This window comes from Sorghum bicolor, chromosome 1 (assembly GCF_000003195.3).
Source record: "Sorghum bicolor cultivar BTx623 chromosome 1, Sorghum_bicolor_NCBIv3, whole genome shotgun sequence".
In the NCBI taxonomy this organism is placed as follows: domain Eukaryota; kingdom Viridiplantae; phylum Streptophyta; class Magnoliopsida; order Poales; family Poaceae; genus Sorghum; species Sorghum bicolor.
Window position 1 is genome coordinate 24,663,940 of NC_012870.2, and position 69,374 is coordinate 24,733,313.

Here is a 69,374-nt window from a genome sequence, read left to right on the forward strand (position 1 = left end):
AGGGGGTATCGACTATGATGGGTCATAGTGGATACCCCCTTCTAACGTCGAGATTTGTGAGAAAGTAAATCGCTCGAGGGAAAGGCTTCATTTATTCATACATTCATTTACAAGGCCTTTGTACAGAATGTGTGTAGGAACATAAAGTTTTGAACTTCTAGGGGTAGAATCGACGTAGCTGTTCGATGTTCCATGCGTTGGTGAAGATCGCCCCCTTTTCGTCCGCAAGCTTGTATGTCCCTGGCTTCAAGACCTCGGCCACCATGTATGGGCCCTCCCAAGGTGGAGTTAGCTTGTGGCGTCCTTGATTGCTCTGCCGTCGTCATAGGACAAGGCCACCCACGTTTAAGTCCCTCTTGCGCACGTGTTTGTCATGGTAACGTCGAAGTTTCTGCTGATATCTGGCAGAGTTAAGGAGGGCCATGTCTCGAGCCTCCTCGAGTTGGTCGACCGCGTTTTCTTGAGTCTCCTTATTTGATTGTTTGTTGTACGCTTTAAGTCGAGGGGACCCATACTCGAGGTCTGTGGGGAGGACAGCCTCAGAGCCGTAGACCATGAAGAATGGGGTGTATTTTGTGGCCCTGCTTGGTGTTGTCCTTAGGCTCCATAGGACCAAGGAAAGCTCCTCGACCCACTTCTTGCCGAATTTCTTCAAGCGATTGTAGATCCTTGGCTTGAGTCCTTGCAAAATCATGTCGTTGGCATGCTCGACCTGGCCGTTAGTTCGAGGGTGGGCTACTGCAGACCAGTTCACACGGATGTGATGCTGATCGCAGAAGTCCAAGAACTTTTTGCCGGTGAACGGAATGCCGTTGTCGGTGATGATGACGTTGGGAATCCCAAACCGGTGGATGATGTCGGTGAAAAAAAGGACGGCCTGCTCGGAGCGGATGTTGGTGATGGGTCGAGCCTCGATCTATTTGGAGAATTTGTCGATGGCCACCAGCAAGTGGGTGTACCCTCCTTTCGCCTTTTGCAGGGGCCCTACTAAGTCGAGCCCCCACACTGCAAATGGTCACGTGATGGGGATCATCTGAAGAGCGTAAGCGGGCAGATGTGTCTGTTTGGCGTAGAACTGGCACCCATGACATGACCGTACGAGCTCGATGGCATCTGCTACGGCCGTTGGCCAGTAGAAGCCTTGTCGGAAGGCGTTCCCTACGAGAGTCCGTGGAGCAGCATGGTGGCCGCAAGCCCCCGAGTGTAGGTCCTCGAGGAGTTTTCGGCCTTCTTCCACGGTGATGCAATGCTGCAGGACTCCCGTCGGGCTTCGTCGATATAGCTCATTGCCCTCGCCATAGATCACATATGACTTGGCCCGTCGAGCGATACGGCGGGCCTCAGATCGATCTTCCGGCAGCTCGCAGCGATTAGGCAGTCGAGGAACGGTGTGCGCCAGTCGAACGGTCGACCGAGCCGCTGTTCTACCTCCATCACCTTAGCTGTCATCAACAGTGCGTCGACGGTGTCGGTTGGCTGGGCAGGAGCAGCGTCGACGCCAGCCCCCGAGCCCAGGTCGATGGATGGCTCGTGAAGATCTCTCGAGAACGCGTCAGGTGGTTTCATGCCTCGGGTCGACGCGATCTTGGCGAGTTCGTCGGCTGCCTCGTTGTAGCGTCGGGCGACATGGACGAGCTCGAGGCCATGGAATTTGTCCTCGAGTCGACGGACTTCTTTGCAGTATGCCTCCATTTTCGGGTCGTGGCAGCTTGAGGTTTTCATCACTTGGTCGATGACGAGTTGGGAGTCGCCTCGGACGTCAAGGCGTCGGACTCCTAGCTCGATGGCGATCTTGAGACCGTTGATGAGGGCCTCGTACTCTGCGACATTGTTGGACACGGCAAAGTGAATCCTGATGACGTACCTCATATGGACGCCCAAGGGTGAGATGAACAGCAGGCCGGCCCCGGCCCCCGTCTTCATGAGTGACCCGTTGAAATACATCGTCCACAGCTCCGACTGGACCTGAGTCGGGGGAAGCTGGGAGTCTGTCCATTCTGCGACAAAGTCCACCAGGGCTTGCGATTTGATGGCCTTGCGAGGCGCATAAGTGAGAGTCTCACTCATGAGCTCGGCCGACCATTTAGCTATTCTTCCCGTGGCCTCCTTACTCTGGATTATCTCGCCCAAGGGAAAAGACGAGACCACCGTGATAGGGTGGCCGAGGAAGTAGTGCTGCAGCTTGCGGCGGGCGAGGATTACGGCATAGATCAGCTTCTGAATTTGGGGGTAACGTGCCTTGGTCTCTGAGAGCACCTCGCTGACGAAATAGACCGGCCTCTGGACTGGCAACACATGCCCCTCCTCCTGCCTTTCGACCACCACCGCTGCACTGACAACCTGGGTCGTCGCGGCAACGTAAAGGAGCAGTTGTTCCGCAGATTGAGGTGGGACCAGGACTGGTGCTGAGATCAGTGTTTTCTTCAAACTTTCGAGGGCTTCCTCGGCCTCGGGGGTCCAAGAAAAACGCTCGACCTTCTTCAGAAGTCGATACAATGGTAACGCCTTTTCTCCTAATCTCGAGATGAAACGGCTCAGCGCCACTAGGCATCCTGTAACTCTCTACACACCCTTGATGTCTCGGATCGGCCCCATTCTTGTGATGGCCGAGACTTTCTCGGGGTTGGCCTCGATGCCGCGCTGGGAAACAATGTAACCCAAGAGCATGCCTCGAGGCACGCCGAAAACGCATTTCTCGGGATTGAGCTTGATCTCGTTGGCGCGTAAGCAGCTAAAAGTGATCTCGAGGTCCTGGATCAGGCCTCCTTGCCGCTTTGATTTTACGACTATGTCGTCAACATAGGCCTCGACCGTTGACCCTATGTGCTTGCCAAATACGTGGAGCATGCAGCGTTGGTACGTGGCTCCCACATTTCGAAGCCCAAACGGCATGGTTATATAGCAATACATCCCAAAAGGTGTGATGAAAGAGGTCGCGAGCTGGTCGGACTCTTTCATTTCTATTTGATGGTAACCAGAATATGCATCAAGAAAAGAAAGAGTTTCACATCCCGTGGTAGAATCAACAATTTGATCAATACGTGGTAATGGAAAGGGAACTTTTGGACATGCTTTATTTAAACTCGTATAATCGACACACATCCTCATTTTCCCATTCTTTTTCTTAACTAGTACCGGGTTTGCTAACCAGTCGGGATGGTGAACCTCCTTGATGAATCCGGCCGCCAAAAGCTTGTGGACCTCCTCGCCAATGATCTTGCGCTTTTCCTCGTCGAATCGGTGCAACCGTTGCTTCACTGGCTTGGAACCGGCTCGAATCTCCAAGAAGTGCTCGGCGACTTCCCTCGGTATGCCTGGCATGTCCGAGGTACTCCATGCAAACATGTCGGCGTTCGCACGGAGAAAGTCGACGAGCACAGCTTCCTATTTGGGGTCGAGGTCGGCGCTGATCGTCAGCACCTTGCCGTCGGAGTTGTTGGGGTCGAGCGGGATCTTCTTGGTTCCCTCTGCCGGCTCGAAGCTGCCCGCGTGGCGTTTGGGCTCTGGAGCCTCAGCGGCCAGGGCCTCGAGCTTCGCGACGAGCTCGGTGGAGTTCTCAACCACCTCCCCATACTCGACGCACTCGACGTCACACTCGTAAGCGTGCTCGAAGGAGGAGCTGACGGTGATGACGCCTTTGGGACCGGGCATCTTCAGCTTCAAGTAGGTATAGCTGGGTATAGCCATGAACTTGGCGTAGCCCGGGCGCCCGATGATGGCGTGGTACGTACCCCGGAACCCGACCACCTCAAAGGTGAGGGTCTCCTTCCTGAAGTTGGCCGCCGTGCCAAAGCAGACCGGTAAGTCGCTTCGACCCATTGGCAGCGCCTTTTTCCTTGGTACGACGCCATGGAAACCGCCGGCGCTTGGTTGGAGCTGTCCCCTATCGATGCCGAGGAGGTCGAGAGTCTCGAGGTAGATGATGTTGAGGCTGCTGCCACCATCCATCAGCACTTTGGAAAGTCGGGTGTTGACGATGATGGGGTCGACGACGAGCGGGTAGACGCCTGGGGCGACTACCTTGTCGGGGTGGTCCTCTCAATCGAAGGTGATGGGAGTGCTCGACCAGCTGAGGTACTGGGGTACCGCCATTCTTGCCGCAAAGACCTCACGGCGCTCCCTCTTGCGCTGCCTTGTGGTCAACTACGTCGAGGGCCCCCCATAGATCATGTAGCAGTCGTGGACGGCTGGGAAACCATCGTCGTCTTTGTTGTCCTCCTCGTTGTCGCCCTTCTCCTTCTTGGAGTCGTCACGCGCATCCTTTTTGAACCCCAGACCATCGAAATGCTTTTTCAGCATACGACAGTCCTTGAGCTTGTGGTTGGCGCCTCCTTTATGGTAAGGGCATGGCTCTTCGAGCATTTTGTCGAAAATGCCTCCATCTGGAGGGCCTCGAGGCTTCTTCCGCTCCATGGCGGCGACAAGGTCGTCGTCGAAGTTCTCCTGCTTGAACTGCCACACTTTTTGCTTCTTCTTGTTCTTCTTGAGCCCTCGACTGGGGGCCCCGTCTTCATCGGCAGGCTGCTTGCCTTTCCTTCCTTCACAACTGAAGAAGGCGCCGACTGCTTCCTCCCCTGCTGCGTAGTTTGCCACTACGTCCATCAGCTCATCGACGGTCTGAGGGCGATTCCGGCCCAATTCCCGTACCAGGTCTCGACTGGTGGTACCAGAGACAAAGGCCAAGATGACGTCGTGGTCTGGGATATGTGGCAGCTCGGTGTGCTGCTTCGAGAAGCGTCGAGCATACTCTCGGAGTGTTTCTCCTGACTTTTGTTTGCACTTGCTGAGGTCCCACGAGTTCCCGAGCCGTATGTAGGTCCCCTTGAAGTTGCCCTCGAAGACTCTAACCAAATCGACCCAGTCGTGGATCTGGTTTGCTGGAAGTTCCTCGAGCCACCGACGGGCGGTGTCAGAGAGGAAGAGCGGCAGCTGTCTGATGATGGCTCGATCATCTCCTCGAGCGCCTCCTAGCTGACAGGCCAGCCTAAAATCGGCCAGCCACAATTCAAGTTTGGTCTCACCATTGTATTTTGCGATGCTGGTCGGGGGTTGGAACGGACTGGGCAGGGGCGTGCTGCGGATTGCCCTGCTGAACACCCGTGGGCCCGGTGGCTCGGGGGCCATCCGATCCTCGTCGCTGTCGTACCTCCCGCCACGATGTGCGCTGTAACCGCGCTCTTCCGCGTCCCCATGCCAGCGGCGTCGATTCTCTTCGATGTCGTGCCGCGCGTCGTGTCGACGCTGATTGTCGACGGGGAGAACGAGCGTGGTCTTTTTTCCTCGAGGGGGTGTGGTGAGGTCGTTGTCCCGATCTTCACGACGTAGGATGGATAACTAGCTGAAGATCAGCCGATAACTTGCTGCAAGCAGCGAGGATAACTAGTGCAACCTGACGACACGCACAAGGAGCCAACCACCGTCTCTATACGGTAGCCTGAACCAAGGATTCGCCCAACCACACTCTCAAAGAACCAACCTACGCAACCTGAACTCGAGGATCAAGAGCACGGATTGGGTGCCGATGACGCGGCCGCTTCTGTAATCTCCGCGAAGGAAAACACAAGAGCAAAGGGGTAGAGATCTCTCTGTGAATTTGTTAGCACACAGCTGAACAAAGTGGTTTGTATTCTCAATATAATAAGTCTTGGATTACAATGAGTCTTAGGGGGTATTTATACTAGAAACAGCCCTGCTAGATAGGTATGAAAACGAAATAGAGTTTCTGAGGGAAGGCAATGTGAAAGGTCCCCTCGAAATGGATTCCCGAAGTGGCTTCGCGTGACTGTTGGCCTCCAGAGCAGTTTCCAATAAACTGACCATAACTTTTTATTGGGAAGTCCAAATGATGAACCGTTTCTTGGGTGTGAAACTAGACTCCAAGAGCTTTCCATCAATGTATTCCATGCACCACGAAATGTTGTATATTGGTACAGTTTCACTTGGCAAGTTGTACCAACATTCTGTCACGACAGACTGTTGACCTTCTGAGCAGTCTGTACTAATTCTGGTCTGCAGGCAATATAGAGTATCCAAACTGGTCCCCACTAGATTCATTGGAAAGTAGACTCATCAAGCTTTCCAACAAGTGCTCATGGACCTTCATAGCTTTTGTGAGTAAAAAGTTATGAAGATTTCTTTCACTGGTCCGTTTTTGACTTCTACTGGTCCGTTTTTGGCTTCTTCTGGAACTTGCACTGGTCCGTTCTTCAGGGTCCGATTTATCCTTCTCTTCCTCTATATACCTGAGTACAACCACGGTACAACACTTAGGTAGTATATAATTCTCATTAATATTAAAATGAATCTCACAAAGTAGCGCGTGGACCTCTTGTTGTAGCTTCTTTGCACGACTACGTGTAATCGGTCCATTGATGACATGGGCTGGTGTCGGCGTAGGTGAAACTTGAGTGGATGTAGCTTGACTTGGAGCTTGTGACATCTTGCTTGGTGACGTGGAATTAGAGGGAGCATGCTTGGTTGGGATGTCCTCATCATCCTCCCCCTCTTGAAAAGGAGTCGACCTCGACTCTGATTCTTCTAATCCGAAGAATGGTGTCAAGTCAGCAACATTGAAGGTTGTGCTAAAACCATAATCTTCAGGAAGCTCAATCTTGTAGGCATTATCATTGATCCTGGACAGCACTCTGAATGGACCATCTCCCCGTGGCATCAACTTGGATTTACGCTTCTCAAGAAAGCGGTCTTTGCGAAGATGTACCCACACTAAATCTCCGGGCTCAAATATCACCTTCTTGCGATGCTTGTTTGCCCAATCAGCATAGTACTTGGATCTTCTTTCGATTGCTTCTTTGGTCTTCTCATGAATCTTCTTGACATATGATGCACGCTTGGATGCTTCCATGTTAATCCTTTCCTGCAATGGTAGAGGCAACAAATCGATCGGAGCAAGGGGTTTGAATCCATACACAACTTCAAAAGGACACATATTAGTTGTAGAATGTACTGCCCTGTTGTAAGCGAATTCCACATGTGGCAAGCACTCTTCCCACTCCTTCAGGTTCTTCTTTATCAAGGCTCGTAGCAGCATAGAAAGTGTTCTATTTACAACTTCAGTTTGTCCATCCGTTTGAGGATGACAAGTGGTGGAAAACAGCAGCCTTGTTCCAAGCTTTGCCCATAATGTCTTCCAAAAGTAGCTCAAGAACTTGGTGTCACGGTCTGAAACAATTGTTTTGGGCACGCCGTGTAATCTTACAATATCCCTGAAAAATAGAGAGGCTACGTGGAAAGCATCATCGCTTTTATGACAAGGTATAAAATGTGCCATTTTAGAGAACCGATCAACAACAACAAAAATTGAATCCATCCCCCTCTTTGTCCTAGGTAAACCCAAAACAAAATCCATTCTAAACAGATCACAATTCCACTAACTTATTCTTGAAAAAAATAGAAATCTGAAAATAACATCTCAACCTCACTTCTGTATAATAGGGGCTTGATAGAAAGCAAAATTTATTTTTAGATCGTGAAAATAAATTAGAGCTATGCAACAGACAAATGAAATCTGAAAGCTCAAACAATTAACTAGGCTCTTTTGCCCTCTTCAATACAGACTAAAACTAATATGAATATTTCAACTACATATAAGACACTAAAAATGAAAAAGAAATTGTAGATCATCTAATGGAAAATAATTAGCCTAAACAAATAAAAATTGCAAAACAAACAAACAAAAACAGGTAGCATATGTTCAGATAACTGCAATTGAACTAAATCAAAGACATATCAATGAACTAACTCATACAATTTCAGACATCAGGTACCATTTCAAAAAAGGTAACAGAACACTAAACATCTGAACCACTAACATTACCACATTGCCTTTCTGAAAAAAGAAACATAAATAAACGTAAGACAGAGCTAAAAAACAATTATCATATACTCTGAAACACCAAACCAACCAAATAATCTGAAAATCCCCACACATGTAAGACACAAATAAAAGCATCAAATAATCAAAAACCCAAAACTCTAAACCCAATCCAATCACTAAACTCAATGCTAAAAAAACAAATCACCAGAAGATTCTCTAGTCTGCTACAATTCGAGCTAGACTATACACAGATCCACATATGCAAGCAAAGGGCTAAGCCATTCACAAATCTCAGCGTGCCAAACACAAAATCAAAAAGTAAAATGGGACAACAGCTAGCTATTCATTCATGCCGTCAGTCACATCCGAACCAACACGGCGCAAAAAAAAAACTGAACTAAATGAACTCACATCTATACAACAATCAACAGAAATTCACAAAAAAATAAATAAATAACAACAGATCTACTACATTTGAGAGAGAATATAAACAAACAACGAACGAAAATCAACACAGATCCAAAAAAATCCCCTGCTGAAAGTATTACGAAGCTAAGGAAAACTTACCTTGACAAGGAAGACAAGGAGATGCCAATGAACACGCCCAGAAACGCTAACCAACGACGGAAGACGCCGCCGCGAATACAAACAAACAAAATACCCTCCAATGAAGAGCAGCCGAGCGGGAAGTCGCCGACTAATCACCACGCGAGAGAGCGGCCAGTCTCCACAGCGAGAAGCGACGAGCCGCCGCCGCCGGACAGCGGCGAAACACCGCCGCCAGAAGAGGAGCGACGAGCGGCAACCCTGCGAGTCGCCTCAACTCCCCTCGACAAAAAGAAATGGGAAAAGGCAGAAAAGAATTAGAGTACTACACAACAATCGGGCGCGCGTCCCAAAAATCAAAACAGTGACCCCTGTGTAGTGGGACCCATATGACCGAGGAGGCACGTGCTGCTCCAGATCAGACGCACGAAACGAAACGCACAGAAGAAATCTATCGAACAGAAATCCGGTTAGTCACGTACAACAAAACAACCGGTCATGCTATAGCTTTTCTAAAACAATAAAGAGGCCTTGTTTAGTTCCCAAAAAATTTTGCAAAATTTTTCAGATTCTCTGTCATATCGAATCTTTAGACACATGCATAAAGTATTAAATATAGACAAAAATAAAAACTAATTACACAGTTTGGTCGAAATTGACGAGACGAATCTTTTGAGCCTAGTTAGTCCATGATTGGATAATATTTGTCAAATACAAACGAAAAAGCTACAATATCGATTTTGCAAAATATTTTGGAACTAAACAAGGCCAGAATCAATATTGTACATTTGCTGTGAGACTGCACCCAACATTATTGTTGATAGAAGATAGAACGGGCACTACTTTTTCTGGCATCACTCACACTGCAGTCCCAAACCCAATCAAGCACTACTATGACTTGGCATACATGAATAGTACTAGGCATCACTCACAATGTGGAAGGCCTTATCCAGACACTAGCTATGACGATCTCGTTCCAAAAAATAGGGATAGAATCGTTCTATCTTAACTCATCCCAAAAATCAACAAAAATCAAACACACATAAATCATTGTCTCATCATTTAATCAGCAGATCGATCCAAACCATACAGGGCTGTTTGGATTGTAGGATTTTTAGAGTTTTGGGGGGTGCCATTCCTAAGGAAAGAAAGGTATGTGGATGCGTTTGGAACAAGGGAAATTAGAAAGAAGATTTTAGTTTAGAGGAAAGGAAACGAGCTACGTGCTTTTCATTAGAAAAAAACATGCGGCCAGAACCAATGAAAATCACGCTGACTCTCATCACGGCTGCATGCGCTCTTCCTGCTCTGACTAGAGAGAGCTGAGAAAATAAAAACATCCAGGAGAGAGAGAGAATATATGTAGTTAATGAATACAGAGTACTGTCGCTAAAGTAAATGATCGATGTAGTTAATGAATTAAATAATAATTTTCCACACAATCTATGAGTCCTAAATAGTCACTTTAAGCTAGTCTTAATAGTGTTTCATCAAAGTTTTATAAACATAAAATATATTAATGTGATTGTAGTAATAAAGAGAGAAGTGATAAAAGTTTTACAGAAGTAGAGAAAGTTTTATGGGGATAAAATTCTTCTACATCATTTCTAAAATATGGATGTGTTGGAAATTGGGTCACTCAGTGGAGAGTTTCATTGCGTTGTTTCCAACACTGTCATGTCATGAAACACCACTCTCAATGGAGAGTTTTATTCCATAGCTTCATATGCATTTAATTCTAAGACTCATAGAGAGTTGATAATCGTGTCAAGAGAGTTTCATCTAGATGGAACTCATTTCTTCTCTTTTCTTAAATACACTGCCATGTCATCAACAGTGCCGGTCCTACAATTTTGAGGGCCCTCTGGCGAATACATTGCGACGACTCCTAAACTATAAAATTTTATAATAATATAAGTTAATTGTTTTAAAGGGAAAGCAAATCCAATCATATATAGACAAATTATTTTTTTTGTCTTTTTCATTTTCTTTTCACAGTCTCTCACAAATATTTCTTACGTATCATTCTAAAATTCTAACACCTGACCTAAATTACAAGAAAAATATAACTATATGAGTATAAAGTAGTAGACACAAATTGAACAAGAAAAAAACTAGTGCCTAGGCAATTAGAACATGAACAGAACTAAGATTCACAAAATCACAAAAAAGTAAAAGGGTAGAAGGAAATGACCAAAATCACATGTCGTAGTCCTCGTCGAGCCCACCAGCTGGTCGCCGCATCGTTTGGATTTTGAAAGGCTAGAACTCGGACGCAGAGCTTTTTGTATTATCCACTACAGCTCGTGATCGCGTGGTGAACTGGTGAATGTGTCGCTGATGCCGCTGCGTCTCTCCTCGCGGTCTCGTCGTGTCACCAAAAGTCTAGAAATTGTGACTCGTGAACGCTATGTGTGGCAACTCGTGTATGAGTATTGGTGACTTGACTCCTTTTGACTCATGATTTTTTTTGGTGATATGCCATTGCACTATATATATATATGCATGTACTAATAAACAAAAGCTATAGCTAAAGGATATGTTGTATTATATACTTAGGTTTGGCCCCCTATCCCGCGAGGGCCCTCGGCCGTCGCACCTCCTGCCCTCCCCCTAGGGCCGGCACTGGTCATCAAAAATATTATGTGACAACCTATTTAATGCAAATGAAACTTATATGAAACCCTGTTGAGGCTGGCCTTAGGCCCTGTTTAGTTCCCCACCTAAAAATTTTTCATCCATCAGATCAAATCTTTGGACACATGCATGGAACATTAAATGTAGATAAAAAAATAAACTAATTACACAATTTGGTTGAAAATCGCGAGACGAATCTTTTAAGCCTAGTTACTCTACGATTAGCCTTAAGTGCTACAGTACCCACATGTGCTAATGACAGATTAATTATGCTTAATAGATTTGTCTTGTAGTTTCCTGACGAGCTATGTAATTTGTTTTTCTATTAGTTTCTAAAAATTCCTCCCGACATCCTTGCGACACATCCGATGTGACACCCAAAAAATTTTCATCTCCAATCTAAACATGGCCTTACAATGCAACAATGGTTAGAACTATTTTATTATTTAGGACACGTGATGATTCAACCATATTCGTTTCAAAGAGCTCAAAGTATCATTTTTTTCACTTTTCACTCTACTCTATTCGGGATTTTTCTAATTCCTCCGTTTTTGCATTCCTTTTTCCAAACATGCTCTAAATTATTCATCCTATGGTGTTACTATGATTGCAACTAATTCATCATATGATTTTTTCCACACATTGTTACAGACATTGCTTAACTGCAATTTAGAATTTAGTCACGATTTTGTTCAATACATACAAAACCTTTTCTGTGTGCTTCTACGTTTTTCAAATTGGCAAAAACAACGGAGATAAAATCAAAGTAGGATAGTAACCCATCGCAGATTCGCAGTTGATGAAAAGATCTTCCGGTCACTTAATTTTAACACTGTAGTTGCGTTCCACGTTTGCATGAGCTTTCGCGGATTTAAACACCCAAAGCAATGTCCAGGCACACAAAAACTTCATGGCAGTTCAGCACGCAAAAAAAAAGGGGGAAAGAACTAGCGAAAGGGTAAACAGCCAAACGCCAAACGCGTTTTTTTTTTTTTTCTGGTTTTGTTTTCTCTCGCTCGCTGAATTCGCCAGCGGCGGCGGCCTCCTCTCGCATAAACCCTAAACCACTCCATTCCCCACTCATCTTGCCATGGAAGCAGACGAGGCCTCGCCGCCTCCCCCGCCGTGGGCGCAGAACAAGTCGGCCGCGGCCATCGAGGCCTCGTCGGGCCCGCTCGCCGCCGCGTCCTCCCGCCTCTCCGCCCGCTCCCGTGCGCTCCCCTCGTCCCGCGACTTCCACTTCTACAACAACTTCCCGGCCTTCAAATCCCCCGTCGGCGCCGCGGCCGCCAAGGCCGACGCCTCCCTCGGCGTGCTCGGCGCGGCCCCGCTTCTTCCGACGCGGCAGCAGCAGCTGTTCCCCGGGGGCGGCGACCTCGACGACGCGCACGACTGGCTCGTCGCCCTCAACGACGACCTGCTCGAGCGGTTCGGCGCCGCCACGGATGAGTTCAAGGCGCTCCGGGAGAAGGAGGAGGCCTCCGGGCGGAGGGCGGCGCCTGAGGCTGGGGACGGGTTCCAAATGGTGTGCGGGAAGAAGAAAAAGAAGGTGGGCGATGGGGATGAGGAACGCGTTGGAAGAGTTGAGGCATTTGGGGGTTCTGGCTCTGTGAAGATGGTAACCAAGGACAAGGCGGCCGCACCGGGGGTGAAGGCTAAGGTGCCCTTCCACATCCGCACCATCCCACGGCCGCAGGATGTGTACCGCATTGTGGTGGACAACTCCAGCAAGCCGTTCGAGCATGTCTTGCTTGAGCGCAGCGAGGATGGTACTCGTGTCATGCACCCATTGGTTAGTGTTTCACTGCACATTTTTTTTGTCAATCTCACATCAAAGCAATGCCACTTTCTTAATATGTGATTTTCACCCACCGAGTCACAGAAATAATACTTTGGCTTACTGTTTGTATCTTGTGTTTGGTATGACTAATTTAAAGACAGATTAAAGATGTAGAGAAGCACTTTTCTGCTTGGTAGCGTGTATGTACATAGGATCAATGGGTTTTACATGTGTCTGGTGATGGATCATGTGAAAATGCATATCATCCATATAGTTGAGAATCAATGCAACATTATCACGATTCGATTGTGCTTTGTTTGTATGGAAACACAATGGATTTCAAAATAGTGCATGTTTGGCGTGTGTGTATGTGTTTGGGGTTAGGGGGATCATTCAATTCATTCCTGATTGACTTGATAGGATGCAAAATCCATGCATGCAGTGGCATCACAATTTTAGCATCAGCATTAGAGAAGTATATGCTGTTGTCCATGTTCTGCATTTGTATATCAAATGTACAAACCAATTTATTTGCATGCATGTCCTGTATTTGCAGGAAAAACTCCCTGTTGAACAACAAATCAACAGAAATGTTCTTGATAGTGAGCCAGTAAAGCCACCTGCTTTAGTTGACACTCCTTTTACATTTGTTGAAGACCTGAAAACCTTGGAGGTGCTAGCCACAAAGCTGAAGGATGCAACTGAGTTTGCTGTAAGTGTGCTTCTTTCATGTTGATGCCTCAAATAGATCAGTGATTGTGAGAACTGCATGTAACACAGATAAATATATATATATAATAACTGTCATCATGCTTTGTGTCAAGTATCAACTGACATTAGGAATTTGTAGGTAGCATTGTGTGTCATCATACTTGTAAGTTCTGGCTGTTGAACATTAATTTCTGTACTGGTGCTATCATATGCATTGAGAATTTCTGTTTTGTAAGTGTACATTGAGAATTAAGGGTCAGTCTGCACTAACAACCTAATTTCGGCGGATGAATGCCAGTGCCGAAAGAAAAGGGCAGACCCAGTGCCGGAGGCTCCCACATGCACATAAATGTTAAGATGGGGCCACTAGTGCTAAAAGAGCTAACTTAGCCATGTTCAAGCATGATTAAGTATACAACTTAAAAAGAAATATGGAAATTTAGGGGGGGGGGGCATGGACCTTTTGGCCTCAATGAAGCTCCCCCAGTGACGAATGCCAACAGACCAGCAAAAGCTAGCTTAGAGTTTGACGGAAGGATTCAGAGGACTAGAACTTGCTCTTAGGGATGCAAAGCACACGGGGAGTTAACCAGTATCGGCCCCCTGATGAGGGTGATAACCTTACGTTCTAGGTGAGCTGGAGCCCTTTGCTACTCCACTGTTCAATGCTCCAATCCCTTACATGGGAGTGGAGGCGGCCTTTTATACCCTGAGATCACCCCCACACCAGCGTGGCTGCAACGCAGCGCTGCTCCTCACTGTCAGCCCAACTTCCCCCCACACCTCAGCATTGGCGCCAGGAAAAAGCGATGGGATGGTGCGCCGTCAGACCCAGAGCGTGCCCCTTGACGTGACTGAGGCGGCCAATGATGACGGCGTCTGCCCCCGCTCCATGTGTGCCTCAGCCTTTCCATCTCATTTAATGCGCACAGCCCTGGGCATGGGGGTGCAGTCAGGAGTAATGCCAAAATGGCCGAGCACCTTCCCAACACTCTGTGCAGGTGCGTCCCATCGCCGCCCAACAGCTGCTTGCTCGACTAGGCTCTGAACCTGCTTGGTCGGGACACAAGTGCCAAGCACACCAGCTTCCTGCAGGTGACCAGGCACTGAGGGCCTCGTCTGGTCTTCCTCTGTTTGACCACTACACTCCCGTAGTCTCGTTCATCGTCTGGGCCTTAGTGGGTCAGCCCCCAGTTAGGAGGCGGCCATCATGGCCCACCATGTGCCTGGCAGGATGCCCGATCCTGTGGGATTTCGCACACATCAATTGTTGGATGGATGCAACAGTGAGTTATGCATGGTGAATGTGTTCAATTGTCATCGTATCAGCCATCAAATTGTTCTTAATCATCAGTACTGTGGTGAATATGATGATCCTAGTATAGTAATGTCATCTGCTGCCAATTTAGGGCTTAGCCATTTTAATGCGCACAAAGTGGTTAGATATATTGTTGTCCATTATCTTCTTTGCTTGTCTAGATACCTTGGCAGTTTGTTAATTCTACCGTCGTATCACTCAAAATACTTTGGTTGAATTTCTCCATTTATTGATGCATCACATTTTCTTGAAGAGATTTCTACTCTATATGTTAAACATAATTTTTGGAAATTACATGCACTCCTATTTTCTCTATGTTGCTGTGGTAAAAGTTATTTCTTTGCGTGATTATGCATCTATGCACTGAGCACTGTTTATTAACTAAAATATTTTGACCCTGTCTCTGAGCATTTCAGGTTGATTTGGAACACAACCATTATAGGACGTTTCAGGGTTTGACATGCTTGATGCAGATTTCAACAAGAACAGAGGACTTTATTGTTGACACTCTTAAGCTTCGTAAATATCTTGGTGATTATCTTAGAGAATTTTTCAGAGATCCAACCAAGAAAAAGGTGCAATATGCTCTCTTTCTATACATTTATATTTTTGTAATGTGTCTAAAAACTGTAGTTTCTTATTGGTCTTATGACAAATAGGTAATGCATGGCGCAGGTCGTGATATTATATGGCTTCAACGAGACTTCAGCATATATGTCTGCAACCTTTTTGACACAGGCCAGGTATGGTGCACACAGCAGGATTGTGTCCATAGTTCATACATTTGGTTTCTGTTTCTTTTACTTTACATTTTTTTTCGTCATCTTAGTTACCATCTTAATGGCTTTTTAACTGAAGCTTGATCTTTTCCTTCAACTTAAATAGGCTTCAAAGGTCTTACAGATGGACCGTAACAGCTTGGAGCATCTTTTGCACCATTTCTGTGGAGTAACTGCAAACAAAGAGTACGTGATTCTGTTTACCTCCTTAACGCTTCTAGTTTACAGGTTCCATACTTCCATGTCATGGGAACTATAAAGCATGATATACATTTTCCTGCAGATACCAAGCTGCAGATTGGAGATTGAGGCCCCTTCCTGATGAAATGATCAAGTACTGTGCATTGATACTCCTTCCTTTGATATGATGTATTTTTAATATTTCTTTTTATCATTTTACGCCCCCACTCCAGAGAATAATTTCCACCAAGTGTATCTCATTGTGATTGCTGTGTGCAGATATGCTAGAGAGGATACACACTATCTGCTGTATATATATGACCTGATGAGATTGAGACTAGTGAATGAGTCATCAGGGGAAAATGATCTTCTTTTAGAGGTAAATCTTTTTTTTCGTTAGTGCATTTTCCCTTCTTCCCTGTCTACTGTCCAACTTTACCAGACTTGCTCAGTATTCTCTTCTTCTGGTGTTCTCCCCTAGATTAATGTAGAGCACTGGAGCAGCTAGTTCTGCAACCAATTGTCTATATTAGCAGGGTGGACATTTCTTTTCTTTTTTCTATTTATTACTAAATTTTACTGTTTATTAATCTGTGAGATAAGTGTAGTAGGCCCTATTGTTTGAAAAAGATGGAGCACGTCTTAAATTAAGATTCACGTCTTACTTACCTGAGTTGTTGCATCTTTGATGTGTGTTTTTAACTTTTTTTATCTTATTAACTGATTTGGAACATTGAGCACATGCATTTTTTCTTTGCACCCTTATTGCTTACAGATTCACTTTTCCTGCGTGATACATCATATGGGCATGAGCAACTAAACTGATGTTTCTTTAATTACTGCAGGTTTGCAAGCGCAGCAATGAAATTTGCTTGCAACTATATGAGAAGGAGCAGCTGACTGATACATCATATCTACATATACATGGGTCCGTATTGTGCTTGCTTAATGCAGCTTTATTCAGTAGATTACAAAATCTGTTGAAGTTTTGTAATATTAGTTTATTCAATTGCAGGTTGAAAGAAAATGAACTGAATGCAAGACAGCTGTCAGTTCTTTCTGTAAGTACATTATTCTTCCTTTTCAGAGCTTCATACTGGCGTTAACCAGGGTGCAACATTGCAAGTTTAAACAATTTACTTGTAATAGAAAAAAAACATTCTATTACTCGTCATCTAATTTTTTTCCTTTTCCTTTTCCCTTCCAGAGTCTATATCGATGGAGAGATGGCATTGCCCGTGCTGAGGATGAGAGCACTGGCTATATATTACCCAATAAAACTCTACTTGAGATAGGTTTATTACTAATCTCAACTTATTTAGTTGTATTGCTTTTCTTGCCTTGGCTAATAACTCTGCCCTTGATTTTTGGATTTATAGCAAAGGAGATGCCTGTGACAAGTGGGAAGTTAAAAAGAATTGTTAAATCAAGAAATTTGTTTCTTGAGCGCCATCTCGGCCATGTTATTAACAATATAAGGGATGCCATAGCAGCTTCTGGTGCTTTTGAAAGTGTAGCGGAGCAGCTGAAGAAGGGAAAGCTTGAAGAGGTTTGTTATGTGATTTTAATTTAACATCTCTTCCACTTTACTATGAGGTTTCTATTCAGTTTGCTGGATTTCATTTGAACTGCAAATATGCTTTTCTGCAGTTAACAGTGGCAGATGTGAAGAACAGCAGTGAGGACATTGAAATGATTCCTGCTGTTGATGTTGGTAACATTGAAGATCCGAATGATGAATCTGCTGTAGTTTCTGCAGTGATTACAAATGTTGGTGCTGCTCCCTGTATGGGGACTATTACAAGCGAAGCTTCTTTGGGTAATATGCATTTAGAGGATGTTGTGCCTGAAACAAAGGACTCTGGTACTTCATCAGGGTTTACTGGACTGGCAGATACAGAAAAACTGAGCAATGACCAGCAGCAAGTAAGAAAAATCATTTTACATATGTGCCTCTGTATTTCTGTCCTTGTACTTAAACAGTTGAATTATCCAGGCAGCAAAGGCTACTGTTCAAGTATCAAAGAGGCCTACAGCTTTTGGAGCTCTGTTTGGAAAACCAGCTGCTGGACGAAAGCCAGATCTTTTCCTAGGGTTTCCAAATGTTCAGGTATTTTTGTTGTACTTTTTTCTATCAGAACTGTTGATCTCAGTGGTGATGGTATTGAAGCCTTGTATCTAGGAAGATGCACTTTCCATGAATTGAATTACTGCCTGGTTCTGAAATACTGCTGAAAATCATTAAGTGCATCGCTAGAGTTTTGACATGCTTGGTATTTGCATCTCTTTGATGAGCATGCATCAGCACAACATAGTAGAACCTGAGATGTTAAGTTCATTGATCGGTGATATGCTGGCTGTATTAACTTCGTTTTGCTGTTGTATTAAAGTTGGCATATCGTACGACTCTAGTAGCTTTCAATATGAAATGCTTGATGGCCACAGTTGTCCTGACTTGTGTTGTTTGTGTGATAACTTCAGGGTAAGACTAAGGTGGACAAGATAACGTCTTCTGTGGTACTTCCTTTTCATCATTTCTCTGGTGGTGCAAAACCTTCATCACCCATCCTTCCAGCAAAAGAATCGTTGCATTCTGAACCAGAAAACATCCAACACGGTGATCCAGCTTGTCGGTTGGAAGAAGTGATACAGTTGGACATGGAAACAGACGAGCCACAACCACCAGAAAATGGCAACGAGGATGGACACTGTGAGACTGAAGACACTGAGATGTCAAAGTCCCCTTCAGATGACCCGTCTGGTACTGAGCAACGATTCCGAACACTCAACGAAGAAAGAAACATTCAGCAGAATCAGAAGACACCTCGAGAATTTGAATTGAGTGTTCCGGTGGTGCCTTTTGATTATGCGGAAGCCAGAAAGAATCTCGTGTCTAGTCAGCCTAAAGCTGAGAGGAGAAAAGACGATGCGGTTGCAAGGGCTATAAATACAGACTCTGGAGATAAGCGGATTGCTTCAAAAAAGCCAGGTGGGGGAGAGGACGAGGGAAATTTCCAGCATCCAAGGAGACGGCAGGCTTTCCCGCCTTCTGGCAATAGAAGTGCTACATATCACTAGTAAGATGTATAACTGACGGATTGGATTGTTTCAAAATTATGGCTACCCTAAAAGGGTAGCACGCGTTGTATGTTCTATTTGAATTTGGACTGGGATATCTCGTAGACAAAACTTGTGGCCTTTTCATCATGACTCATGAGAGAAGAAACCGCCGAGACTGCTACTGCACTGCGGTGTCCTGATGTGTTGCTAACATGACTACGAGAACAGTGTTAGGTATTGCATTATTTTTTAACATTTTTGGAACATTAGAATGTCCAATATTTTAGTAGGATGTACATTTCACACGGTTCTCTGCTATGGCTCTGTTTGGCACAGTTTAGCTTCAGTAATGAAGTTGTTTTTTAAGAAAAGAGTTTCATGAGCAACTTTTTAAGAAAAACTGAGCTGTTTTGAAAAAATTGTTTGGCCAAACAACTTCACTAGCAGCTTCATGCAAGAAAGAAATGGGGGAGATAGTTAGGATAAGCTGCTCTTTTTAGCTTCATCTCAACCCATGTTTTTATGAGAGGTGAAAAAAAAAGCTTCACCCGAAACTGTTTTGTAAAAGAGCATTTAACAAAAAAAAAATACAGCTTATAGCAACTAATGAAGCTGTTGTGAGTTGTGCCAAATAGACTTTTAATGCTGTGTTTTTGCTTTTGAACTCGAAGTCCTGTTTTGGTGCCGCTCAACAATTTTTCTCCTAAACTTCTTTCCAAACGTGCACTGCATTGCTAAACAGGATCCATTTACTTTCCACCACGGTTCATCCTTAATACTCTGATTTTTTGCTATCGCGGTGTGCAGATGAGTTTTTCAGTATAGAATTAAAAAGTGTACTCCTACAAGTTAGCCCCAATGGGGTGTGTGCGCCGATAAGATTAGCGGCACACACTTCGCTGACACCAGGGAAGAAGGGGGCGGGGGATGGGGGCAACGGGCGGATGGTGGACAGAACGGCCGGCAGCGAGGTCACCGCGGCTGTGGCGGTGAATGAGGTGATGCCGTGATGGCAGCGACAACTGTTAGGGTGTTAGGGTTTTAGCTGGTTAGCGTTCGAGCTCTTCTCTGGCCATAGATTGATGTTCGACCGATCAGGAGGGAGTTAGGTATTGCTGTTGGCGCGCGTGTCAAGGAATGGGGTCGCCACGGCCCCACCCGTATTTGGTTGTTGCAGCATAATAGTATGTTCAACTATAGATTTTTTCATGTTCAAACGGTCTGTAGGTAGTACGTACTTCAAATTGTTATTCTTCTTTGAAAGCATGCTATGAGCTCTGGAAAATCTGGGCCATTCTTTAGGGCTTTTCAATTCACCAGGGTGATGTGCTAGCTAAGATGGTTATTTGTTGGTTATAAGAGGATGGTGGAGTCCTGTTTTGCGTTGGTCTTGTAAATTTTAATTTTAGGCCTTGTTTAGTTCACAAAATATTTTACAAAATTTTTCATATTCTCCGTCACATCGAATCTTGCGGCGCATGCATGAAGAACTAAATATAGATAAAACAAATAACTAATTGCAAGACGAATTTTTTAAACCTAATTAGTTCATAATTGGATAATATTTGTCAAATACAAACGAAAGTTTTACTATTTCTATTTTGAAAAAAAAATTAGTGAAGGCTCTCGCGGTCTATACTCTAGGCCAGTTCAGAAGTAGCGGCAGGCGGCCGCAGGCGGCTGCTGCTGCTGCTCTTTTCCGAAAGAAAACTAGCCGAAGGGAAAAGTGGTCGAGCCGAGCCGGCTAACGGGCTGAGGCCTGCCTTGTTTAGTTTTTAAAAAATTAAAAAAAAACAGATTTCCTATTGTACGATACATGAAGCATTAAATAAGAATAAAAATCATAATCAATTATACAGTTTATCTATAATATATGAGACGAATTTTTTAAGCATAGTTAGTCTATAATCAGATAATATTTATCAAATACAAATAAAAATACTATAGTGTTTATTTTACAATTTTTTTAAACTAAACAAGGACACGAGGGAGAGTAATAACCGAGAAGTCAATGCCGTTCTAGCTGTCCAGCTCCTTTCACATAGGCTTTGTTTAGTTTACAAAATATTTTACAAAATTTTTCACATTCTTTATCACATTGAATCTTGCGATACATGTATATAGAGCATTAAATATAGATAAAAGAAATAACTAATTATATATAGTTTACCTATAATTTACGAGACGAATTATTTAAGTCTAGTTAGTCTATAATTGAATAATATTTGTCAAATACGAACGAAAGTGTTATCGTTCCTATTTTGTAAAATTTTTTGGAAGTAACAAGGCCTAGAGAGCAGAGAAGGTCAACCACCTTTGGCTTGACGCTAGCAGCGATCTCGATCTGCGGAGGACGAGACTGCAACAACCTGACAATCTCTCGAGTTCTTCGTCTCCTTTCTCCCAACGGCATCCATTCAGCTCTTGGATGATCAGGCATGGCCATGGGAGGCCCCTCCTGGACCAATTTGCAGTGCCTGGTGCGGCGGAAGCTGGCGACGGCGAGCTCCGCTGGCTGGGCCGAAGACGCCGACAGGGGAGGTGGCCAGCGCCTCGCCAGGACGCTATCTGTTCCCCACCTCGCCGCCATCGGTACGCACAGCTTCTTGTGGGTTCGGGCTTCAGTTTCAGTGGGCATGCAGTCTCTTTCCTAACTCTGGGTAGAGAGGGTTTTTGTGCTTTCACTGAATCTACTACTACTCTCTCAGATTTAGACAATGCAAGATGTGCCTCACTTTAGTATACTTACGCACATGATCCTCAGGTGTCGGTTCGACGATTGGCGCCGGCATCTATGTCCTGGTCGGAACTGTGGCTCGTGAGCACACCGGGCCAGGCCTGACGCTCTCCTTTCTGATAGCCGGCGTCGCCGCGGCGCTGTCAGCATTGTGCTACGCCGAGCTCTCCTGCCGTTTCCCTTCGGCAGGGAGTGCCTATCACTACTCCTACATCTGCATTGGAGAGAGGTACATGCATGTGCAAATGGACATTGGCATCGGTTTCTTGCTATTTCCCCCTCTCTGCTTTACTTGGTGCATCCCATCACAACGAGCATCACTCACCTTAGCATTTTGCTCTTCTTCATGACAAACTCCGGCAAACTATCCCCAGCGTTGCTTGGCTGATTGGGTGGGCATTGATCCTTGAGTACACCATTGGGGGATCATCAGTGGCACGTGGCATGTCGCCAAACTTGGTAATTCTATCTATTACATTAACTTCTCTCTTCCGAGAAGTGATCTTTTCATAACAAGGTCATCAGTATCCTTTCTTCAGGCTCTGTTTTTCGGTGGCCAAGATAAGTTGCCGTTCTTTCTAGCACAAGTGCATGTCAAAGGCCTTGATACCCCACTTGATCCATGTGCTGCTATTCTTGTTCTGATAGTTACTGCATTACTCTGTCTGGGAATTAAAGAGGTACTAGCACTGAGCCTACAACTTGTTTTGGAAGTTTTTTTTGTTCTCCATCTTTTCAGTTATGCAGAATAAATAGTAACATAGACTGCATGAATGGGGTGCAGATGACTTGCATGAACCTTTGTGGTATGGATTCTACAATCTAGGTTTTTGCTTTTGTGTGTTGGTGCCCTTTTCTAGACACAAGCACATTTATCCATCATATAAATACAGATAGTAATACGGAGATGTGTTGATGCCACACTCTTTTGTGTCGTCATTTGTGCTCTAGTATAGATTAAAATGTTTCTTGTTCTTTGAAAATTATGACTCCACTTTTTCTGGAGTTCAACAGTTGGCTACTTTGAACTTAAACTTATACACTCAAGTATGAGTTATGTCCTCATCAGAGCTCATCTGTGGAAGGCATCATCACCACTGCAAATATCATAGTGATGCTCTTTGTCATCTGTGCTGGTGGATGGCTAGGATTCAGGAATGGCTGGGTTGGTTATAAAGTGCCAGAAGGGTATAGTAAAATTTCTTGATTCATATAACCAAATCAATACATTGAATCCCATTTGGATTTTGAAACTTATTTGGCGGATACACAGTTATTTCCCTAATGGTGTCAGCGGAGTTCTCTCTGGATCAGCGACCCTCTTCTTCGCATTCATTGGCTTCGACACAGTTGCTAGTACGGCCGAGGAGGTCAGCTTACATTCATGTACAAAATGTCATTTGTGTTCCTGTAAATGCTGCTCCAGCTTGTGTGCAGCAGTTACATGATCGCCTTTAATTGGGTTTGTCAAAGTGATTTCCAGGTGAAGAATCCTCGACGCGATCTTCCATTGGGAATGGCCCTGACCTTGTCCCTGTGTTGCTTCCTCTACATGATGGTTTCTGCTGTTGTGGTCGGTTTGGTGCCCTACCACGCGATGGATCCGGACACCCCTATTTCTTCTGCATTTGCGCGATATGGGATGCAGTGGGCTGAGTAAGTTCCAGGTTACCTTCCCGCTGAAATGCTGAATGATCCACCTGCGATGGAGGTTATTTGCACATCTTGTGTATTATGTCAGTTATTGAGCAATTTTTACTCCACTGAATTGTAGGTATGTTGTTTCCAGTGGAGCTGTTCTTGCTCTTGTGGCATCCCTTATAGGCGGTATTCTTCCCCAGGTATACTTATGAACCAAAGCATTGTCGAGTTCCCCGTTTCATTTCAGTTACTTTCCTGCTTCTATTAGGACTGAGTAAAAGAAGTGCAAAAACTACTGTTTTGTTTTTTCTAGATAATTAACTACTGTTTTGAAATGTGCCGAAGTTAAATGAGATATGTGAGATCGTCAATGATCTTCTAGAAAATTAAACAAAAGAGGAGCAACTCAAAGGCCAGAGCTGACACTAAGCCTGGAGGTCAACACATACCATAGCTGATGGCAGGAAATGCTACAATTGTGTGCAGAAAGGACACTTGAGCTACAGCTGTCCTTTCACAGAGAATTGTGGTGGCTGCAGTGGAGCTTGCAGAGGTTTTGATGGTGGTGGCTATGCAGGATACCATGGTGTCCATGGCCATGGAGGATATTATAGAAGCTGCAGTGGAGGCCAAGGTAGTTCCAGGACCAATGTGGCATGATGAGAAGGGGTTGGTGGCAGAACTTGTGTTCAGAAATGACATGCGGTTTTACATGATAACAAGAAATCAACAGTCACCATTGCAAGCAATCTTGTGCAACATGATCCCACCAAACACATTGAAATTTATCTGTTCACCATAAGGTGGATAGCGTGGCATCAAGACTAGAAAATATAGTCTAGTAACAATTGCCGCAAAAATTGTGGTGAATCAATATGTAACGAAGCATGCATGATTAATATATTTACCTATCTTGAGGGTATGTTTTGTTGTAATATGTAAAAGTATTAGGTACTTCCTGGCGAATTCAGTTAACTACAGAGTGGAATGGTGAGAGAAGGTTACCCACCAGTTTTCCGAAACAAACTAACACAAACAAAGTAATCATTAGGTTTATTTAAAGTAGAAATGTAGCATGGTCATCGTATATCCCATTTGAAGAAGAATCGTTTATCCAAAGTTAAACCTTGAATTTGAATGGCTGATTCATAATTGTTTACTGTTGCTTTTGGTCAGCCAAGAATTATAATGGCTATGGCTAGAGATGGATTGCTCCCGCCACTGTTCTCAGATGTTAATCGAAGAACTCAGGTGCCAATCTTGAGCACAGTCTTAATTGGCATATGTGCTGCTATCCTGGCTTTTTTCATGGATGTCTCCCAATTGGCAGGGATGGTAATATGCTAATTATCATATAAAAATGGCAGCAATGCTGGATACAGAGGTACTCCAGATGATAACAGTTTCTTGATCTGTTTGTTCAGGTAAGCGTGGGAACCTTATTGGCATTTACTACGGTTGCCATTTCTGTTTTAGTAGTAAGATATGCTCCTCCATATGAGATGCCAATGGAAGTGGCTCTTGCAGGATCATCTGAGTCACTAGCTTCATTCTCTGGGAACTTAGAGCACGATGAGCAAAATTCAGAAGATCCTTTTGGCAATGGTAATGAGAATAATTTTTTGTGAACTGTTAAGTTCAAGTTATAGCAGATTAGCAGGAACTATGTTTGTCATTTTTTAGCAAGTAATTTGCATTCACACTGTAATAAGGTGCTGGGTGAACTTATATGTTAGCAAGCTATCTGCACCAGCAATGCAGCAACGTTAGAAATGTATTAGCAACTTGCATTCTTCTTCTTTGATAGTGAAGCTGGCTGACACATTAGCAGCGCTTCCTTGATATATTCATTTTTTTTATTATTTGTAATTTGCATATGAACTGCTTGCAAGTATCTGCACCAGCAGTCCATTATTTCAGATATCATATTACAGCATTTCTAGCTTTACCTTCATGATTACTGAGATGCTTGAATTCGTTCTCTGACTTTTTTCCCCTTTGTATCTGGAAGTAGTTCAAGAAGCACTTACTGTCATTGAGGGAGCCAGCAAAGTAAGGCGACAGAAAGCCATTGGAAGCATAGTATTGATATGCGTCGGAGCCATCATCTTGATTTCTGCGGTTTCTGTCTCCTTTTTGCCATTGTAAGTGATAGGTCTCCACCTCCTGTATCCCTGCGGGCACTCTTTCAAATATCAAACACAGCAATTGGACACTGTTCCTTGAGGAGCATGACCAGACTTGCATATTATTATTATTAGTATTAGTATTTTCTTTTGCCAGGAAAAGGCAACATCATCTGATCCAGTTTTGCTTTCTATAGTTCTGTGCAAACAATTGCATGCACTGTAGGCGGGCTGGTTGTGTTGAGTTCTTCTATTGTGCTTTTGTGCATTGGACAAGACAAGAGATTTTTGGGGCAAACTGGAGGTACAAGCCAAGGAACATGGACATTTAGCATTTCTGTAATTTAATCCAATGCAATCTCAAATTAGCTCTGTCTCTCCTAGGTTTCATGTGCCCGTTGGTCCCATTGCTTCCAATTTGTTGCATCATCGTCAACTTATACCTGCTTATGAACCTCGGGTAAGAAATATAGCTTACAACCATCTTTTCTTCTGTTCATCCTTTATGCAAAATATAGCTTACATTCATTTTTTTAATCGTTTGTGCTTTTGCACAGCCTGCTATTGTCTGCACGGCGTACAAATTTCATAAGATTGTTTGTTTGATCAGACAACACACATATTCTTTTAAGCTAATAAATAATATGCAGTTTTATGAAAAGCCAAAGAAAATTTAACTATTTAGTGTACAATATATTGAGATGCCTGAATCTCTAGATAGCAATCTATGTTTTGAGTGAATCCTGAAGATCATCTTGACCTTAAGTTTAATTTCAACTCAAATGATTGCAGGAGTCACACATGGATTCGTGTTTCCATATGGCTAGTGGCTGGGGCCCTCATATACTTCTTCTATGGCCTGAAGCATAGTTCACTGGCAGGCATGGCCTACCATCGCATATCGCCTTTGTAGTTCAACGTTGGGTGGAGTTCTTTTGCATTTTTGATAGCAGAAAATGAGAGCACATGTTTTGAAGGACAGAAGGACCAGAAGAATGAACATAGGCTTGTTTAGTTCTAAAAAATTTCAAAATTTCTCGTCACATCAAATCTTTGAACACATGTACGAAAGTGCTACAGTAGCAAAATTGAAAAATTTTCGCGGACTAAACAAAGGCCTTGTTTAGTTCCAAATTTTTTTTTAGGAAAACGACACTGTAGCACTTTTATTTTTATTTGATAAACATTGTCCAATCATGGAGTAACTAGGCAGATTTGTCTCGCGATTTACAGACAAGCTGTGTAATTAATTTTTATTTTCATCTATATTTAATACTCCATGCATGTGCCGCAAGATTCGATGTGATGAGAAATCTTGAAAAGTTTTGGGTTTTTGGGGTGAACTAAACAAGGCCAAAGCCATAGATAGGCACGTGTACAAAAAAAAAAGAAGTACACAAGTGCCCAGTCTCGTATGAGCTTGTTTTTCTTTCTCTGGCAATTGCACAAACTACTGGAACAGTTACCTCTGATGTTTTTTTTTGGTTAAAGAGGAAAACTACGGCTGGGTGTTTGGTTTGTGAAATAAAGCAGTTCATCGTCATCTCATTTCTTTAATTTTTTGTCTGGCCCGTGAAATAGAATAAGTTGATCCATTGCTACCTCGTTTCTCATAAGTTGATAATTAGTACTAGTATGAGAAATATGATCATTTTACTAAATTTGAGATTCACGACGCACACTCCATCTAAATAAAATAGCTTGATTCCCAAACCAAATACTCCATACAAGAGATATTCACTATTTTTTTTTAAAAAAAGAAATTACATTTTTTTGGGCAATTTTCATTTGTACGATCGTCACGTCAAATCTGAAGTGAGACCACTCGTCTCCTCCGGTTTAAAGAAACATGAAATGAAGCAGTAATAACAACCGTATAAATAAAACAGTAATAAAAATAAAAATAAAAAAGATTGAATTTAAAGAAACAGGAAATGAAGCAGCACCCGTTTTGTTAGGAGACTACGAACCGTGTGCAACTAGTGGGCCTAAATAAAGTAGAGAAGGCGGCAACGCCCGCTGGGCCGCAGCCCATTAACATATAGCACCTGGCCGACGCAGCAGTCTCACGCTCGCAGCACCATGCGTTGCGCTCAGCTTGAACCGTTTAGTCCCACCTCGCCCAGCCAAGCAGCACGGAGACGCGGACTCACTATACAATGAGACCCAGGGCAGCGGATCAAAGCATACCTTTCTCGGCCTTTTGGCTAAGATCAAGTGTAGTATCTGTTCTTATCAGTTTAATATCTGATATGTGGGCCATGTGCCCACTTCGATATTAAATTTATTTTTTGTGGGGGAGGGGTCACTACAGTGGCTTGCCACTGGGCCCCTTGCGCGTCGCCCAGCCGTTGCACTGCTGGCAGGGCCCGGCGCACCCCAACCAATCCTAAGTTAAACTTTTATTTTGTGATTGTGATTTGTGAATTTATATGATTAATTAAAAACTCAGTTAATGGAAGTGCCAAGTTCTAATTTTTATTTTAGATTGGAATATTAAAATAAAATGTTAAAATGTGTAGGGAAATATTTGGATGTAGTGACTCAAATATGTAATTAACGTGTTTAAAATAAGCTATTCTCTCTTTAATATTATATATGCTGAAGGTAGAGATATAAAAGGAAATAAGGCATGGGAGTTCCCCTCGGCCCATTATCACTGGTGAAGGAGGGCCAAATGGGCTGGGCCGAAATAAACTTGTTGTAGTCTCGGCTGGCCTGCTCCCAAGTGGCCCTCCCTCCCTCGCACTTCTTCTTATCCCTCTCGTTGCTTATCCAACGAACCCATTCCATTCTGTCCGTCCGTCCGTCCATCCGCCATGGCGACCGCCACGCTGCTGAGCTCCTCCTTCGCCATGCCCGCCGCCGCCGCCGCCCGGAGGGCCACCTCCTCCTCTTCCTCCGCCACCTCCTTGGGCTTCGCCACGTCGCAGCTCGCCGGCCTCTCCCTCTCCGCCGGCGCCGCAACTCCAACCGCCGTCGCCCTCCTCCCCAAGAGGCAGCAGCTCCAGCCCATTGTCGCGCGTAAGTCTTCGATTTCGACTTCCTTTAAAAATTGGCATTTTTCGGATTGATTGGCGAGATGATGGAGTGTGCTGTGCTGTGTGTGTGTGTGTGTGTGGGTGTTCAGGGCGGGTGTGCCCGTTCACGGACAAGAAGACGAACCGGGCCAACAAGGTGTCCTTCTCCAACCACAAGACCAAGAAGCAGCAGTTCGTGAACCTGCAGTACAAGAAGCTGTGGTGGGAGGCCGGCAAGCGCTTCGTCAAGCTGCGCCTCTCCACCAAGGCGCTCAAGACCATCGAGAAGCACGGCCTCGACGCCGTTGCCCGCAAGGCCGGCATCGACCTCAACAAGAAGTGATGAGAGCAGCCAAACAAAACTAGCGGTGTGTCACTAGCTTAGCATTCACATTCACGGGGTCGTCTCGACTGTCTGCCTGCCTGCCTGCCTGCCTGCCTCCTGCTGTTATTTCACAATCATATTACAGCATTATATTTCCTTTATTTACTTTCCTCCCCAGTTTGATGTGTGTACCATACCAACCAGTGTAGGCAGATCGAGGTTGCACATATATATGTTTTTTTGGGTCTCGTACTCGTGGTGGGAGCTAAGGTTTCCTCCTCTGAATCGATCGTGTGTCCATTTCATAGTTGTGATCAATCACAATTCACGGAAAGTTAAGTAATCTGGTCCTCTCTCTCTCACGAATTTGCTGCCGCCTGCCAACGAAGTAGAAACGGAATTGAAATTTGAATGAATTGTTGTGCATCCTGTTTCCTGCCCAATAGAGGAGATTGTATTCTGCCAGTCTGTATCTTGCCTTCCATTCCATCCCACCATGCATCATATACCTGCTGGCTACCTCTGCAAGCAGCAAAGGAGGATGCATGGAATGTAGCTAGGATTTGTTGAGCTGGAGGACATATCTAATAGCAGCATCAGTTAGTACCTTTTTTTTACTCTCCTCACGGTCTTGATCGATCAAGTGTAAGAAAGGGGAATGTTTGCTGTTCCTGCAAAAATACTGGAAGGACTGAATAAAACCAGAAGACTAATTTTATTTGTGTTTTCATCATTTGGTGATATGCCTCTGGCCAACCATCTTGGCAAGCCTTACAGGCATGAGGCATATGGTTCATCAGTTTTTTTGGGGGGTATATAGAAAGAAAATCTCAAATGGCACCTCATGGTGGCTACAGCATCTATTTCAGGGGTGGTTAGGGCTTTCTGATTCCAACAGGTTTGCATGAGGAACGGAGGGATCTGCACTCTGAAGATCTGAGGATATTCAACCGTTGTAAAACGGGTTGTCACTGCACACTTGTGATTCTGTGGTGCCAGAAGGAAATCACAGGAAGACTGAAGCTGAAGGCATTCACCAGGGGCCTTGTTCCCAAAAATTTTTGCAAAATTTTTCAGATTTCCCGTCACATCGAATTTTGCGGCACATGCATGAAGCATTAAATATAGATAAAAGAAATAACTAATTGCACAGTTTTTATGTAATTTGCGAGACGAATCTTTTGAGCCTATCAAACGAAAATGCTACAATGTCTATTTTGCAAAATATTTTGAAACTAAACAATGTCGAGAAAGCGATTGTTTCACTCGTTGGTGTCACCGACAAGTTTTTTTTTCTTTTTCCCGAAATACATCGGCGATGAGAGCTGTGGTGTGCTTGTCCTTGATTGGTGTCGTTGCGCTGCCACATGCATGCCTGCTTGATGGTTAAGGAAATGAAAACCACCCCCATGTTTTATACGGAGTGCCATCTTCACTCGAGTAGTGTGTGGTTCTTGTCCGTTTACCATATATATACTATGCCAAAGCATTCAGGATTCAAATTGAGGACCATCTAATTCTTTCTTTTTTTTAACTACTATATATAACTAACCAGGTCAAAGCCAATAATAATCTGCAAACAGCCCGCTTCCATTATTATTATCCCATGTATGAGATGATCACTAGGAGTATCTCTCTAATTCATTCAGATTTGTGTCAATCAACAACCAAAATTGGCTTGGACCGCTTGACGCCAGTGACGGACCCAGTATAGAGTCATTGCTGTCACCGGACAGCAGTGCCTGTCATTAGGGCCGTGTACCCCTTTCTCATTTTATATTGATGACAGCAGCTCAGCTCACCACGTGACCTCAGTATTCTTCTGGAGTCCAGACTCTAGAGGCAAGAGCAATTGAGCATGCTTTTGTTTGGTCCACGGCCCATTTATCAAATGAATTTACAAAGCCCAATCACGAGCTACAGGTCCAGCTAAAAGAAAATATCCTACGCAGGAGACGAGGAGTCCCTCCATCTTCCTTTCCTTCAGAACGAAGACTCGCAAGACATACAACAGCAGGCGGCTGGCGGCAGCCGGCGGGAGCACACATCAACATCAGGTAAGGTTTTACCCAAATTCAATCCGGCATCAAATTTCACAAATTGATTTGTACCTCCTGTTGGTAACTTGGCACCAAGCAAATAAGTTGTGAAGTTATTTTTTTTCTAGGGCAGATTAATCCATCGATCCATTGGGGCCTTTTAAATTTGTAATCATCTATCAAACTTCCTTGAGATCACAATGGCCGGTGGTTCAGGTAGCAAAAGCAAATTAGAGATGATGGTTGGAAATCTTTATTGGAAAGCATATATTCTTTTTGTGAAGAACATAGTATTCCTAAGTTGGATATGGAAGACGAGTATATTGATCGCCATAAACCAAGAAAAAAGACAAACCGAACCAATTACCAGCACTATAGATGGGACTGTTTGAATTCAGTTCTTGACTTGCTACTTATCGAGTTCAATGATCGATTAGGTGAAACAAATTCTAATTTGCTTACTTACATGGCTGCTTTCAGTCCCAAAGATTCTTTTGCTGATTTCAAATTGGAGAGCTTGATAGAATTAGCTAAGCTGTATCCTGATGATTTCAATTCTGATGAGTTGAAGGATCTTGCACATGATCTTCCTATTTACATGGACAATATTAAAGCTGATGAAAGGTTTTCTGGACTGAGCACCATTACTGAACTTGCCAAGCTGATAGCGGATACAAAGAAACATCTGACTTTTCCTTTGGTCTATCGGCTTCTAAAGCTAGTACTTGTTTTACCTGTAGCCACAACATCTGTAGAGAGGTGTTTCTCAGCAATGAAAATAGTGAAGATTTTATCACGCAACCGTATTGGCAACAAGTTTATGAATGACCGCATCATTTGCTTTGTTGAGCCTGCCTTTCTAGCAACAATCCCAGACAAAGTTAAAATAGATCACTTTCAAAAGATGGAAAACCGCAACCGCAAAATGCTTTTATAAGAGGTAAACATATGTTATGCCTATGTATACATTGATCTGTTACTTTGATCTATTAAACCATATCAACTTTCTAGTGTATTATTTGTTTACTATAAGCTGTGATCGTCGGTTCACAAATTCATAGTGACACCATTGATCCAAAATCCTGGATCCGTCCCTGCTTGACGCGTTTCAGATCTTTTTCTATACATACATACATACAAAATGAGTCAACGGCATGTAATTTGTTTGATCAGAAGAACTAGGTGTAGAGTGCAATGGTTGTAGTGTAAACCCAATGCAATGCATTTCACCTACACTGCTGCCTCCTGAAATTCCTTGGCGACAGCATCTTGGTCAGCATCGCCTTGAGCCGCCTGGATCCGGCGCCGGCCTTAACGGCCCCGCGCCTACCATGCTCCTGCGGGTTGGAGCAGAGCGCTCCGGCTCCGGCGCCGCCGCGCTCGCCGTCGTCGGAGCACCAGCCGCCGTAGGCGAAGTGTCCGGGTTCCCGGCGGCGCAGGATGTCCCTGTCGATCCGGTCCAGCACCGGGTCTCCCTCCCTGAACTTGCGCGCGAAGGCGGCGCCGCTGAGGAGCATCCGGCGGTAGTCCCTGGACGTGAGGTAGAGCGGGTGCTGCTTGGGCGGGTTGTCCCAGCGGATGAAGTGCAGGTCGCTGTTCACCGTGGCGTTGCGGAACCGCCGCGAGTTGCACGCCACCGTCTGGAAGTAGAACTCCGGCGACGAGACGATGTTGGCGTGGTAGAGGAGAAGCGCCCGGGGAAGGTTGTCCCACCCCATCGTCACGTACTCCGCGAACGACCGCGACAGCATCGTCCACGCCGACCCTGCATGCCAATGCCACGAGAGATTGGATGATGTCGGCGATGATGCTTTGATTGATGCCGTTTCTTGGAAGCAACAAGACATTATTGTTTTGGTAGTAGAAAAAAAGAAGAAGAAAGAAAGAAATGCATGCATCTTTCGCTTTGCCATTGCCGATGCAATGGTCGATCTTACTCTGGCTGGATTCGCGAGCTCCAAAGCATAAACAAGCGTGGATCACCGCTGGTGGTTCAGATCTGAGGGAATAATCAACTCAACTCAACTGCGTTACGTTACATTACAGCGATGAAGATGGATCCGTACGCCAACTGCGCTAATACCTCACCTGCTGCATTGACTAGACGCCATTCCAGATAAGATTGTTTTTGGGCCGGACCGGAATTCGTCCATCACGGGCTCATCACGCCCACATCCGTGACTCGATCGAAATCCAAGGACATCATACTAGTACGTGCGAGTTGTGACACGTCACCACACCGGAGAGTCGTCGGCGCAGCGGACGGGGAGTACGGTACGGTACCGTACCGTGCCGTCCGATCAACAACCGCTTGACGAAACATGCCTGTCCTAATCGGGTTGCTAACAAGCATGCTTGCAATTGTACCACAAGGCAGGTTTTCGGACTCGTTTGGTATGCGCGGAATAGTTCGAATTCGTGCGAAAAAACTCTTTTTTTTTTGTTGGCAAGGAAAAAAAGGATGATAGACAGTTTTACGGCAAGCAAGATGGAGTAGTGTAGTGTACCATACCTGTGTAGAGCTTGAAGGCCGTGGGCAGCCTCCTGAGGTTGGTGGTGATGTTCACCGGGCGGATGAGCTCCGCCCTCCCGTCCTCGTACAGCGCCGTGTCCAGGATCACCGGCCGCGCCCGCTTCTTTCTGCAGAGCTACCATCAGTTCAATCCTCCGTTAAAACTCTCCATTTTGATGTGCCTGTCTGTCTGTCTGTCTTTGTGCCGTTTAGACTAGTGATGAAATTGATGATCAATGGATGCTCACTGCAATCCTAATCCCATTCAGACTCAGACTCAGGTGACAGGAACAGAGGAGGAGTTCTTACATCTTCCAGCCCAGGTGGCTCGTGTGCTGGATGAAGTTGAGGTCCCTGGGCAGCCCCGCGAACGCCTCCATCAAATCTGCTACCCCAAATCAAGAAACGACTTCATTTCAGTCCAGGATTAACAAGCAAAGCAAGCATCATCACCTTGCCAATCCGGCAATTCGGCACTGCAAGCATCAACAGCATATACTCTAATAACATATTACCGTCCTGGGTGACGAGCGGGTAGTCGGAGGCGCTGAGGTTGATGAACCAGTCCCAGCGGCGGCGGAGGCGGAGGAGAACGGCGACGGCGTGCAGCGTGGTGGTCAGCATGGTGGGGCCACGGTAGGTGACCAGGTTGGGCCTGCCGACGATCCACACGTTGCCAGCGCGCGCGTACACGCCGCCGCGCCCGGGACCGGACACCAGCTCCGCCAGCCGCCGGTGCTCCTCCGCGGGGGCCTCCCGGTCCAGGTGAAGCAGGTAGGTGTTGGCCGGGTGGTACAGCGCCGCCAGCAGGCGCGCCGCGCGGGGCGCGTCCCCCGTCGACGCCGAGATCAGGTACGCGAACCTCACTGGGTACCGCGCCTGCTGCTCCTTGTCTTCGGCGGCCGTGGACGGGGACAGGAACGACGGCCACCTCCTGGCCGGGCCGGTGCTGCCCGTGAGGAGGAGCGAAGGGAGGAGGAGGATGGACGCCACGAGGAGCGCCGTGAAGACGGCGGAGACCAGCACCTCACGCCGGATGCTGCTCAGACCCATCGCCCGCGGCCGCATCACCATGCGAGCATCAATCTCCCGGGGACCCTGAGCTGTGTGAGCTGAGCTCTGCCTCCCGGTCTCCACCAACCAATCAGGAATCAATCCGGAACTTCTCTCTCGCTTTCTCTCGCTCTCGGTCGGTCAATCTATGGATTACCTCACTCGCGGTCTTTCTTGGAATCAAATCAATGGCGACTCCGAGATCTAGCACCCCTGGGTCTAGCTGAGAGCAGGAGCGAGTGGCGTGCGATTGGATGGGTTGGAGCATTCGGGAGAAGTAAAAGGAAAGCTGGGGAGTAGTAGTAGGAGGGAGGTCCCTGTCGGGAGGTGGAGGGTGAGTGACAGGTGGGGCCCAGGGCCGAAATGGGGAGGATCGACGACGGCCGTGGCAGCTCCACCACGTGTTGTTGTGTTGTCAAAAACTCGGAGGCCTTGTTTAGTTCACCCTGAAAACCAAAAAATTTTCAAGATTTCTCGTCACATCGAATCTTGTGGCACATACATGAAACATTAAATATAGACGAAAATAAAAACTAATTACACAGTTTAGCTGTAAATCACAAGATAAATCTTTTGATCCTAGTCAGTCCATAATTAGATAATATTTGCCACAGACAAACGAAAGTGTTACAATACCGAAAACTTTTCACTTTTCGGAACTAAACAAGGTCTGAATTGAGAAACAGATCATATCCTCGCCGGTGTTTGGTTTATTAGGATAAACTTTACCGTCTCGAATGTTTGCATATATATATATATATATATATAAATAAATATATATATATATTATTAAATATATATTATTTATGAAATTAAAAATATAGTTAAAAAATAATTTACGAGACAATTTTTTTAAACCTAATTAGTCTATAATATCTGTTAAATTTTACCAACCCCACCAAATACTGTATATTACTACTTACATGCTCACTGTTATCGTACGTGTCGGGATCGTGCCTACGTCCAGTGCACTGCTACCTTCGTCCTAAAAAAATGACCTTATAATTTTAGTAAACAATTAAATAAACCACTATAAATTTAACAAGATTTATTAAAAAGATGCTCTTCGGAACACAGCGGACTCCACCCGTAATGTCTACTCCCTCTACCATTATCGTCGTTGTGGACAAGGGCTTCACCCAAAAAACCAAAAAGTTTTCAAAATTTTCGTTACATCAAATCTTTCGGCACATGCATTAAGCATTAAATATAGATAAAAATAAAAACTAATTGTACAGTTTACCTGTAAATCACGAGACAAATTTTTTGATTCTAGTTAGTCTATAATTAGACAATATTTGTCACAAACAAACGAAAGTGCTACAGTAGTAAAATCTAAAATCTTTTCGCATCTAAACAAGGCCAAGGATAGATTGATGTCAAGCTTTTAGAAAATTGATTACCCTTTAAAGTAATATTGAATTAAAATGATTTACTTACTGCTGCGTTAGAATTAGTCCAGATGACCGAGAATGACGTGAGAAAGAAATTAATTTACGATATATTTGATTTTTTGGAGTTACCACATGTTTCATGAGGTGATGTATTATGAGTTTATTTATGAATTTTAGTGGAATCAATTTATTCCTTATGTGGGAGCGAATTTCATACTGGGTTAAAAAAATCCCCTGCCCATCCTCGTACCAAAGCACTGGGGGAGCCCGGCCAGCCCAATTCTCACTTGAACGACGAAAAAGCCACAGTATATGGATGGGGGTGGGGCGCAGGGGTTTTTTCGCCGGATGAGAAGGCACTTTCTTCTTAATTTGAAAGCTGCGGCGGCGGTTTTAACCGCCCTGTTCGAGCTTTTTTTATTAGCTAGTGTGCAATGAAATGATGATAGATCAACTCATTCTATTTCACAAACTAAATACAAAAAGTGAAGAGTAAGAAGATGATGAATCACCTCATTCCTCAAAACAAACACACCTTTAGTTCCCCTTTTGAATAGTAAAAATAGAGAAACTTTCTATGACCCTTTATTGGAACAAAGTATTTGGTCCCTACCAATTCTATGAAATTGCTATGAAATACTTGTTTTATATGAATTTTTGTGGAATTTTACCAAGACTTTGAACCCCGTAGAAAGTTACCTTCGTATCACGCACTCTCATCAAATTCTTGTGTCCTTCGTGCGCCATATAGTTTTCTGTGTTTTTTCAATTCATGTTGTCAAGATATTCTGTCTTTATGTTTTTTTCCGCTATTGCTGCGTTTATAGAACACAAACTCTGGGTTTCAAATAAAACTTTAGGCTGAGATCTGATGGGCCCGCCACTGATTGAACTTGGCTTTTCACATGCTCTCGTCACATGATGATAAGGTGAGGAGATGGAGATGTGAGCATTAACTTTGCTGTTATTTTATTCATCGCTCCAAATCATTAGAGGATGGTGGATTTCCAGTGCGCTAGCCTAGAGTGCTGCCGCCTGCCGGATGAAAACGGAAATAAAAATTCCCGACCCAATCGCATCGTTTTCTACATTTGATCCGATCGTTTTCATTTTTTTCGAAATAATTCAAAAACGGTACGAAATTCGGTAGACAAATTCGAAAACGGTGCGGAATTCGAAATAGGCTTATTTCGATCGTTTTCTACTTTTCTTCATTATATTCGAAATTATCCGTATTCAAAATGCGAAAATAACCGAATTTGGCCCATAATCTGTAGTGTGTAGTCCCCCTCCCCCACTACCACTGCCAGACTTTTCCTTTCCGGCTCAGCCCAGTAACACAAGTACACAACCCTAAACTCCTAATCCACTCGACCAGCCGCACCCTCCGGCCTCCACCCGACCACGACGCAAAGAGTGGCGGCGCCCCTATTCCCTTCCATCGCGACTCGCGAGTGGGACGCCGCCGCCAGTCCACCACAGCGCCGCCCGGGCTCCACGCCGCCAGCCACCAGCGCCGCCAGGGCTCCACGCCGCCAGCCTCCAGTGCCGCCAACCACCAGCGACGACAGGGCTCCAGCACTGCCAGCCACCAGCGCTGCTAGCCTCCACACCGCCATCCCACCCTTCAAGCATTCGATGGCGCCTGCTGGTGCTTCTGCTCCTAGAACGAAGGGCGCCATCAAGGGGGGAAAGCACAAGACGAAGAGCGTGCATCGTCTTCTAGAGCCGCCTCCCATACCGGCAGCGGCAACAACGTCTTCAATAGCAGGTTCATCTTCCATTCTTCCTTGATTATTTGGCTACTTTAGAAAATTTTTGGTGTCCTGTTAGTTTTGGTTGTTGGTAGAGGAAGAATGGATCACTGGAATCCTGTTTTTGTTGTCCTGATAGTTTTGTCTGTTGGTAGAATTGTAGAAAGAATTTATGGATGTTGTAGGATTGTAGGAAGAATTTGTGGATGTTGGATAGTCCTATTTATCTAATTTAGCAATGTTTCACTTGGCTGTTTGTAGGATCAGGGAGTAAAATGTCATCTCAAAGTGTTACACTTACTAGTTTGGTGACTATGTACTTGTGTGTCGGTTAACTATTATGTGCACTTGAACTAAATCATGCACTTATTAGTTTGGTCATGCACTTGTTTAAAACTATGCACCGTGAGTTGGTATTTCGTATTCAATTTTCGTACGTCGACCGTTTTCGACATAATTCCGATCGAATTGGTTCGTTTTCGAATACCGTAATTTCGCTTTCGTTTTCGTTTCCGACTATACCGTTTCCATTTTCGTGTTCGTATTAAATATAAATATAGAAAATAATAGATGAGTTTTTCGACCATTTCCGACCGTTTTCATCATTAGTGACATCTCGCACCAGATACCGTCTACTGGTGTGTGTGCTTGCTTTATTCTTTATTTAGTTATATCACTCTTTGGACAAAGTTTACCTTTAGTTTTCCACTCCTCCAGAGTTGGTTGCATTGATTTGGCACTACAAACAAAATAGCTAAAAGTACTTCCTTCGTTATAAATTATAAGATATTTTTATTTTTTGATACGATATAAACTATGTTAGAATATATAGTAAAAACAATATTTATAAAAAACTAAAATATCCTATAATTTAAAACGAAGAGAGACCCAGTGCTCAGGTAGTTTGGCCAATAGTGGACAAGAAATTTTGAATGGTGAATCCAAATAACCTCTGTTTTTTTTTCAGATTTGGCATACCCTAACTAGCAAGGCCTTGTTTAGTTCCCGAAGCGAAAAATTTTGCAACACTGTAGCATTTTCGTTTGTTTGTGGTAATTATTGTCCAACTATGGACTAACTAGGCTCAAAAGATTCGTCTCGTAAATTTCGACCAAACTGTGCAATTAGTTTTTATTTTCGTCTATATTTAATACTCAATGCATGCATCTAAAGATTCGATGTGACGGAGAATCTTGAAATTTTTTTTGGGTTTTTGGGTGAAAGTAAACAAGGCCCAAGTAAGCCATGGACCACCACTATTGGCCAGTTAGTCGGAGGGATAGAAAACATAGGATCTACATAAATTTAGAATATAGGAAAATTTATTATGAGTTTTGAATGCAACATAGGAAAGATTTAGGAACTGTAAAGTAGAAATAAACATAAATGAAATTTACACGGGGCCTACCATCACACTAGTTTTTTTTTCAAAAATTTCTTTGATTTTATATATCCCATTGAAATCGTAAGAAACTTCGTAGGTTTCATGCTTTGTTCCAAAGAGATCTATAGGAAAATTTCCCACATTGTTAAATTTCTTCAAAATTCTTATGTGTTTACTGGGAGAAGTTTATTTTTGGCCATCAAACTATCATCTGAGTTTAGTTTTGGTCATTGAACTTGAAAATCAGAAATCTTTTATCATCCACTTGGCCATTCAATTTGTTTTGATGGGTGGTTTGAAAATCTCAAAATTCAAAATGTGAGAACTTCAAATAGAAATGTTTGGATGATAATACTGTCATGATTAAAACATAAGAGCTTCCAACAAAATTTTAGGACCGTAAATGATTTCAAAAAGTCGTCAACTACAAGATCTGCAACTAGTCGTTTCTCGATCCTAATTTGTCTAAACTATTCAGAAAATTAAACAAATGACGACATGTGAGCATGGCTATATCACATGCCGTCCACGTCACAACTCACAAAAGCCACCCATCAAAACAGCTGAATGGTCAAATATGAATAGTAATAATAGTTGGATAATCAAAGATTCCTGTTTTTTGTTTAATTCAAATGGCTAAAATCAAACTGGGATGATGGTTAGATGACAAAAAAAAAGACTTTTACCTCTTTGCTGTTTAGGTTTTACATTTGTACAACCGCAAACTACGTGCTAGGCTTTATTCCAGGGTGCCTGTGTGCACACAAACTGCAGTAGGGGTCAAGAGATCTCTACTACAGTACGCACTTTTCTTGGCTTAAACTCCAGACAATAATCCCCTTTTCCGGAAACAAAATTCTGAGACAATAATCGGCATGACATGGACAGGTCGCTGCACGGTGGTTCGTTTGCTAGCAACTGTTTGCCTGACTGTGCCCTGATTGTGCTCGACTGGGATTCAGAAGCGCGTTTGGGCCTCTGAGCCTGACCGAGAGATCTCACCGGATCGGACCTGAAAGCTCCATGCTGCACTTCTCATCAACCTGTCCGTTGCACACCTATCTTACACGAAAACCTTTTCATATTGAATTAATTATTAAAATACACACGATGCCAACATGACGACAGCATGTTTCATGAGAATAGAATTTCATTCTTCGTCTTTCCCTAATGAGACCACTCTTTCCCTATTTTCCTTTTGTGAGAGCATGCTTTTACAAGGATAACATGTAGTGTAGAAATGTTTGGATGATAGTACTGTCATGATTTTTATTCTATAAATTTACTACAAATTCACGCGGGGAACATTCAACTCCTTTGCTTTTCGGAGCATTCTGGAGAAACGAACTCAGTTGTCGTGTTTGTAACTGTATACATCTCTCTCTATCTCTCTAAATTGTTTTCCCATACATCCAAACACCTATCTTTTACTTCGATTCCTGGTGATAAGGTGGTCTCATGTCTCCAGTTTCAATTTTTTTTCTACTTTTGATTAAAAAACTGGACTGGACATCAGATGTTCTAAAACTGAAACGGCTCGAGTTCAACCAAGAGCAAGAATCAAGCAATGAACCCAGCATGACATAAAACCCTGGAAGCACAGGTATGTTTATAGCCACGAGCCCAAAGCTGGGCAGCATCATCATGGCCCACAAAATCAAAGCCCAGCATCACGTAAAACTCAGACTCCTCAGGAGCCACGGCAGGCCCAGGTGAGGATAAAAAAAAATATATGCCAGCGGATCAACTGATCAAGGGATAACGGAGGAAACAAGTAACGGTGGTGACAGTCTGACAGACAATGGTAAAGAGGGTAACAAGAAAGTAAAGTAATAACAATGGTATACAAATGTCACAGTTTCTACGTGGTGTGGATTTTTTTTTTTTTTTGCAATGATGAGTAAATTATATTGGCAGTCCCTAAAGTATTACGCATTCTCATCCATGACATGTCTTCCAAGTTCCAACTATGAAATTGTATATCTAGGATGCGAAGCAGGAGATAAGAAGTTCAATAATAAGCAAAGGCTGAAAGCTTATTTGGCAAATGTGGTTCTTGATAAACATTACTACATTAGGGACCCAGTGATGAGTACGTAATTTTATAGTTAGGACCTAGATGAGAATCACATCATAGCTTAGGGATCGTCTTATAATTATGAGTTAGAGATCCACATGTCGATTCCACGCTGCCACGTTGGAGTGCCATGTCAGCTGATGAACTGTGATGTGACTATTTTAGTTCGAGATAGTTTAATTAAATAGTTTAGAGACCTAGATATGTAATTTTATACTTTGGAGATGTATATGAGAATAGTTTGGGAGACGTAGATGAGAATGGTGTAACGGTTTAGAGACAGCCAGTGTAGTTTATTCTTTTGCAATATTCAATGGTGAGGAATTCTCTCAAACTAATACGTTGCGTGAAGTAATTTGTAAGGTAATTTTTTATTTATTATTACGTCTTTGTTGTTAGTATGGAAACTACTCAGTAATTTCAGCACTAGGAGTAGCCTAATAAACCCAATATGTTATCGTGCATTCTTAAGCTGTGAAATATTAATACAGAGGAAGCAAAAGTATATGACGAGGAGCCCAAAGCCCAGCGTCCTGTCCACCCTCATTCCTCTCCTAGGTAGCATCACCACGGCCCACAAAAGCCCAGAAGCCACAAAGGCCAGCGTCCGGTAGAGCCCGGGCTCCCTTGGTATCTCCACGGGCCGCGGGTACCCGCTCCAGCACGACAGCAACATGGACAGGCCCAGGCCCACGAGGACGTTGAACACCGGCCCGCCGTAGCAGCCGGACACAGCCACCTGCGCGCCGCCGCCGCGGGATGCCACCGCCACGTTCGCTACCAGGTCGCTGACGGAGTTTCCCCAGGCGAGCACGGTGACCCCCAGCGCCGCCGAATCCACGGAAAGGATGGTCCCGGCGGAGACCAGCAGCGACAGGACCTCGTTGGCGATCACGTACGCCCACGCCACGCTCATGGCGAACCCGCCGGCGAGCCACGCGCCGAGGAACCGGGTTGGTGGGGCGGAGGGGTCCGTGGTGAGGAAGGCGATGAGGCCCAGCGCGAGACCAGCAAGGCCACCGAGGAGGACGCTAGCGAACGGGGCGCTCCCCGTGGCGCGGTGGCTCCAGAGCAAGGACAGGAAGACCGGGGCGAGCGTGGCCGCGGTCACCGCGGCCGGCTTGCTCCACCGCTCTTTGCTCGCGTCCGGGATCGTCAGCCGCCGCGGGAGACTCAGCGGAAGCTCTAGCACGCGCAGGACGGTCCAGAACACGCTCTTGCTGCTGCTGCTGCTGCTGATGTCGTCGGCGTAGTATTGGAGTAGCGGCGCGGTGTCGGGGAGGAGCGGATCTCGGGCCTCCTGGTCGGTGTAGAACTTGGTCTCTGTGACGTTGTGGAGCTCCGAGAAGACGGCGGCGGTGGCCGGAGACGCGTGGTCGTCCTCCGCGAGCGCGTCGTGGCGTCTGCTCCACCGGTCCGGGGTGAAGGCGACGGCGAGGACGTAGACGATGTACAGCGAGGCGAACCCTGCGGCGGCCCAGATGGTGACCTCGCCCACGGCGACGACGACGGCCACGGCGACGAGCGCCAGGAGGAGGAAGGCCGCGTCGCGGAAGAAGCTGGCGCGGTGGACGGCGACGCCCTGGCCGCCGAGGCGGACGGCGATGACCCCGAGCACGGCAGAGGAGACGAACATGGCGCCGCCGAGCACGCCGCTGAGCCCCACGGTGGCGGACGTCCCTCCCCCGGCGGCGAAGGAGGCGATGGCGGAGAGCGCGTCGGGCGCGCCGTTGCCGAGCGAGAGGAGCGTGGCCCCGGCGATGGCCGGCGGGAGGCCGAGCAGGCGCGCGAGGCCCTCGAGGCTGGCGCAGAAGTAGACCGCGGCGGTGTCGGCGAGCAGGTAGAAGAGCACGGCGAGCCACGCCGCTAGCGCGGCGTACCCGAGGAAGGGCCGGCGGCCGCCGCCGAGGACGCAGTAGAAGAGGTACAGGTAGTCGACGTACCCGCCGCCGCCGCCGCGGTCACCGTCAGACCCGGGCGCGACGTCGTGGCAGCTCTCGTCGGCGGACAGGGCGCGGCGCGGGAGGCCGGAGGAGGGGAGCAGGAGCAGCAGCGCGAAGGCGAAGGCGACGCCGAGGCAGGCACGGAGCGCGGCCGCCGCTGCAGAAGCGGAAGGCCTCGCCATGCATGGTTCCCGAGATCGCGCGCGGGGGGGGGGATTGGGGGGAAGGAAGATTATCTGATCACCCCCCCCCCCCGGCCCCGTGGAGTTGGAGCGCAATGATCCGGATGTTGACGGCACCGACGACGTGGACACGACAGTAGAGTAGAGTAGTGGTAGGCGAGACGATCGAAATCACGCTCTCATCGGCGTATGGTCGTAGATGGAAGCATGTGTGCACAACGCACACGCCGCTGCCTCATCTGCACTGTCTAGTCACACACCAGCACAGTCACAGACCAGCTGGGCCCCAAGGCAAATGCCTTCAGATCTGCTCAAGGAAACGAACAGTGTGTCTGTCAGTGACCAGCAGCTGCAGGACCAACCACCACCGTAAAAGCTACCCCCAGCCCAGCCAACTTTTTTTTTTTTGGATAGTTTGCGAGGAATCAAAATGTTGTACGAGCAAATCATCTCCATTCTGCAGCACAGTGATAGGCAATCAGGGATGTACTACTAATCCTCATGTGCAAGGATCTGCATCAAGTGATGAACTGAATTTTGAAATGGGAATTCAGGGCATGTATGATCCTTTGCTACGTACAGTGCGTATTGTATAGCCTTGCCTAGCAAAGATGTGGATGAGAGCCGCTAGTTTGGATCTTGAGTGTGTCTCGAGGTTTATGCATGCAGGCAAGATTTTTCTTGTCAGTATACGAGCGTGAGCGTTTGGCCTAGCAAGACAAGGCAGGTATACAGGTAAGGTTGGTAAAGAAACCAAAGCAGGCAGTCCATCTCCAGCTGCGGCAAGCCGGCAACTCAACACGACGTGTGCATGGAAGGCTCTGGCCCCTGTTTAGATTTGAGATTTTTTTGGCTAAAGTGGTAAAAAATTTTATTGTCAGAACTTTAATTGAGAAGTCTGACACACTTTTAGACGTTTAGTTTAGCAAAAATTTTTCGGCACATAATTTGGGCTGCATCACTTATGGCTCACCACCTTCCACGGTCCTCCTCTCCTCTCTATTTTTTTTAGGCCTTGTTTAGTTTCTAAATCTTGCCGCACATGCATAAAGTAAAAAAGATAACTAATTACACAGTTTGCATATGATTTGCGAGACGAATCTTTCGAGCCTAGTTAGCTTATGATTGGACAATATTTATCAAATATAAACGAAAGTGCTACTGTTCACATTTTGGAAAAAAAATTGCAAGTAAACAAGGCCTAAACGAAACGGCAAGAGAGATGTCTGATAGAGCTTTTAAAAAACTCCGTCTCCGGTTTCTTAAGGAAACATACATTCAAGAATGACAACCTGTGTGCAGTCTCGAAGACAAAAGTCTGAAAGACACGATGGCCGCCACATCGCCTGGACACAAGCCTGATTTCGGGCACCTGGTGAATAGGAGAAGTGCCTAATATAAAGTGCAGCAAAAATTCTTTCTAGCATAGTCTGCCTGTCTCGGTTAACCCCACTCCTGCACAAGCTAAAGATCTTTGGCACCTCAATACTCATAACTGGAACATTAATCTCACAAATAACACCTTTCATTTCCCTGTTGTCCACCTTATCACTGGTAGTGCATACTGATTCCCCCGACATTCTTCGTTGAATCCCGGCTAAGGACGGCATCTGCTCGGCCAAAACTATCTACAAGCATCTTCATACCGCTAGTATGACTACTCTGCCTGATCAGGGATCTTGCTCTATTACACCTGGTTGCAGCAAATTACTCCACAATATCTGGCGGTCTAAATGCATTCCTCCCCTACTCTAAACTTTCGCTTGGAGACTCATTAGAAAGGCGCTTGCCACAGCGGACCGAGCCACAAGATACTCCGCCAACGGCAATAATACTTGCGATAGATGCAATATTATAGAAACTGACTCTCATCTGTTTTTTCATTGTACTCTTCCTACACAGGTTTGGCTCACATCAAATCCTGCACTCAATACAGCCGCCCTTCCTCCAGAAGATGACGGAGTGCAGCATATCCTCCAAACCATTCTCCCAGACCACACAAATGAATTTCTTTTATGTAAAGCACTCACTACTCTGTGGTATATCTGAAAATCTAGAAATGACTACCATTTCAACAGGAAAGAGTGGACCCATGTGCAAATTCACACTGCCATTGCCAGTTATATGGAGTATACTCAACTACATCCATCGCAAACAGCTGCTTCCTTTCAACAGCCCTAGGTATGACTTCTTCTCTTATGCAGGCTCCTACCCATACTCCAATCCAGGCAGAACCGAACAGGCCATATTTTTGCACCAACCCAATAGCACTTCAAGGATCACGATGCTACGTAGATGTATCTAGAGTGCCAGACGACCACTCCACAGCCAACGCCAATGCTGGTATTTTCATTCTTAATTCTCAGATACACCCAGCCCAATCTATCTACATCAAGGCCAGGATGCACAACTGTCACTCAGTTCTTATGGGAGAGGCGGCGGCTCTAGCTCTTGGAGCCAAGCTGGTCCAAGCCCTTCAAATTTCTCAGTGTTTTTTCTCTCTGATTTCCAGCAGCTGGTTCAGTTTCTTCACAGCGCCAACAAGGACCACCCTCCCCACTGGAGAATGAAACCATATACCCAAGTATATGATAATGTTGCAGGAAATCTTCAGACTACTCTCTTCAAGATCACCAGAATATCCAACTCTATAGCGGATACCCTAGCTAAACAAGCGCTAGTTTCCACTCTTGTAGAGCTTGATCACTCTTGCAGCCGTTTGGCTTGTGGACTGTTATGCTCAACTCTAAGTAGAGCTGTACAATGTACAAATTTTTGCAGCTTTCTGCTGCGTTTAATATATTTCGGATTGTTCCTTGTAAAAAAAAATTGCTTTTCTCGCTGTAGATTTCTTTGTAGCTGTCTTTATGTAATTAATCTATATATTCGATTGGCGTGATGTTCGCCAACAACCAAACAAAGCTAGTAATATTGGATAGAGGCCCCAAGCTAAATCGATCTACCGCATGCATGCACTGATTATATATATTTTTTAAATACTATTTACTATTGAAAAAAAGGAGAAAAGAATTGATACTCGAATAATGGCCATGCGTCCCGATGAAAGATCGACACACCACACCTGAGGCTGGAGAACGAAAACAAAAAGGAACCATTATTGCTGTCGTCAACGTAAACAAACGGCACGGAAAATGAACTCTGAGATGTACTACACTTGATCTTGATCAGCATCCGCTGGTCAGTGACAATTATGTTAATGAGGTATATATCAGTCATCTACTCTTGTAGCGGCACACAAGCCCATTACGAGAGTTTGGCACAGGACAAAGGATGGGAGTCACCATACTATAATTATAATAATATAAACAATGCTTTCTTATATTGCTTGTGACACACTGAGACAGAACGCTGAATGATAAGATAATAAGATAGCTATATTGATGTGGAGACAGGTCACCTCTCTTTCAGCTCCAGCTAGCTTTCCGAGCACACGTACTGGGCCTGGAACTACTTGCTAAGTAATCCATTCTGGCCAACGGTACCGGTTGTTAGGCTTTCTGGCCCGATGGCCCATTCCTCGTTGAATTACTACTACAGAAGAAACTTCATTCTCGTCTTCCTTGCCGCCATCAACAGATACAGCAACTTCAGCTTCAGGAGACTTGTCTTCTTCAGTCATCGGTCCCTGCGCTGTGGTGGCCGGGTGACCTTGGTGGTGCGACGGCAGAGCAGAGGGTGGAATCTTGGCGAGGTACCTGTTGTTGCTTAACCATTTCTTGAAGACGCGCTGAGGGACGCTGATCTGGGTGCAGAAGGCATCGACAGCTTCCGCACCAGCCTTGTGGATGCACCACCCAAAGCGCTCCGCGAACTCCAGCATCTGCTCCGTCTGCTCCGCCGTGAACTTGGTTTTCTTGCACAGCGCCGAGGGCGTGGAGGTCGGCCCCACGGCCATCAGCTGGCCAGGGGCGGAAGACGCGGCCACGAGCAGTGGCGGGGCCAGGAGGAGCGGGGATGGGCTGGCAGTGCCACTGGTGGGGGTCGCTGCTGAGGGGGACAATGATGGAAGCAATGCCCTGGATCTTTACCTTGTTTTCTGTTCCACCGTCTCCCAGCCTAGCCCCAGGCAACGTCTCGTCGCTTGAACTCACAAGCTTTGGCAGCACTGCCTCGTCGCCCTTGCCATCGCCGTGCTCATTGAGGTTGACCGACCGATGGTTATGGTTAGCACCGAAATAAACAACTGCAAAGCATAGGGGCAAAACAGGTCAAGTTCAGGTAGGTGTAGGTATAAGTGAGAATGGGTTAAATGGTGATAAAAATGGCAAAAGACAACAATCTCCATATGTAGTGGAATTTGATATATAAGATTCTGCAGAACAGCAATATATGAAATGGCAAAAAAAAATGCAGTTAACGAAGTGCAAAAATCTGTCATATCCACAATCCACTCAAGTTTTCAAAGTACTCACGATACCCTTAAATTATGCAAGTTTTTTATTTCTTGCTAATCCCAGGGGACAGTTCCAATCACTGATTAGTCTGATTAGTAAACTCACTGCTGCCTTTCTTTCTTTCGTTTAAAGAAAAATTCTTGTTTTTCCTTAAAGAAAAGGATAGCTAAAATCTTCAGAGTGTAGATTTTGTTAGGCATGTTTATGCATTTATGGCATTGCTCTAAGACATGATTATAATATCTTCCATTTCTGGGAATCTGGAGTTTACTTTATTTAACACAAACTAAAAGATTCTACAAAGTGACGTACCATCATATGATACTTCAGAAAGCTTAGCAAGTGCACCCAAAAGGTCCTTTTCTTGGGCCTGATTCAAGGCACAAAATGTCATCAAAGCACAAGAAATATTTGGAATAAGAGCAAATGAATGTAAATATAGCACTGCCATAATGACTTCCAGGGGAATCTCACTTTGAGTGTCAATTTTGCTTTCTCTAAATTAGCTGAATCTGGATTTTCTTTAAATATTCGTTCAACCTACAAACAAGAAGATGGCCAAAACACATCAAACAATGACAGAAGAAATCTTTGTCAGATGCCTAAACCCCAATAAACAAAGACACAAGAATCCTTGTTAATTTAAACTTTGACATAATGGAAACTTTTTATGTTCTTAATTGACCCAATGCCAATGGTTACACAAAGGGATAGAAGAAAGAATAGAATACATGTAACTAATAAGAGCAAATTCAAGACAGAGAGTGGTATATTAATGTAGAAAAGGATATATATGGAATCTTAATTTGTGAGACATGTCACAGGACATCACAATTTCAAAAAAAGAAAGGTTAATAAGTAATTGGACTATTGAAGTAGTCCTGCAGCCAAAATATGTATTTGGACCACAAGGATGAGTAGTGTACCTTGCTTAGAAGGCTAGCAGTTAGGCAGAGCTTAATTATTTCAGAACCATGTTCCAAATCTGAGTCCTTATTCTTGGGCTTCTGGTACTCAATCTCATACTTTCTGTCCATAACATCCAGACTCTCAGATACACTCATCTCTGGCACTACAGTTTTCCTTTTCCCTGATTCTTGACTAGTATGATCAACACTTAAAGGACCTTGGCCAGCATTCAGTTGGCTGTGCTTTTCCTGAAAAATGGGAGATGAAGCACATCCAGACTTCACTTCACAGCATAACATCTCGCAATAAAGTGTATCAGCAGTGTAACCATTCTACCAACATGTAAAATCTACCAAAATGCTTGGATTTAACAATTTTGACAATAAAAGCGTATTAGCGTATAGACAACTACTGTCAAAGCTGTTATTGAACTATGAAGGCATATAAAATGCCTTTTTCTATCATTTACAGTCACACACAACCACTAAATGTGGTAATGAAGAATTATAGATGGTTTCCATCATGATAATGTGCATGTCCTTTTCAACATCGTTATGGTTCAGCAAATTTTCTATATATGGATAATATAGTTACAGAAGAAAACAAGAAATGCATATGCACAATTCCAAGTTGAATGCAAATGTTTTTTTTTTAAAAAAAAGAGGGAAACATTCCATACCACCATCACTGCAGAAACTGCCACTCGTAACTGATTGGAAGGGCCACATTTTAAGTATGCTGGTGCATGCCCATTTACAGTTTTCAACCTTTTAGCAGACACCACTGTGTGGGATTCAAAATAAGGTCCTTCGGCTCCATTAGAGCTATCTGATATCCCAATGTCTCTGTTCCATTAGCCATCACAATAAATGAGCATCGACACATTTATTTGTGAAAAAATGATTTGAGTGGGAAAACAGAAAATTGACACCTTGTGGAGGACATTGAATTCTCTGATACTGATGATTGCTGTATCAAACTGAGGCAGCTTGTGGATGAAGTGCAAACCTGACCAGTTGGGCCAATCTTGTCATGAAGCACAGCATGCACATCAAAAGCTGGATTGGTCTTTGTAACAACAGACAGATTTGCCAAACTAAATTTCCTGCTCAATAAGAAAGGTTAGGCATGTGAAATTGCAGGAAAGAAAATGCATTTAATAAGCATACACTTCGTAACGAGAACAAATGACTAGAAATGCTCACCTCAAAGACTTGATATGCTCATTTAAACTGACCTTCATAAGAACTTCTTTATGCTCACTATGCGATATTCTAAGTTCATTTTTTAGTTGAGATAGAAGCTTGACCTGTAACTGTAAAAAATGTATAGGTAAAGAAAACTGAAAGCAAACAGGTAAAAAGCTTGGCTTGGATACAATATCATAATCCCTCCGTTCCAAATTATAGTTCAGTATGGATTTGTCCTAAGTCAAACCTTGCTCTAACTTTGACCTTGTTTTTAGAAAAATATGTTAACATCTCGAGTTCAATTAAATGAAATTTCAAAATATGTTTCATGGAGAATTTAATGACAGAAATTTGATGTTGTACATGTTGAACTTGCTCGAAGTTTAAGAAGTTTGACTTGGGAAAAAGCCCAAGTGAACTATAATTTGGAACCGAGGGAGTATAATAAAAGAATATACAATTTATCCAACGATTATATCACTATGATTCGATTAGTTGTATTTGGAGCTTATAGGAAAAAGGAGGTATAGCTAACAGATGTACCAATGAGAGGTGGTTTGTCACAGCACAGAAAGCTCTTAATACTGATGCATATGCTGATCGCTCCAAGCAGTGGATCTGAAACACAGTATCTCCAGCATCTGGTAGGACGCATGCAAGACCTAGAAAATCCTTTATAACTTCAGTACTGCAAGTGTTTCCTTTGGAGTGCAAGCCGACACTGTGACAAGAAATGCAGCAGTCCACATAAATTGTTTTGTAATATGTCTAATACGACAGTGATCAGTATTGGGGAGAATTTGTTGTAAGACAAGGAAACAGGAACATGAAAATATTTATCTAGGCCACACAGAAACATGAAACAGTAGTAGATGCCAGCATATAGCATCAAAAATTTCAGAAGGTTAGAAATCTGGAGCTGTGGAACAGATTAGTCTTTCAATCAACATCAGCATATACATTTTACTATGAGAAGCAATACTGTTTACTAACTATTTCACCTGAAAGACTTGATTTGCTTATTTGATCTGGCTTTCACAAGACATTCTGCATGTTCAGTCTGCAATATTTTAAGCTCATTTCTCAGTTCAGTGAGACATCTTACTTTGTCCTGTAAGAAGGCAAAGGTAAGTAGCATGTAACACACATATATGTAGCTGAAAAAGATACTGAATATGCTATCGTGCATATTCTAGAAAAAAAAAATGCTATCATCGAAATTCACCTGAACAGTGTAATAGCTAAACATGCTCATAAAAAGGAGGATTAAAGTAAGGAAACTAATAAGGGCATGAAAAGTAAGGTTTCAACAAGATATCCTCAGAAGTGACATAAGAAACAAAAGTATCTATCATATTATCATGTCATGGTATAGAGTAACAGATCGCCATATTTCCTACTGTATATTATTTGCTCAGTAATACTTCACAGCTGAACTTATAGGAGTGAGGAAGTACCCTTGAGAGAATGTCTGACTGAGCACAGAATGCTCTCAGCACAGCAGCATATGCTGATCGCTTCAAGGAGTAAATCTGAAATGCAGCATCTGCAGCACTTGGTATTACACATGCAACTTGTACAGAATCCTCCATAGCTTCAGTATTATGAACGACGCCTCTTCAAACCAACACTGCAACATGCACCCCTCAATATCAATTGATATAGACTAGCGTATGATGACTGACAAGCATTGGGATAACTTAGGAGAAATTGGGTGCTGGGATGCATTTCAATACAGTGACTCATAAATCACACAGAATGAAAGGGAAATCGTGTTTATAAGAAATGTTTCTGGATTAATAAATAGATCTACACGTTTGTGTAGAAAACAACAAATATACTGAACCAGGACAATTCGTTCTGTTGAAGGGCAAACTGCAGTTAAGTTTCACAACATGCGTTGCTCAGCCGTATCCACCGTTCCAGAAAACCATATCAATGCCTCTGCTCCTCTCGATTCCCCCATTCAAAAATCAACATGCCTATACTGTTGAGTGAAGCTATTGCAGTTTTCGAACTGAATGAGGGGAAATCAGCAGTGAGCCGCTTCCTTCTCTGGCATCACGCAACACGGCACAAACACTACACGATCGCGCTATCTAAACAGAGGATAATGTGAACCCCCCTAAAGCGCCACCAAATGCACATCAACGAGATCTTAGAACCGTATCGGAAGAAGTAAAAGCATCGGAAGTGCCCCGAATGAAATGAAAGGGCACAGGAGCGACCACCACCGCGATCATCTCGCCGTACAGCTTCTACACCCGGCGATCGAGGCCGAGGCCGCAAAGGGAGAAAGCAAAGGGGAGGGAGAGGGACGGAGGTGTGTTTGTACCTGTATACGAGGGCGGAGAGAGCGACGGCGAGGTGGGACGGAACGGATTCAGCGGCGGACGAGGGAAGGCGAGCGGGACTGCAGGAGGCGGGCGGGGGAGGAGAGGCGAGGGCTGACGCTTCTCGGTTGGGATTGGGAGGGCGATTTCAAAATTTTGAAATGGCCGCCATCGGAAGAGCGCGTGTTCACTTTCTGTTTTGGGAGAGAGATATACCGTACCGGACGGCGGACGGGCCTGATCGGTCCAGCAACCGGAAATGGATTTGGAACCCTTCCGGCCCATATTTTTTTTTTTACTTGCACGAGCAATCTGAGCTTTTTCTGCTAATAAAAAGAACAATCTGAGCTTTACGGGGCCAAATTTTACTCCCACGAATTGGGACTGATTTTACTCCTGAAACGGTAAAATCAAGACATCTGATAAATCATACGCCTCGGTGGTTTCAAGTGGAAGAAGTATCATGTATCTCCATAATTGTTAACATATTTAATGTTTAAATCAAATCCATTAGCTACGGTAGATTTAGAGCACTCGTCCTCAGTGAGGCCTTGTTTAGCTCGCAAAATTTTTTTGTTTTTAGCTACTGTAGCATTTCGTTTTTATTTGATAAACATTGTCCAATCACGGAGTAACTAGACTCAAAAGATTCATCTCATAAATTACAGGTAAACTGTGCAATTAGTTTTTATTTTCGTCTATATTTAATGCTCCATGCATGCGACCAAAGATTCGATGTGACGGAGAATCTTAAAAAATTTTACGAACTAAACAAGGCCTGATTAAAAAGACTCTATGATATATTGACATGGCATCAGGAGCATCAAGAACCCCAATAATAAAGGAGCTTAACATTTTGTACCGATCTAACTTGCCCAGATGAGCCCCACCTTCACATATAGCAAAGAAGAGGCATGGAATGTGAGATGTCATATGCCATGTGAGCCATTGTATGGTAAGGGCACTCACAATGCAAGACTCTATCACAAAGTCCAAGACAATTAATTACATATTATTTATGGTATTTTGCTGATGTGACATCATATTTATTGAAGAAAAGAGGTAGAAAAAAATAAGACTCCAAGTCTTATTTAGACTCTAAGTCCACATTGTTCGAGGTAGTAAATGACTTTAGACTCTATGGTAGAGTCTGTATTGTGAGTGCCCTAAGCGCACTCCATAGTGCACGCGGATGAATGCTGTAGGAAATAGTGGACCACAAAGGCCCAGTTCCCCACCCAAAAATTTTCCATCCATCCCATCGAATCTTTGGACACATGCATAGAATATTAAATGTAGATAAAAAAATAAACTAATTACACAGTTTAGTTGAGAATCGCGAGACGAATCTTTTAAGCCTAGTTACTCCATGATTAGCCTTAAGTGCTACAGTAACCCACATGTGCTAATGATAGATTAATTATGCTTAATAAATTTGTCTTACAGTTTCCTGACGAGCTATGTAATTTGTTTTTTTATTAGTTTCTAAAAACCCCTTCCGACATCTTTTCGACACATCCGATGTGACACCCAAAAAATTTTCATCTTCAATCTAAACAGGCCCAAACAGTTCATGCACAGGGAATGTAACAGTACACAAACACTATCTAATTAATGGCATGAATAAAGAGGCCTGTTCGCTGGTCTGAAAAGTCATGACTAAAATTATCATTGGCTAATTTATTGTAAGAAAAAAACACTGCTGGCTGGCACAAAAAGTACGGCTGAAAAGAAAAAAGAATAGATTTATCGTAAACAGTAGTAGAGGATGTCAAGATCGTGAAATTCATTCTATGCTGATCTTATTATGAATTACTTCTCATAAAAGGTCATTTTTAGTTTTTCATCTAAAAACTTTTCACTTATCTCATCGAATCTTTCGACATATACATGGAGCATTAAATATAGAAAAAAACTAATTGCATAGTTTGATTGTAAAATCACGAGATGGATATTTTAAGACTAACTAGTGCATGATTAGCCATAATTACTACAATAACCCACATGCGCTAATACTGAATTAAATAGGCTTAATAAATTTATCTCGCAGATTCTAGGCGAGCTATGTATTTTTTATTAGTCTACGTTTAAATTTCAAATGTGTGCCGACATATCCAATTTGGCACTCAATAAATTTCTTTTCGCGAACTAAACAAGGACAAACTATCTCCAGATTCATGGAGGGTTGTGATTTGCATGTTTTAAATATCGACCGAGCAAAAATATATCTATATCTATATTTATATTTATATTTATATTTATATTTATATTTATATTTATATTTATATTTATATTTATATATATCTTATAAAAGTAAACTCACTATTTTTTAAAATTCAACATGCAAGCTATTCACATCATTTTTCTCACAATTTTCAATCTCTTCATGTAAACTATCCACACCATTCATTATCTAAATCATCCTCCATTATAACTACAAAAAAAACCCAAATCATACCAATTAAGTACAATTATTTTTTCCTAAAAAAATAGGCTCCACTACTATTTTCAATCTATTAAAATATAAGGCATCCGTATTCTTATATAGATTTGTTCATCCCAACATCTTATAATTCAATCTGATATTATGTTAGACTTTTTATATTGCTTAGTTTTGACTACAACTGATACAAGAACATATATGTCCAGCTTATACATGCAACGATTTTAATTCTAAGAAATTATTGTTGCAGTACGTGGGGTATTCTTCTAGTTCTCCACATCTACTTCTTATAAGGTTGAGGGACAGAGGGAGGAAAGTTAACCAGGACAAAAGTTGAGAGGTGAAATGGACCTTTCATATCTAAAACCACCAAGTGGTGTGATTTGCACAATATTAAATGTTCAGGTAGTAAAAGATACATGATTTTGCAGTTCAGGAAACATAATCGGACTGGGTCGATAGCTGAGTGAGGTTTTAAATATATTTTCCCCTCTAAAATGCTGAAGTACATAGTAAAATGTGATCAACTACAGTTGACATCAAGGTCTTCGGAGATGAGGAAGAACAGGGGTCTCTTTGGAAGAATTCGAAAAATGCAAAATACATGACAGATGTTGCGTTAGGAACGCAGGAAAGTTCTGATAGAGTGTTGGTTGCAACATAGGAGAAACACCAGGAGTTTAAGTGAAAGATATAAAAGAGAGTTTCCAAGAGATCGGATTTCATCCCAGAATTTCGTCCTAAATCGCATGAAAGAGCCATCTCATAGTAATATTATAGGATTTCAAGATGACTAATCCTTTAATCCAAAGGACCACTGGGCGGGGGGGGAATGGTATATTGAAGCAGACATGAAAAAGCAACAGAACAAAAATGCCTTTCTTTTATAGTATAAAAACGGTTCTGCGCAACAAAACAGACACCAAACTTTCCAAAACCAATATGACATATGATGTTTATTGATGAACACTTTGTGGGACACTTATTATTCAAATGGACAACAATATGTTTATGTCAACAATGTACAAAGGAACCTTAATTTAGGGGTGGCTACTTTGACAAACAATAGGGCAAGCTGTGCACATATACGACGGGCCGGATATATCCGGAAACGATAGGAGAAGCCAAGGGCTAGAGGAAGGTGACGGTGTGACCTTTACTGCACAGGGGTGGCTGGCTCAAGCATGGTGAGCTAGCTTCTTCACTATTGAGGCCATGTACTTGCCCTGGTGCTCTGCAAGGGCGAGTTCTGTCTCACTGGGTTGTCTGCTGCCATCGCCAGCAAAGACGCCAGCACCATAGGGGCTGCCTCCTCTGATATCATCCATGTTGAACATGCCTGAACCAAAGGTGTAGCCAATCGGGACGAAAAGCATTCCATGGTGCGCTAGCTGGGTGATGGCCGTCCAACTACAATAAACAAAGCATGGTCACTGATCAGGAATACTGGAATAGCTAGTGAAATCAGATACTTCTATTCTGCTACAAAGATTATATAGAGAAAAATTACAAGTGGCAAACAAGTAAGGACAATAAAACCAAGGGATTTCTATTCTTTTTAAGGTCACAGGAACACTAGTCCCAGCCTTGTACTAAAGAATTATGATTCTACAGCAATTAAACAGCAACACCGCAAATTAAGTGATGGTTATTATTTATGCTTTAAGATTTTTTTTTTCATTTTCTTTGCATTGTTTTCCTTAAGCTGTTAAGCAGACTATAAGGTATAGTCGGGCTCGTTCAAGTGGAGAAAAGGAAAAGGGTAGTCAACTGGCCACAAACTGGAATAAGGAGCATTTACCTAACAAGCAAAAATATCCAAAATCCATTGAGAGAACAAGCGATAATATTTTCAGCAAGTAGTAGTTTTGGTTAGCCTTTGTTTGGATGCAAGAATTTAAAAAGCCGCAATTCTGATTTCTCATAGGCTTCTCAATCATGCATCTCTTTTAGTTCGTCCTGATCTTAAAAATCTTGAATTTACTGCCCATGCTTAGGACTGTACCACACACTGCAGTTTGATCTGCACTGCGGCAGATATTGATCAGGTACACCTAAATGTACTCCGTACCATGGCATTAACTCAAAGAGTCTTTTTTGTACAAATCTTATCCAATGTCCTACCCGTGTTGTTGTTAATAGTCTCACTATACAGCACCATGATCATCAATAATGGAGAAAATAGTGTGATGAAATCTTAAATTGCTACAAATACAGTTCTTCAGTTTCAAATTTTGTAACAACCAAATTGTTATCATCATTACCATAAGGCATCTTGCTTTAGAAGCACTTGATAGTGAATTACGGAAAGTCATCAAAATAATAAGAGCATTTCAGCTTCAATTACACATTTTACCGCTCATTTTGGCAAATTGTTCGTCTATTTGTGTATTATTATACTATTTAATACGTTTCCTAGTTGTAAACTCTCATTCACTGAATTAACGACAACAAGGGATGGAGTGGAAGCACACATGATCAAACATACAATAAAAACAGGTATTCTGATAATTGGGGAGAACGAACACAAATAACTACAAACAAAGCAGAAAAATGAGTGTGGTGCTAAACTAATCCATGACTTGATTATCTCACACATGGAGCCTAAACAAACAGGCGGTGAAAACATCACAAATCCTTCAGCCAGTTAACCAATCAGGATTATAGTATTGTAGGCTTGCTTAACCCTGAATAGAACAGGAGGGAAAGAAGTCATAGACCTCTACTGTAGGTTCAGTGAAACACTTTTATAGAAACAAAGTATATATAGTAATTAATCTCAAGAAGTATGGCCTGTTTTCAGTTTTAAGAAACGACCTATCAATGGAATAGCAAGTGTTGAATTCTTCCTTCAAGAGCATGTAATGGGTATTAATAAAAGAAACCTGAAAGGGTAATAAAGAGATGCTTACGCTGTGGTCTCCTGGCCCCCGCCCTGCGTTCCGGTGCTGACGAAGAACCCGGCGGGCTTCCCAGCGAGCTTCTGCGCCTCCCAGAGCGACCCAGTGGAGTCAAAGAATGCCTTCATTTGCGCGGCCATGGAGCCGTACCTCGTCGGGAAGCCGAACAACACTCCGTCAGCCTCCTGCAGCTCGGCGGCCGAGGCGATGACGGGGACAGCAGGGTCCTTGGGCGGCGCCTGCATCTTCTCCAGCACCTCCGGCGGGAGCGTCTCGGGGACCCGCCGCAGCACGGCCTCCAGGCCGTCCACCGCGCCGGCGCCGGCCGCCGCGCGCTGCGCCAGGGACTCGACGTGCCCGTACATCGAGTAGAACACGATGTACAGCCGTAGCTTCCGCCCCGCCGCCGCGGGCGTCGGCGAAGCCGCTTTGGCCAACTCCTCCTCGGGCGCCTCGCGCGGCACCGCGGCCTCGGCGGACGACGACGAGGGCGCGGCGGCCGGTGGCTGGCGCTTCTTGCTGGGGACGCAGCCGCCGCCCTTGCCCATCTCTGGCGGCCGGGCTAGTCAACGGGCGGCAGCTCAGTCTGTCCCTACCCCGATCCAATCCAACCAACCCCCGTCCCCGTCCCGCCCCGCTCGCCGCCGCACGCGGGAAACCTGCGCAAAGAACCCGCAATTCAGCGACGCCTCCGAGGAAAGCGCGGATCTGAGGGAGGAATTCCCGGGGTTTTCCGTGATCAGGAACTCGGAAAATGCGATCTCGGGAACGGCGGAGGGGCAGAAGAATAGACCTTGGAATTCGGCGGGGCCGGTGGTGGGGGTGGAGGAGTGAGGAGACAGAAGTGGAGATGTGCCAGCTCAGGGAGTGAGGCGGGGCGTTGGAGTCATGGAAAAAATGGCTTTGTTTAAGGAAGAAGATGTGTAGGGGTAGAAGCCCAGAAGGTTTGGTTCACCTCGGTTTGGATGGGCTAAGTTCATGCAAAATCGGTGTGAAGAAGATCGTTCGTTCGTGTGATCATTAAGCAGTAATGACTATCACTCCTTTTTTGCATTCAAATGACACCCTCCACGGCCTTCACATCCAATGCCAATGCATGACACCAACTAAGGAGATGCAAAAATCATTACTCCATCCGTCCACGAAAGAATCAATTTCTAGAATCTGTATCAGTTAAATTTTTTTAAGTTTGACTAACTTAATAGAAAAGAGTATCAACATCTATAACATAAAATGCGCATCATATAAAAATATATTCTATGATGAATCTAATGATACTAATTTGATACTATAAATTTTAGCATTTTTTTCTAGAAATTTGATCGATGTTTAAAAAAATTAACTTAGAATAACTCTAGAAATTGATTCTTTCGTGGACGGAGGGAGTAGTTTTTATGGACATTAATTATACTGTCATCTAAGTATTTTATTGATATGGCAAAATAATTATTAAAAAGAGAGACAAAAAATCATTGAAACCGGGTTTAAGTTAACTTGTTCGCTTGAGCTTATTTACCGAATCTTCAGCCATTCAGCAGTGTTTTTCTCTCACAACAAATCAGCAAACAATACTTTTAGTCATGGCTTATCAGCCAATGTCTACGCGAGAACCAAGACATGAAGTGATGTGATTAATAGCGAATGGAGAGAGAACGTATATGATTGGATAAAACATTATTCTATAGAAACTATCCATTGAGACCATGATTTCTATACATAGTGTCCGTAAAAAACAATATGAACAATAGGTATAGAAAAGCATTGGGACTGTCCTAATTGCATCACCTCTCTTACAAACCGATATTGACATGCAGCATAGAATGAAACGAACATGGATAAAACATTCGCTCTCAGTAAAAAGTTATATTCTATGATTTTATAAATATTCAATTTCATGATGCATAGAGAATTAGTAATCATGTCAAAAGAGTTCTATCCCAACAAAACCCACTTCTTCTCTTATTGAAAACATTGTTCATTATCAAAACTTATGTGTTAGTTTATTAAATGTAAATAAAACTCTGATAAAATTTCATTAAAAATGGTCTTAGATCAATCTAAATGGAGATTTTAATATAGTTTCATGGCATTAAATTATCTGGTATGAGTATGACATAGAATGGGTGAAGAGATATTTCATGTAATAAAATGAATTTTATGAGCATAAAATTTATCTATATTGTTTTCAACATATATAGTCTTGTCTACCTTGAAACTGGCACTAGCCCGAGCAAATTACGTTCATTTGAGCTTATCTACTGAATCTGTCAACTGTTTAGTAGGATTTTTTTAAACCATTTAGCATCTTAAAATAAATCAATGAACATTATTTTCAGCCATAACTTATCAGACAAGTAAATATAGGGTATATATATTTGTTTTTTAATCATCTTGTGCGTAGTCCTTTAATAATAACGCGCTCAAATCATAAGTTCAAAGCCTAAAAATAATGAAAAGTGTTGCATTTAAAATGCTCCATTTCACCGCTTTGTTTGGGACACGTCAGGAGGATATTGGTAGGTGAGTGCGCCTTCTAGAAGCGGGCGGCCGCCGTGTCGTGCTGTTTGTTTTTGTGTGCAGGCCTTCTAGAAGCGGGCGGCAGCAGTGTCGTGCTTTTTGTTTTTGTGAGTGTTCTTGCTCGTCTGACTGGTGATTTCTTTTTCGCCACCAACTCTTTCGGTGCACGCTGAACACGGCGCATTTTAGGGGTGCTCGTATCGACGGACTAAGGGCTCGTTCAGATGTGAAAATTTCGTACTGTAGCACTTTCGTTTGTTTATGGTAAATATTTTTCAATCATAGACTAACTAAGATCAAAAGATTCGTGAGTCACGATTTACAGTTAAACTGTATGATTAATTTTTATTTTCATCTATATTTAAAGCTTTATGCATATGCCGCAAGATTCGATGTGACAGGGAATCTTGAAAATTTTTTGGATTTCGGGTTGAAGCAAACAAGACGTAAACTTTATAAGGTATTTATAAGGTATTGGAAGGAGTATTTATATAATTCGTTTGAAAACTATGAGATATGAGATGAATTTATTAAATCTAATTAATTTGTCATTAGTATATGTAGGTTACTGTAGCATTATGGCTAATTATAGACTAACTAGGCTTAAAAATTTCGTCTCGTGATTTACGACCAAACTGTGCAATTAGTTTTTGTTTTCGTATACTCCCACTGTCCCACAAATAAATGCATTTCTTTGATCGGTACCATTCATGTTTGACCATTTGTCTTTTTTACAAATAATAAAATAAATAAATCATTACAAAAATTTATTTAACAATAAAATAAGTAATAAAAAATAAATGATATTTATTAAAAAATTTTGAATAAGATGAACAGTCAAACATGAATCATAGAAGTCAAAGAAATGTGTTTTTAGTTTTCTCTAACAACTCTTGCCCAAAATAGGCTCATTCGAAGTCTGGATAGTACTACAGATAAAAAATTTTATATTCATTTTTAGTTTTCTCTATCAACGATTCAAATGAGAATTCTTTCAGCAAATAGGTCTGAAGAAGAGAGGATATCATACTTGAGTTATGTCTCTTCTGATATCTAAAATAGATCTTTCATATAGGTACTCTATTGAAGGTTATAGGTATTGTGTTGGAGACTTATTTTGGGTTTGGGTCTCCTGATGGGTCTTCTATTGGAGATAGCCTCAGTTATCACATTAGGTATCATATCAGATGTCACATCCGTTGTTTATAGTAAAACTAATTATAGAAGTTGTGACTAATTCATGAGACAAATCTATTAAACCTAATTAATCTATTATTAGCATATGTTTACTATAGTACCACATTGTTAAACTATAGACTAATTAGATTTAATAGATTTGTCTCACAAATTAGTCCCAATATGTACAATTAGTTCTAAAATTAATCTATATTTGATATTCCAAATTATTATCCAAATATCAAATGTGTCATGGAACTTTAGGAGGTGGGAACCAAACACCCCGATGCATATATTATTACTAAATGGTAATTACACTTTTTTTTTATTTGGCAGTCCTCTTAAAAAATTACTGCCAAACAGCCAATTTACTTTTAAATTTTGATTGCCGAGGGATCAAAGTACTACCTCTGTAAAAAAATGAAATTGTAGATATATTCTCAAGTAAAATGTCTAAAATTTAACCAAATATATACTTATATAGTTAAAAATATTATTGCTTATGACACTAAATAATTATATTATCAAATGATGTTTAATGATGAATCGAATGGTTCCTATTTAGTATGATAAATATTACTGATTTTTTTAAAATTTAGTCAAACTTAATATATTTATAAAATCCGATGACCATATACATGTGGCTGTCCACTTCTGGCACTCACACGGCTGCACAACAATTCAGGAATCAAGAGGTGATGTCCATGTAGACCATCTTTGGAACGCAAGATTTTTTCCCGTTCCTGCGTTCCAAAGGGGCCGTATAATTGCAAATTCCTTCCTTATCAATGGAAAGGTACCTTTTGGCGATTGTAATGGTGCAGAGTAGCCGGATACTTAGTTTTCATATAGGCAACACTTGCATTGAAGTGTAAATAGAACACACTCTGTTTACATGGTTTATACTACCATTAGCTGAGCTCCAATCTTAAACATACATTGTTCATCCCTGCCTGCCTGTAGCTTTCATTGTTAGAATAAGCTGTCCTAAACAGCCATTTGTACTTGCTCCAGTGGACGTCCTTAATTTTTCAGTAAACAGATCCTATCGATCCAATGGTACCCCATCACCGAAATTCATTGGCACATTTCTGGAAGCAGGGATATGTCCAATTCTGAAAATGTTCCCCATAAACTGACAAACATGGCAATGGTAACTTGTATGCTTAGCATTTGGAGAATCTAAAACAACAGATAGCAATCTCTTTACAAATCTCCTTTCTACTATGAGCTGATGCATACTTATGAAAGATTTACTTGTATGGCCCTAAAAAAATGCTTTTTCCTTGTGTGGCCTTTTTTTGGACTTTCTTCTATGGCCCTCAAACGAACTTTCATTCCTGCTAACTAGGTTGCGGGCTAAAATCCCAGTGGTGAGTAGGTGGCACCTGGACAGAGGCCATCATCCCAGTGGCTCCTCTTTCTCCTCATCGCTGCCATGCTCGTCGCGCTCCACTCCCTACCCTGCCGCGTCGCTTCAACGCCGGCGGTGGTTCCTCCGCGGCCCAGTCACGCCGACACTTTGCACAAGAAGCCCAGCTCCTCACCCACGCACGGCGCGACCCCAAGCCCCCAGTCGGCTCGCCTGCCCCATGCCACCAGCGGTCGGATCAGGCGTGGCGGCGGCCGGAAACCCTAGCCGCGTGGCGCGTTAGAACTCAGAACCAGCACTCAGTGTCGGAAGTCGCGTGATAATCTTCTTTTTACTTTTCACAGTCGCTCGAGCAAATAGATGAAGAAAACAACATGAGGCATCAACGTATCGAACCATGGCTGCTGAGTGCGGGTGTGGGGGCTGGGCGTGGGCGCGTGGGAGATGGGAGGGAGGAGTACCATACATGTAATTCTCGTCGTTAGATTTGAGTGAGCAAGAGAGAAGAAGAATAAAAGGTAATCTGGATGGTTGATTTTTACGATGTTGATTTTCTGGGTATAGTTTCTAATAAGGTGTGTAGAGGAAAACCATCTCAACAGGGGACATTTTTGTTGGTAAAACTAGCATAGAAAAAGACGGTGTATTAGTAGGGTAGATGATGAGATGGTATTGTGCAAGACACCAGGCGGGTTTTGCGACCAACGAACTACGAACTGACTAAGGGGTGTTTGAGACTGCTCTGCTCCACGTTTTTCAGCTCCGCTCCACGTTTTTTTAGCCAAACGGTTTCAGCTCCACGCATCTAGTTCGAGAAAAAAAAGTGGAGTTGTGAGAGCACTTGAGCAGTGTCAAACACCCTATAAGTGCCTAGCGCCGAGAAGACCGACATAGCTCTGAAGCCCGCACCCATCCAAGCACTACGTATCACTCAAGACATTCAACACTGAATCAACAAGACACGGAGAGATACTAACAAAGTCGGCGATAAAATAAACTTGCAAGGTAGCTAGGCTCCACAGGCAGATGTTTGGTGACCTTGCCTATACTCATGCCAAGCATTTTTTTGACAATAACAGATCATATATATTAAAGCAGTCATAGTACAAGAAGGTTCCCAAAGGCAGACCTTGATACAACGAGGTCCTCTGAGGCTTGTTTAGTTCCAAAATATTTTGCAAAATCGACACAGTAGCTTTTTCGTTTGTATTTGACAAATATTGTCTAATCATGGACTAATTAGACTCAAAAGATTTGTCTCGTCAATTTCGACCAAACTGTGTAATTAGTTCTTATTTTTGTCTATATTTAATACTTCATGCATGTGTCTAAAGATTCGATGTGACGGGGAATCTGAAAAATTTTGCAAAATTTTTTGGGAACTAAATAAGGCCTGACGAGAAATAAAGACAACAGCGTCGACTAAGGCGAAGAGAATGAAAGCCCTAGTTTGGTTTTGGATAATTGATGAAACCCTAGTACTAACCTCTATACTAAGTGTGTGTAGACTTAATGAGGTTGGTACATGCCAAGTGATGGAGCAAGTGATGATGGTGATGACCACAAGATGATCAAGTGCTCAACTTGGAAAAGAAGAAAGAGAAAAACAAAACCCTATGGAGATCAAGGCAAAGGTATTGCTTAGGGTTTTGGTTTTGGTGATCAAGACACCATAGAGGGTGTGATCACATTTAGGATAGATAGCCGTACTATGAAGAGGGGAATTCTTTGGCTAAGCGGTTATCAAGTGCCACTAGGTGTTATTGTTCATGTGCATGCATTTAGAACCTAGTGAGCTAACTTAACTCCTTCAAAGAAAATGATTGTGAAAATGCTAACACACGTGCACTTGTTGGTACACACTTTGTGGTGTTGGCACACTTTGAGAAGGAGGTGGAGTTTGAGAGGTAGAGAGAGGATGGGTTCCTCTCTCCCTCCCGCCGAGCTTGCGAGGCGGGATTCGGCGCTTTTCGAGAAAATGAAGTGCATATTTTCTATTGCGCCGGTGGGAAATTTGGAGAAGTCGCGGGAGTGTTTCTCGCTGAGAAAACACTCACCGGACGCTGGCCACTGAGACACCGGACGCTAAGTCTGAGCGTCCGGTGCAGACAGTGCCTAGCCCAGCTAGGGTAAGGCACCGGACGATAGGCACCGGACGCTGGCTTGAGCGTCCGGTGGTGCGCGTCCGATGTGCGGGCGTCTTGGCGACCCTCTCTGCGCACGAGTCCGGTGAGCACCGGACGCTCAGGGTGCGTCCGGTGGCTAGCGTCCGGTGTCCCGCAGGTTTGCGGAACTCTCTGCGCATGAGTCCGGTGTGCACCGGACGCGTCCGGTGCTAACTTGCTCAGCGTCCGGTGCACTGCAGGTGACCATTAGACTCTGACACGCGGCTGACGTTGGAGCACCGGACGCTGGTGCTGAGCGTCCGGTGCCCCTTTAAGAGCGTCCGGTGACCCCGTTTTTCGCCCAGTGAAAGAGCCAACGACTCTATTTGTTTGAGGGGCTATAAATACGTGTTTGGCCGGCTTGGGGCTCACTCTCTTAGCTTTCTTGACTACTAGACATCCTTGTGAGCCTAAGCAAACTCCTCCCACTCATCTCCTTCATAGATTAAACGTCTTTGTAAGATTGGGAGTGATTCCAAGTGCATTTGCTTGAGTGATTGCATCTAGTGGCACTTGGGGATCGTTCTAGCTGCAGTTTTCTTGTTACTCTTGGTGGTTACCGCCACCTAGACGGCTTGGAGCAGCGGAGGAGGATTGGCACGAGTTGGTGATTGTTCGTGGCCATCTCTCGGTGATTGTGAGAGGTTTGTGCCTACCTCGGCGGAGTGCCAAAGGCAACATTAGTGGATTGCTCGTGTCATTGAGTTACCTCACTTGTGGGTAGGTTCTTGTGGTGTCCTAGTGAGGACGAGGTTCGTGCAACACCTCTTAGCCACCGAACCACCAAGTGTTGGTCGACACAACGGGGACGTAGCGTGCCGGCAAGCACGTGAACCTCGGAAAAAAAATTGTGTGTCTCCATTGTGATTGCTCATTGGATTTCTCCCGGTGATTGGACTTCATATTATTGATTGGTTCATCCCCTCTACGCGGCGGTATAAAGATCAAACTATCTCTTTTTACATTCCCGCAAACTAGAGTAGCTTACTTACTTGTATAGAAACTCTTAGGTAGCTTTCTAGTGAAAGTAGTGACATAGCTCTTGTGTGCCTAGTGATTATATCAACTAGAATTGTTGGATAGGTGGCTTGCAAACACCCCATTAGAGCTAGAGCAAAAAGCTTCGCTTTGTTATTAACTAACCTCTTGCTCTAGTGAGTTTGTAGATTTTTTAAATAGGCTATTCACCCCCCCTCTAGCCATATTAGGACCTTTCAGAGAAAGACTATTCTGCCAGCGAGGTGTAAACGCAGAGGCGTCCAAGACGCGTGCACCCAGATGGATTGACCGCGCACTGCGACGGTTGGAGGGGGGTCGGTTAAGCCATTGAAGAAGACATATTCTGACAACCGAAGAATGATGTTGATGACGTTGTCGGAGGTAGAAGAAGCTAAAACCGATAACACAAATGAAGGCAGAATTATCGATCCAATGCCGAAGAAGTAGCTGTCTGAATAAAACATAGGTCACAAGGAACACAGACTGCTGATTAAACACTAAACATGGACTAAAAGGAGGGGGACAAAAGAGCCGGACGTCTCTGTCCGAATGAAGACCTCTAGCCATGTAAGAGTGATACGAAAGAGACACATAAAGAAGATAGATAACGAATACTAGAAAAGATAAAAGATGGAGATGCACAGGTAAGGATGCGGACTGAGTCCACTAAGTGAACCAACACATTGCGATGCAAAGGCATACAGGGCACGTCGTAGGCGAGGGTCCCACTTCGCAGGCCGCGGGACCCACTCCGAAGGGCGTGGGCCCCACAGCAAGCTCAGGACGACGGCAGAGATCTGGATCTCGCGAGCTCCAGGAAAGATGCGTCGGCAAGAGCATTCTTGGCCAGTGAGAACCACCGGCTTCTTGCCCAAACACGAATCCAAGATGAGGACGAGGTGCGGGCGGTACGCGCGCCTGGTGGCCATGCGGCGTAACGCGCCGTCCTCGCTCCGGCACGCGGCCTCCACGGCCTTGGCAATGTCCCTGAATCCGGCGTCCACGTCGGCGTCGGCGCCGCGCGGGCACCGTCGCCCCGCCCCCGCATGACGAGACTGCTGGGCGTGTCGGTGAGGAAGAGCACGCCGACGAAGATGACGATGGCCGGCGCGCCCGCCAGCCCCAGCGAGACGCGCCAACCCCAGGAGTGGTGCGCCGTGGTGTATTTGACGAGGTTGGAGCTTGCAGAGGTCGGCGTCGAGCTTGCAGTGGTCGGCGGGGACGAGGAGGAGGATCTGAAGGACATGGTGGAGGAGCACCTCAATCCCCATATTTTCTCCATCTATCTCCATGGTTTCTTCTTCACAGGTAGTAGAAAAAATGGCCAAGAAGACCTTTATTTCGCTAAGGAATCTTACAAGGAGGAAGGGGAAGGGAATAAGGGAGGAAGGGAGGGGGGCCGGCCCTCCTGCCCTGCCGCCGGTGAGCACGCCGGGGGGGACAGGGGACCAGCGGCGGGGGGGAGTTAGGGGGCAGCTAGGAGAGAGAAGGGGGGGGGGGGGAATCGCACAAGGCGTCTTCCGCACTACGCGTCAGAAAAGCTCATGCCAAGCATTCGTCACAATATAGCGTGCAAAGGGCACTTCCAACTTTTAAATGGAGAACGTTTATTTCCATCTCTATACTATGCAGCTAAAATTCTTATAACATTTCAAAAAGAAAAAAAGTCTTCGATGACAAAACTGCTTCGTCACGTGGAGTATAGTCTAACAGCTTAGCACGGTAGACAGTTTGGCACCTGTACATCCTGGCATTTTGGCATGGGCGCATGGCTGGCCCAACTAGGGTGAACTAGCGAACTCCCAACTAGGGCCAACTAGGCTGCGGGCTGCCGGCGCTTGCTCTCGCTTGATTGTGTGTTGGTGGCAGCTAAATATGGTAATTTGTACCCAAATTCTAAAATCCGATGGGTAAAAACTATATTAGGACAAGAGTATGGCTAATTTTTTCACTAATAGGTAAGTAAATAGGATAAAAGTCTTACCCAGCGGATAATTATGAGACTGCATTGCTCATACCCGTTAATCTATGGGTAAATTAAATCCGACCCTATTTTAGAAATTATGGGCCAAAATTACCACCACATATCCCAAAACCAGTAAAAGTGTATATAATGCATTCAAAACTTAAATCTTCTATTGGTTGTAATACTTAAAACTGCTACTCCTTAGTATTACAACTGTAGCTATGGTTGAGAACTTGAGATTGAGTCATGACTCAAGAACATATAATATGTGATAGCTGTGAGCTGTCATGTGGTGGAGACTTATAAGTCCTAGCTGCTATGCTGTAATAATATTTGTGAACTCGTGAAATTGGTCACTTGGTAGTAATGATAGATTTTATATTAAAATATTTGATCATGCGTGTGTATGGCTGTTTTGTTTGGTTGTTATTGATTTGTGATTTTTTTGGCTGAAATTGAGAGTATGATATATTGATATATGTAATTTTGATATTGCAAATATTTTTAGATCTATGGATAAAGATAACCCACGAGTACCCGTGACTCGCATGAGTAAGGATATGAGAAAGAACTTTTACTTGCGCATAGATATGAGTAAATTATTAAATAAAATATTTTTTCATAAGTAAAGGTATAGACGGTCTGCAGCCGAAACCAAGTCCCATCAGCTTGTTGCGTGTCCACACTCTACTGGTGCACATATTCTTGCTTCGTGGATCCATGAAAAAAAACAGGTAACTCGTCCCCGGTTGCAACTTGCAAACGATACCGATATTTTATCAGCGTCCCATAGTTATTGAATAATACCTTCATACTTTTTTATTTCAAATTTGAATATTTATCTTATTTAAAAGATTTGTGCAAATATAGTCAAATTTAAGTTATTCTTGAAGAACTTTTTATTAATAAACCAAGCCAGGACAAAAGAATTGATATTTTATACAAATTTTTGAATAAGATGAGTGGTCAAACTTGATGTCAAAAAAATTAAACGTCTTATAATTCAGAATAGATTGAGTATAATTTTCTTTGATACCAGATATAGATTTGGATTTTTTTTAATACAAATACAAGTTGGTCAGATGTGTTAAGCTATAAAAGACACAGTGAGGGATAATCGAATTGTTGGGCTGGTACCTCGGGAGTCCGAGAAAGCAGAGATCACGCGTTGGGCTGCTTTTCGTTGGTACGACGGCCCATTAAGCCATTAAGGCTTGTACGTCCACAAAGCAAAGTGCTAGACTGCTAACTTATAATGTCACATTTCGATGTACACTTTTTTTTCCTTTTTTTTTGGGGGGGGGGGGGGGGGGGGGAGGGGGATGAGTACAAGCAAGGTAATTAAACAATATTTATTAATATTTAACTCACAGGTATAGATTGTACAGTAATCCCTTAATCCATTTATACCTTACATTAGAATGGCCGCTCAAGATCACATGTACAATGTAGAACCAACGAGCACAGCACAGGATAGTTCAAAACTATTATTTGGCTCACATTAGTTATGGATAAAAATCCTTTATGAATTCTTTCATTATTTGTTAGTCCCTTATTAGATAGAATCTAAGATCAACACTGTATGGGAACGATGTACATTGAGACATGAGGAAGACGTTGCCATGGATAAAAATTCTTTTGGGCCAAACACAAAAGATGGAGTGGTTGAATTAGTGAAACACAAACATATATGTGTCGGTGGTTTTTTACCGGTAGATATTTAATTCTTGGGGAACGCCGCTTGGTGCAAAGAACAATCATAGATGTAAATGAGATTTATACTGGTTTGGTGCCCCTCGGAATCGGTAAAAAAGCCCAATGTCCAGTTGGTACTTTTGTATTGCTTGTATTCGGTGAGATTGTATTTTATAATGTAACTATGCCTATTGAAAAGCAGAGATGTTGCTAGCTATTTATATCCAGAATAAACTTTCCGTACAAGCTAAGGAGTTATGCC

At 43.7% G+C, this 69,374-nt stretch overlaps 7 protein-coding genes and 2 long non-coding RNA genes across 11 annotated transcripts; 4 read left to right on the plus strand and 5 right to left on the minus strand.

The window, feature by feature from the left end:
- Positions 7,052 to 8,677, minus strand: LOC110431851. Its single transcript, XR_002449318.1, has 2 exons — positions 8,402 to 8,677; positions 7,052 to 7,223 (listed from the first exon to the last, which is right to left on the minus strand). It is a non-coding gene; the product is annotated as an uncharacterized LOC110431851 (long non-coding RNA).
- On the plus strand, positions 11,977 to 19,216 carry LOC8067368 (protein RRP6-like 1). Its single transcript, XM_021450787.1, has 14 exons — positions 11,977 to 12,809; positions 13,354 to 13,509; positions 15,243 to 15,401; positions 15,486 to 15,569; positions 15,712 to 15,791; positions 15,889 to 15,939; positions 16,065 to 16,164; positions 16,631 to 16,713; positions 16,801 to 16,846; positions 16,993 to 17,080; positions 17,165 to 17,334; positions 17,436 to 17,711; positions 17,782 to 17,895; positions 18,267 to 19,216. The coding sequence occupies exons 1-14, from the start codon at positions 12,108 to 12,110 to the stop codon at positions 18,861 to 18,863; spliced, it is 2,706 nt and encodes a 901-aa protein (XP_021306462.1). The 5' UTR covers positions 11,977 to 12,107; the 3' UTR covers positions 18,864 to 19,216.
- Positions 21,137 to 26,474, plus strand: LOC8064875 (cationic amino acid transporter 2, vacuolar). Of its 2 annotated transcripts, none has more exons than XM_021460356.1 (14): positions 21,137 to 21,437; positions 21,610 to 21,811; positions 21,957 to 22,041; positions 22,122 to 22,262; positions 22,652 to 22,770; positions 22,856 to 22,952; positions 23,066 to 23,238; positions 23,357 to 23,423; positions 24,400 to 24,558; positions 24,648 to 24,828; positions 25,235 to 25,367; positions 25,547 to 25,653; positions 25,734 to 25,809; positions 26,142 to 26,474. In XM_021460356.1, exons 1-14 carry the CDS (start codon positions 21,284 to 21,286, stop codon positions 26,260 to 26,262), a joined length of 1,815 nt encoding a protein of 604 aa, XP_021316031.1. In that variant the 5' UTR covers positions 21,137 to 21,283; the 3' UTR covers positions 26,263 to 26,474. The 2 variants fall into 2 exon arrangements, with proteins under 2 accessions (XP_021316031.1, XP_002464581.1); XM_002464536.2 differs by having other exon boundaries at positions 25,238 to 25,367.
- Positions 27,536 to 29,037, plus strand: LOC8064876 (50S ribosomal protein L28, chloroplastic). Its single transcript, XM_002464537.2, has 2 exons — positions 27,536 to 28,373; positions 28,480 to 29,037. Exons 1-2 carry the CDS (start codon positions 28,169 to 28,171, stop codon positions 28,710 to 28,712), a joined length of 438 nt encoding a protein of 145 aa, XP_002464582.1. The 5' UTR covers positions 27,536 to 28,168; the 3' UTR covers positions 28,713 to 29,037.
- On the plus strand, positions 29,946 to 30,989 carry LOC110432021. Its single transcript, XR_002449475.1, has 2 exons — positions 29,946 to 30,751; positions 30,867 to 30,989. It is a non-coding gene; the product is annotated as an uncharacterized LOC110432021 (long non-coding RNA).
- On the minus strand, positions 31,639 to 34,599 carry LOC8064877 (beta-glucuronosyltransferase GlcAT14A). Its single transcript, XM_002467150.2, has 4 exons — positions 33,761 to 34,599; positions 33,555 to 33,630; positions 33,246 to 33,373; positions 31,639 to 32,498 (listed from the first exon to the last, which is right to left on the minus strand). The coding sequence occupies exons 1-4, from the start codon at positions 34,317 to 34,319 to the stop codon at positions 31,960 to 31,962; spliced, it is 1,302 nt and encodes a 433-aa protein (XP_002467195.2). The 5' UTR covers positions 34,320 to 34,599; the 3' UTR covers positions 31,639 to 31,959.
- LOC8067369 (cation/calcium exchanger 1) lies at positions 41,341 to 43,251 on the minus strand. Its single transcript, XM_002467151.2, has one exon. The coding sequence runs from the start codon at positions 43,030 to 43,032 to the stop codon at positions 41,362 to 41,364; it is 1,671 nt and encodes a 556-aa protein (XP_002467196.2). The 5' UTR covers positions 43,033 to 43,251; the 3' UTR covers positions 41,341 to 41,361.
- On the minus strand, positions 46,192 to 52,059 carry LOC8067370. Its single transcript, XM_021463477.1, has 11 exons — positions 51,882 to 52,059; positions 51,004 to 51,176; positions 50,548 to 50,657; positions 50,090 to 50,267; positions 49,562 to 49,671; positions 49,288 to 49,461; positions 49,036 to 49,201; positions 48,374 to 48,604; positions 47,922 to 47,987; positions 47,760 to 47,817; positions 46,192 to 47,236 (listed from the first exon to the last, which is right to left on the minus strand). The coding sequence occupies exons 2-11, from the start codon at positions 51,136 to 51,138 to the stop codon at positions 46,665 to 46,667; spliced, it is 1,800 nt and encodes a 599-aa protein (XP_021319152.1). The 5' UTR covers positions 51,139 to 51,176; positions 51,882 to 52,059; the 3' UTR covers positions 46,192 to 46,664.
- LOC110431859 (probable NAD(P)H dehydrogenase (quinone) FQR1-like 1) lies at positions 55,188 to 58,198 on the minus strand. 2 transcript variants are annotated; one of them, XM_021451599.1, is made up of 3 exons: positions 58,016 to 58,197; positions 57,235 to 57,881; positions 55,188 to 55,732 (listed from the first exon to the last, which is right to left on the minus strand). In XM_021451599.1, the coding sequence occupies exons 2-3, from the start codon at positions 57,768 to 57,770 to the stop codon at positions 55,501 to 55,503; spliced, it is 768 nt and encodes a 255-aa protein (XP_021307274.1). In that variant the 5' UTR covers positions 57,771 to 57,881; positions 58,016 to 58,197; the 3' UTR covers positions 55,188 to 55,500. The 2 variants fall into 2 exon arrangements, with proteins under 2 accessions (XP_021307274.1, XP_021307246.1); XM_021451571.1 differs by having other exon boundaries at positions 57,235 to 58,198.

Excerpts from the sequence above, each read along its gene's own strand:
- LOC8064875 (XM_021460356.1), top strand. The coding sequence starts at position 21,284 with ATGGCCATGGGAGGCCCCTCCTGGACCAATTTGCAGTGCCTGGTGCGG. Across the intron at positions 23,239-23,356 it reads TATGGGATGCAGTGGGCTGA|GTATGTTGTTTCCAGTGGAG; the intron begins GTAAGTTCCAGG and ends ACTGAATTGTAG. Across the intron at positions 24,829-25,234 it reads AGAAGATCCTTTTGGCAATG|TAGTTCAAGAAGCACTTACT; the intron begins GTAATGAGAATA and ends TGTATCTGGAAG.
- LOC110431859 (XM_021451571.1), bottom strand. The coding sequence starts at position 57,770 with ATGGGCAAGGGCGGCGGCTGCGTCCCCAGCAAGAAGCGCCAGCCACCG. Across the intron at positions 55,733-57,234 it reads GGGGGCCAGGAGACCACAGC|TTGGACGGCCATCACCCAGC; the intron begins GTAAGCATCTCT and ends TGTTTATTGTAG.
- LOC8067368 (XM_021450787.1), top strand. The coding sequence starts at position 12,108 with ATGGAAGCAGACGAGGCCTCGCCGCCTCCCCCGCCGTGGGCGCAGAAC. Across the intron at positions 15,940-16,064 it reads CTTCCTGATGAAATGATCAA|ATATGCTAGAGAGGATACAC; the intron begins GTACTGTGCATT and ends TGCTGTGTGCAG. Across the intron at positions 17,081-17,164 it reads TAAAACTCTACTTGAGATAG|CAAAGGAGATGCCTGTGACA; the intron begins GTTTATTACTAA and ends TTGGATTTATAG.
- LOC8064877 (XM_002467150.2), bottom strand. The coding sequence starts at position 34,319 with ATGGTGATGCGGCCGCGGGCGATGGGTCTGAGCAGCATCCGGCGTGAG. Across the intron at positions 33,631-33,760 it reads CCCGCTCGTCACCCAGGACG|ATTTGATGGAGGCGTTCGCG; the intron begins GTAATATGTTAT and ends TTGGGGTAGCAG. Across the intron at positions 33,374-33,554 it reads AGCCACCTGGGCTGGAAGAT|AAAGAAGCGGGCGCGGCCGG; the intron begins GTAAGAACTCCT and ends GTAGCTCTGCAG.
- LOC8064876 (XM_002464537.2), top strand. The coding sequence starts at position 28,169 with ATGGCGACCGCCACGCTGCTGAGCTCCTCCTTCGCCATGCCCGCCGCC. Across the intron at positions 28,374-28,479 it reads GCTCCAGCCCATTGTCGCGC|GGCGGGTGTGCCCGTTCACG; the intron begins GTAAGTCTTCGA and ends GTGGGTGTTCAG.
- LOC8067370 (XM_021463477.1), bottom strand. The coding sequence starts at position 51,138 with ATGGAGGATTCTGTACAAGTTGCATGTGTAATACCAAGTGCTGCAGAT. Across the intron at positions 49,202-49,287 it reads AATTCAATGTCCTCCACAAG|AGACATTGGGATATCAGATA; the intron begins GTGTCAATTTTC and ends CTAATGGAACAG. Across the intron at positions 48,605-49,035 it reads CAGTTTCTGCAGTGATGGTG|GAAAAGCACAGCCAACTGAA; the intron begins GTATGGAATGTT and ends CCCATTTTTCAG.
- LOC8067369 (XM_002467151.2), bottom strand. The coding sequence starts at position 43,032 with ATGGCGAGGCCTTCCGCTTCTGCAGCGGCGGCCGCGCTCCGTGCCTGC.